We start from the raw sequence: 72,089 nt of genomic DNA on the forward strand, positions 1-72,089 counted from the left end.
TCTGGACATCTTTCTGTGGGGTACGTTAAAGGAGAATGTGTACCGTGATATGCCTACAACCCCAGAGCATATGAAACAACGTATTGTGGCAGCCTGCGGCGATATTACACCGGATGTACTGCGGCGTGTACGACATTCATTAAGCCAGAGATTGCAATTGTGTGCAGCTAATGATGGCCACCACATTGAACATCTATTGTTCTGACATTTCGGGACATACTCTATTCCACTCCGTAATTGAAAACGGAAACCACGTGTGTACGTGTACCCCACCCCTCATGGTAATGTACATGTGCGTCAGTGAAAAAGACCAATAAAAAGGTTTTAGCATGTGGACAGAATGTGCTGTTCCAGTCTCTTCTGTACCTAAGGTCCATCACCGTTCTCTTTGGATCCCTAAGTAATTCGGTGCTCTCCAATACATACGATCGAACAGCGGAGGAGTGGTACTCCAGCGTCAACTTTAGGTTACAATATCTCCGGATGTAATTAACATTTTACAATGCAACAAATGGCACTGATTACGTATTTATTTATATGTTCGGATGTGCTAACAATACTAACGGGGTTCCATTTAAAAAAAACGTAGGTTTGTGTTAAGAAACATACTTCCGTGCATTTTTTTATGGTTTGCATTAACCAATTACACTAGCCCCTCTCCTCACGTTCGGTCTGTTGAATCGGTTCGTCAGTATTTGATGTGGTTTACGAAATATATCCAACGGTAATGTTAGGTTACTCACCTCTTTTATATACACTCCTGGAAATTGAAATAAGAACACCGTGAATTCATTGTCCCAGGAAGGGGAAACTTTATTGACACATTCCTGGGGTCAGATACATCACATGATCACACTGACAGAACCACAGGCACATAGACACGGGCAACAGAGCATGCACAATGTCGGCACTAGTACAGTGTATATCCACCTTTCGCAGCAATGCAGGCTGCTATTCTCCCATGGAGACGATCGTAGAGATGCTGGATGTAGTCCTGTGGAACGGCTTGCCATGCCATTTCCACCTGGCGCCTCAGTTTGGGTGGCACGGGATGCATGCGGACGTGCATTGTCCTGTTGGAACAGCAAGTTCCCTTGCCGGTCTAGGAATGGTAGAACGATGGGTTCGATGACGCTTTGGATGTACCGTGCACTATTCAGTGTCCCCTCGACAATCACCAGTGGTGTACGGCCAGTGTAGGAGATCGCTCCCCACACCATGATGCCGGGTGTTGGCCCTGTGTGCCCCGGTCGTATGCAGTCCTGATTGTGGCGCTCACCTGCACGGCGCCAAACACGCATACGACCATCATTGGCACCAAGGCAGAAGCGACTCTCATCGCTGAAGACGACACGTCTCCATTCGTCCCTCCATTCACGCCTGTCGCGACACCACTGGAGGCGGGCTGCACGATGTTGGGGCGTGAGCGGAAGACGGCCTAACGGAGTGCGGGACCATAGCCCAGCTTCATGGAGACGGTTGCGAATGATCCTCGCCGATACCCCAGGAGCAACAGTGTCCCTAATTTGCTGGGAAGTGGCGGTGCGGTCCCCTACGGCACTGCGTAGGATCCTACGGTCTTGGCGTGCATCCGTGCGTCGCTGCGGTCCGGTCCCAGGTCGACGGGCACGTGCACCTTCCGCCGACCACTGGCGACAACATCGATGTACTGTGGAGACCTCACGCCCCACGTGTTGAGCAATTCGGCGGTACGTCCACCCGGCCTCCCGCATGCCCACTATACGCCCTCGCTCAAAGTCCGTCAACTGCACATACGGTTCACGTCCACGCTGTCGCGGCATGCTACCAGTGTTAAAGACTGCGATGGAGCTCCGTATGCCACGGCAAACTGGCTGACACTGACGGCGGCGGTGCACAAATGCTGCGCAGCCAGCGCCATTCGACGGCCAACACCGCGGGTCCTGGTGTGTCCGCTGTGCCGTGCGTGTGATCATTGCTTGTACAGCCCTCTCGCAGTGTCCGGAGCAAGTATGGTGGGTCTGACACACCGGTGTCTATGTGTTCTTTTTTCCATTTCCAGGAGTGTATTATTACGGAACTCTATGATAACTAACCCTTCCAGCAAAATATAGCTGTATCATTTGTGAAGTGGGTATTATTTCACACATTTTTCAGCCACAACGAGGCTTCAATTAAATTATTTCCACATCTGAGTTGTCTATCTTTCTCATTAAAGTACAAGCATCTCGCTTATTTGCACTACTTCAATAATAATTACGTTCCCAATACATTTAGCCCTATGTTTAGTGGGGATCAAGAGTCCACTGAGATCATACATTCTGATTATAATCGTCATTGTAGTTACTGAAGGCGATTATGCCACTTTTCAGGAATTAGGAGGAACAGTAGGAAAGACATCAAGTGCTCAAGAGTATTAACAACGAGATCCTTAGTGGGAAGCAAGCATCTAGGTATCATCTCAATGACGATAGGTTATTCTATTTGCTATGAGGAGAAAATGAAGATTTGTCTTCCAAAAGTTCATTTCGACTGTGATTAAATACTTCAGTCATTCCTTGTATGTGTTTCGTTTGGATACATTTAAGACTACTACGACGATTAAAGAGCACATTAGCTGGACATCCCTTGACTCAAATGTTGGGAAGTTAGTCAGACAATGTCATGAAAGAAATTTTTGTGGCAGAATAAAATCGTTTGGCAGAGTGACACATGAACTCAGGACCTTTGCTTTCTGCAGGATCAGTAGAGCACTTACAGTGAAAGCAAAAGTCCTGAGTTCGTGTCATGGTCTGCCACACAGTTTTAATCTATCAGAAAAGTTTCATATCAGTGCACGCTCCCTGCAGAGCGAAAAATTTCAATCTGCAATATTATGAATGTCGGTTCTGACAAGTCCATTCACATTTCTCGACATGGCTTGTTGCACTCTAATCGGAAAGACAGGCCGATGGATAATTAGTTTGTGAATTATTTGGGGCTGGATCCATGAACTGAGTGCAACAATAACTGTATTTCCATCGTAGTGGATCTTTTCACCGGTTATTGTGGGATTGTAGGCGTTATGGCTTAAATTATATTTATACATTCTGTTACTGAACTAGCTTGAGTCATTAGGAATCTTAATCTATGTGTCTATGTGTGTGTGTGTGTGTGTGTGTGTGTGTGTATGCGTGTGTGTGTGTGTGTGTGTGTGTGTGTGTGATTCTGTGGTTTTGTACTCGATACATGATAAATAATTTTATCAAAGAAATACTTTGAGATATCGGCTCCTCTCCCAGCAACTGCTACAGCTGACATAACCGGTAACTGACACCCAGTATTGATACTTGCTGATTCTAATAAGTTATAAAGTATTTATTCTTACTAAACGTTTCTCGTTTTCCTGGATTAAATTTCATTGCTCATGTTCCAACATTCATTTAGAACTGTTAAATTTCATGTGTTTGAAGTGGACAATTATAATGTATATCACAAATGGAATTCATTTTTCCACTGTCTAACAAAAGACTCTGACGATTTTTACTGTATTATTGTTAGGCACACTGATAATACTGATATACTAAATGCATTCGAAGGCATATGGTGAAACACTTTTTGTGGTGCGAATAAGATAAATTTTTACAGACTGTTAAATAAATTCTTTTCATAATGGTATGTTACCTGTATGTTTTTGTGGCCTCGCACTTTACCACTACCAGTTCCTCATTTTCTAAGAAATTTCATAACGTTAAACCTGGAATCCATGGCACAGCTTCCAGTACCCATAAACGGCAAACCACTGCAGTCACTCCAATGTAGAATTCTATATCCCGCAAAATTTATTTTTGAAACCTCCACAGTGGGTAAACCTCTACCTAAGCTTCTCAGAAAAAGCGAAACACGGGAACGTACGATGGTCTGCCAAATGGCTTTCTATAAGCTTAATAGAGCTCTTTTGAATTCTGAATACTTATCAAGTATATTATTGTGTGTCAGTTTGTTTTTGTGCCGTGGGATGATTTTCCTCCTGTAAGTGTGCAATGTATGTTGCAGTTATGTGTTTACTTGTATGGATTGTTCTTATTCATGCTGTCTTCAATTTGCATTTAAATTTAACGGTTTTGTGCAGCTTTTGTACTAGTTGGCTGTGTGTCCATCTTTTGTGCTATGCTGATGATTATGATTTGCTCTTCTGGCTTGGGGTGTCTTGCATTGTCTGGATGTCTTTTTGTCTGGATGCTATATTTTGAGAATGTGGATAGTTACATTTCGTGGGGCTAATCGTGTGTGTAGCTACATCTTTTCTGAACCTGTTTGTGTCTGGTTTTGAGGTCTAGGTAGTGTATTGTGTCTTTCCTGCACATGTTGACAGTCAACCAAATATTGTGGTGTATATTACGTATCTGCATGTTTATATTTTCCTGTGATTCACCTATGAGGCATATGACACTATGTAAATGTGTCCAATTATGTGCAGTTTTTTCTGTTAATTCGTTAAACATTTTGTCTTCAGTATCATTGATTAAATATTTTCTAGAATGTACAAAGTAGGCTATAATGAGTCCTCGTCTTGTAGAAATACGCTTTATAAAATGGAATGTAGTTTTGCTTGGCGATTGCTTTTATATTTTATGTGAGATCCTCTGTAGTTGTATCTGGACTTCCATGTTCCCTACCAGTTGTTATTTGTGTTCTTCGCTGTTGTCTTTAGTAGTACTGAAATTTACTCGCCTTGGACATCAAATAAAATTAGTTTTGCAATTGACAGAATATATGAATCATTTATTTTGCGGAATTAAAGCGATGGAGTTTTAAATACATCTGCTGGTCTCTGATTTTTGATGTTCTGCTAACTATTAGTGTTCCGACTCTACAGTGTGGGGTGTCGGAGCATTTTTGAAACTGCTAACTAGTCGTATGGAGCTACTACCCTTACGTATTCTGTCATGACTTCCCTGCAACGTGCCTTCTCAATATTTTGGTACCATTCTTCGTTTAGTTTCTGCATTTTTGTGAGTAAAGTTTCGATGTTTCTTACGTGTTTTCTAGTTTTATTTGAATTATCATAGTAAGATCAGACTTTAAGGTTTCAGCCCTATTTTTGTAATAGGGCTTTGCTTCATTTATTAGTTTCTGGTTATTTACTAGCGCTACAGTGTTATTGTTGTGTTCTTTGTAGCTTTTTCCCTTTTCTTGTAGTGTTTTTTATTGACTTAATTATTAATGTATTGTGCCGTCTTACTGTTCATTTACATGAATTTTCTTGTTTCACAGGATATTATTTCATTGGTTTGCTCTTAATATTCTGATTAATTCGGCATTTATTTTTTCTTATTTTTTGCTTCTGATACAATTCGTTCAGTTTATATTGCAATGTCACTAATCGCTGCATTTGTTAAGTTGGTGTTGTTAATGTTATGACTTGTGGCGTTTCTCTGTCACTACTGTTTCCATATCAGATAATTGTCTATGTATGAGATTCATTACTGCTGGGCCAGATATGTGTATTAAGTCTTAAATTTGTGGAGGAATATATATATATATATATGTGTGTGTGTGTGTGTGTGTGTGTGTGTGTGTGTGTGTGTGTGTGTGTGTGTGTGTGTGTGTGTGCCTTTGTGTGCGTGTGAGTGTGGGTGTGGGTGTGTGTGTGTTTGTGTTTGTGCGGCTGTGTGGTTATGGAGATAGAGCGAGAGAGAGAGGGAGATTTCCCTATAGTTGTTCTCTTACGAGCACACTGAATTTTATCTTATACTCTTTTCCTGCTGTTCAGTTGATATTTTCGTAGCTGTCTACTCTATCACGTTTGCATATAGGATTATTCTGGTAAGCTGCTATCAGGAAATGTAAATTATAGTTTTTCACTTAATCAAGCTTTTTGCTTACTGTTGAATTTCATTCGGTAACCATGACCTCTGTGCTCCTAACTCAGCTTTGTGTGCTGCTTTAATGCCAACAAGTAATTTTGCATAAACGGTACTTGGAATCGTATTATGTCGATGACACTTCGTTGAATTTCAGATAGTTCCTTCTTCTGCGCAACTGAATGATTGTCTTTCATTTTGTGTAGCAGGTCTGCATTGGAAAGGCTTGACACATAGTTATAATATTTTGCATAATTCCTGCTATTTTTCCTCAGTTCCTACTGCTATTACGTTTTTCATTTAGCTAAGAACTTAATCTAATAAGTCCTAGTGGAACATAGCCTCAGCTAGGTCTAAAATCTAAATCGGTAAAAAGCTGTATTAACTAGTCGTTAACGTCAGTTACATTTTTCTAGTGTAGAACATGATACATCATAATTTCTGCCACAGAAGTGTTTCGTGAAGCGAATTATTACTGAAAAACTTATGAAACATCAGGTAACGATAGTTCGTTTCTGGGCTCACCTTTCCTTGAATATTATAAGCAGAAACACGAGATATGCAGCTTCCACATCACATTCAACATTATCACCAAATCCAGTACGCTTAAATAAAGAAACCGTTTTAGTTTTACTCAGAAATACATTCAAATATAACAAAACGAAACTAGGTTACTTATTTAGCTTTAGAGATGACTGTAACTTGAAATCTTTCTTCTCAAGAAACCACATAACAAGGCATGATGCCGACTAAAGTCTTACGTTAGCTTCAGTTTACGATACTCCAAAGTCAACTCATATATGTTTAGGAACGTACTGCTCGCAATAGCTATATCATAAACTGAATATATAGCAAAATACACTAATGAAATCCTGCGTACAGAAAGTGAAATAGACAATGGGATGAATATAGTTGATGCCACGCAGACATTATGGAATAGTCAAACCACTGGGCGAAAAAGATGATACACACCACCCAGCTCTGCCACAGGAATGTCTCCAAGTGAGATATTTGCAAGATAGGCGAAAGGCACGAAAGATTGATAAGTTTGATTGGATAAACTGATATGGAAGTACAGTTCTGAGTTGTTGTTGGGAGCGCTAAATATGTGTAAGAAGAATCTTACGTTTAATTTAGACCTTTCCTATAAAAACAGAGTGGAGCGTAGAATATAGCTTGGAAAGGGGAGAGGGTAGGGGTGGGTAGTGGGTAGGTACAATGAGGAAGGCGTGGCTTATAAATGTGGTGGTGGCTGGGATGGGATATGATGATCTCATGGGTTGGCCATTGCCCCCGTATTTAGGCAAACTGACGGCCAAAGGTCAAATCTTGATCAAAGGAATTTTACTCTCATCCCATGATCCGAAATTCTACTGCCCTCCTACTTATATCTTGTATGAAGGTTATGTATGAAAATGCTTGCACTGGTGGAGATATCTCATTACAATTTGGCATTTACAATAGCTTTTTCGTCTCCTGCTGTTGGTTTAGAAACATTTTGATTCGAAAAATTTTTCTCTAGAGCCAGTGCAAAAAAAATGTTGACTTTCATATTGTGTAATTAGTGTTGCAGTATGTATGAAACAGCTGTCGCCATAGCCCTATCAGAAGAGAGTATATGGTGGCAGAGAAATTACATGTAGTACTGATGTTGCATTTTTTAATGCTGACTCATGTTGAGGAAACACCATAGCTGATGTTTCGGACATAACAAACAAGCTATTTACAGCCTAAATGTTACCATGGATGAAAACTCAATTCACTTCGCAATAGGAACTAATATTCAGTCAAAACCAGAAGTTTCTGCAGCTATTGTGGTGAAAATTCCAAGATCGGAACTAAGGCTGACGTACTAGAATTCTAAGAGAATTACCGTTATACAAAGTAAAATATACTATTCCCTGCAGGAATTCCGAATTTGTTGCTTCGAAACGTACACCATCAAATATAAAATAACGTCACCTTTATCAGGATGGTGCAACACACTTCGAGACTGCGATAAATAAGGATTTACAACTGCGAGATGTTGTATCGTTCACGATATTGACTAATTTCAGCTGTCTCTGTCTTGCATACATTCTGAGATACAAAGACATTAGTGACTCCAGTACTTTTTGAGCCCACTGAGGACGCTGTGGTTAGGTTGCACGCTTTTTCAGCTCACAGATTAGGATAAATTATATTGATTAGAAAAAGCTCTGTTTCGAATACGAAGCACTTTCTCTGAAACAAACACCAGAGTTGCCCATTAACTGGTTGCTAACTTTCATCCGAGTCCCACAATTTGTGGCATCAAAGGTTGCTTTTACTCAGTTAAAATCACAGAAGTCATAGCTGTCAATACAGCTAAATACCCGCGGACAATAATTTTGAACAACTTTAACTGGAAGCAACCCAAAGACTATGTCTTATTGGCAGAACACATACATGATGAAACCAATCTACTAAAGAGACAGCTTACATTAGACTTGTGCATACTCCTTCTGAAACACTCCTGTGTGGCATAGAATCCTTACCAGATAATGTTGCCGCAGGACATCGTAGAGTTAAAAAAAAAGGCTGTTCGTTTACTATTATTGTGAAACAGAAGGGAGAGTTTGACTGGTATGACACCCAAATTGAGTTAACGAACGTTAGGACAATCGCGTTACTGATTGCGGCGAGATCTTTTCATGAAATATCAATCAGCAACTTATCTTCTGAATCCTACAATATTTAGTTGACGCCCACTTTCCTAGGGAAAAGCGATCATCAAAATGAAAAAAGAGAAACCAGAGCCCACACGGAATGCGTTAAGAGCACTTTTTTTCGTGCACTATTCGAGAATGTAACGGCAGAGAAAAATTGTGAAAGTGGTTCGATTAACTCTCTGTCTGGCACTTACGACAGAATTACAGAGTGGTCACGTAGGTGTAGTTATAATTCGGTTTGAAGAAAAAATTTACACTTTATAAAAAGGCGTCTGAAACACGTTCATCATATTTATGTACCCCACAAACAGAGGAAAACCGATTATTAGTATGTATAACGTCCCCAAAGATACAACATATATTCCATGATGTCATTGCGGGACGTCAGACGAATAAGAGCGTTTGCCAGATGCTCATGCGTCCGTGTCATACGCAAACGTCCATTACGTAGATCACAGTATGTGCTGTGCCAGAGCTGCAAATGTGCTTCACTTAAAGTCCAATTTGAACTTCGTATTTGCGCAGCTCTCTTTTGGTGAGGTGTGGCTTCAATTGAAGTAAAATATTCTGTCGTAAATGACCGCCAGTGGTTTCAGCTGAGAGGGTTTAATTATTGGGATAGCAGGAAGTCTCTCTACTTTTTATCCATCTGTTCAGACTTGTTTTGAAACAAGCACTTTTCTTCCTCCAAGTGCTTGTGTCCTAGGACCCAGACGCTTCGATTCTACGATCTCAGTAACTGCTTATAACATATTAACCCTGGCCATAAAGTATCCGATTTAGTCTGTAGCATAACTCTCTATAGAACGAACGTTGGTGAAGAACCCTATAAAACATATAAAAAACCTAACTAGATGAGATTGTACCACCGATAACCTATTTGCTTCGTGTAACACAGTATCAATCGTTCTGACATTAACATTGGACTTTCTACTGCAGAAGTGAAAAAGATATTAAGATAAACTCATTGGGTACAAACTTACGTGCTCTCCAAATGTTGCAGCACTTCATTCATCATACTTAGTCACTAATCCATGGTCCTTATAGTGTTACGCAAGAGGATCAAAACCCTAAAGTAGTCAGAGGTATTTTGTTTTCTGAAAGATTTATCCAATGTGAAAATAGCATTTGACTTACCAGTAGACGTAATATAATAACACCTTTCCATTTACAAACAAGAATGTGTACTCAGTGTCTACAGATTTCTTCTTGGTTTCCTCCTAAGCAGATATGGTGACACCAAGAGTACAGTACTTTGTACGCTAATTACAGTTACAGTATAAAACATTCAGCTCCAACAACAGACTGATTGTCGGGTAACAAAGGCATTCAGAATATCTATAAAAGCACCACCAACAGTAGATGATTTCTCAACGGCATTAATAGTAGCCAGAGTTCTTCATTTTGTCGAAGATTACTACTTCTAAACAATGATTGCAATGCAACGCAAATACAGTGGCTGAAACACTGTTATTTCTTGCCATGGTCACCTTCACTCTGTTAGCAACACTGATTAGGCTGATTATCGTGTCTGCTACTGTTATTAACATGACGTCGCTTTCTTTTCTCGCTAGACTCTTAAAACAACTTTCACTGACGTAGTGACGAGAAGGAGGAAGTATAATGGCGAGAGAGCAACTCGGCTTTTAGATTTGTGACGTTGTACGTTCTATGTTTCATCTTTGATACAATGATGGAGAAGAGTTATCACAAAATAAAGTAGAGAACCAATCCCCGGAACAGAAAATACATGAAAAAAAAAGAAATGAAATCAAAAATAAGGAAAATGGAGGGAATTGTTCATCGGAAATGAACAACACGTCACTACTTAAGGTAAGGACAAAAGATTTCTTTTGCTTGTGTTAAACGTACGTGCCGCTTCTGACACTGATGTCTTCGTCCATTACAAGTAATACTTTTTTAATTTTATATCAGAAACTTTTTATCATTCAATAGTTTGGGGCAAGATGATTGCTGTTCTAGTGGCATGTAATGTATTGGCGGACTCACGCCACTTTGTTGTACACACGATGTTTAATTCTTTATTCAAATAATTGCGAACGTTAAGCGCTATTACAGAGTAGATGTCCTTTCACATCATAAGTTATCAGTATTTATTCTTACGCTTTGTATTATGGTTCAAATATGAAAGAAACTGAGATTCTTCTTCTTCCGTATCCGGATGCACCAATTATATCTTTCCTTCCCAGTACTTAGTAACGTAGTTTGCTTTGTCATTGACATTCAAAATATCATCTTTAGTGCATGTTATAGACATATCTGGGCAAATCAATAGGTGGTCCAAGACCTGTATTGCTCCGTATTCACACCTATCGCTATCACTGTAACCCCATTTAAATAGGTTTGATTTGCACCCAGTTACTCCAGTGCGCAGCCGGTTTAATGACCTCCAAGTTGTAAAAGGTAGTTGAAATCCTGCAGATCCCTCCTCAAGTAGTTCCATTGTGGAGTGTGGCACCATTTCGTCCCAAAGAGATAGCCGCCTTGCGACGGGCTTGGTGGCAAGCTCTTCAGTAGTTTCAATGAAACTCCTGCGGGATTTCAGCCGCACACGTTGTTTTTGGTGCTTATGCATTAGGTGTCGAGGATCATTCTTTTGTTTTGCCGGCCTAAGTGGCCGTGCGGTTAAAGGCGCTGCAGTCTGGAACCGCAAGACCGCTACGGGCACAGGTTCGAATCCTGCCTCGAGCATGGTTGTTTGTGATGTCCTTAGGTTTGACTAGTTCTAAGTTCTAGAGGACTAATTACCTCAGCAGTTGAGTCCCATAGTGCTCAGAGCCATTTGAACCATTTTGAACATTCTTTTGTTTTGATCTTTCGATCTCGGCGGCTACTTGTCTGCGGATAGTGGGTGGTGCTATGCTTATGATGGGATAAATGATGTCTGTGGGAGTTGGTTTGAGGCATCCTGTGGAAATACGTACAGTTTCGTTTACGGCGACGTCAACTTGTTTAGTGTGAGCAGAGTTCCTCCATACTGGCGCCACGTATTCCGCTGCTGAGAAACTCAGCGCCAGACCCGTGGTGCGCAAAACATGTGGTTGAGCTTCCCACGATGAACCTGTTAACTTCCGCAGTATGTTGTTCCTGGCACAGACCTTTATCTTAGTGTTGTGACAGTGCTGCTTAAAAGTAAGTGCTCTGTCCAGTATTACTCCCAGGTATTTTGGGCTGTTTGTATGTTTCAGCTCTTCCCCTTGCCACATGACTCGGAGTTTCCGTTTGGCTTGTTTGTTCCTAAGATGGAAGGCGGATACTTGAGATTTACTAGGGTTTGGTTTGAGATTATTGCCGTCGTAATAGGTAGCAAGTTCTGTCAAGGCTCCTGTGAGATTCTCCTCCACTTGTTCAAAGGTTTTATCCTGAGTGGCCACTGCTGCATCATCAGCATATATGAACATTCGTGTCTGGTGGCTGATGGGAAGATCATTGGTATAGATGTTAAATAATATTGGAGCCAAGACACTACCCTGTGCAAGTCGATTTTTCTGTGTCCTCCATAGGCTGTTTTTAGATTTTAAGGTTACATAGTAGCGTCTGTTCTGTAGCACGAACGTAGAAAGGGTGTAGTCCTTAGTGACATTATACACTTTCTGGGTAAGCGACTTATGGTTATCTGTGTCATATGCAGCACTGAGATCCAGGAATGCGACCCCAGTTACTTCTCCTCTCTGATAGCCGTCTTCAGTGTACTGTGTGAGATTGAGGATTTGCCCACAACATGATTTTCCTGGTCGAAATCCAGCTTGTTCGTTAACGAGGGCTTTGTCCACATAATCAGCTATGCGTTTGAGGATCATTCGCTCCAGCACTTTAAAAAAATGACAAAGCAGTGAGACAGGCCGGAAATTTTTAACTTCAGCTGGATCTTTCCCTGTTTTTAATAACGCAATAACCCGAGCTTTCCTCCACAGTTTAGGAATTTGCATTGTTGTGATACAGTTATTCATTAGCTCTAGGATCCATGCTTGTACTCCCAGTCCAAAATGTTTAATTTGCTCAGATCTCAGATCGTCGGGGCCAGCGGCCTTATTGTTTTTCATATCGTTGATGGCATCTTGTAGCTCCTGAATGAAGAACGGGCGAGCTAGGAAGCTAATCTCCTCGTACAATTTTCTTTTAATTTTGCCATTCCTGATCTTCCTTTTAGTTTTTCCGTTCATGAGTAGTTGGTGAGCTATCTGATCAGGTGTAACTTCACTGTAATTTGGTTGTGGTTCTGTTGGGTCGTTGTTGAGACTTTTGACCAGTTTCCATGCCTTCCTACTGCTGTGCTTCATGTCCGTCTCTTGTAGGAGGTTACACCACTTTTCCTTTCTCGCTTCGGAGGTACCAGACATCAGTACCTCACCTGCCAGGATCGTTTCCTTTGAGAGGGGGTCCTTATTGTACAGTTCTTCATATTTTTTCAGAGCTTCCTTGCTGCTACCATTGAGTCCAGCGATATACTGGGTGCGGCACCATCTAGGTGTGCGCCGTCGAGAGATTTTCTTGACAAGGTCTATAAAAGTTTCATATGATTGTATCTCTGGTTTTATTTCCAAGATCTCCTTATCAAGGTCCTCTGTGAAAAGTTCCCAATGAGCTTTTTTGAAATTGAAGCGTCTCTTGAAGGGCATTACATCTGATTTGATTACCGCAGTAATGCAGCAAGTTATTGCTCTGTGTTGCGATCTTGGAATTGGGTCCTCGATTTGCTTTACAGTTTGCAGGGATACCTTTTCGGAGACAAAGATGTTATCTGGATTATATCCTTGTTTCCATCTTCCGCTGTTAAATGATGCAGGCAACTTTGGGTCATGTATCAATTTCAGTTTAGCCTGGTCTGCCCAGATCTCCAGCATTTCGCCATCGTCATTTGTCTCTTTATAACCCCATGCGAGACCTTGACAGTTAAAATCTCCTAGTACAACTTTAATGTTTTTTGAATGGAAATTTCCAGGCTCCGTAAACTTGAACCTCGCACTGGGTGGTTTGCACACGGATGTTACAGTACGTGAATGTAGCTCAGTAGTTAAAATTTCTATATTTTCTTCGCAGGTCAGAGCACAGGAGCATACGTCTAAGTTCGGTTTCACAAATATAGCACTTCAGTACCTTTCGTGTGGTGCCTCAAGAACTTATTTCATGCCCTGCATTTCTGGTCTATGGCTAGTAGGTGCTCTGTGTGTTTCTTGTAACACTAAAACGTCACAGTTGTTTCGTTTGCACATGTCAGATAATAAAATTACTTTAGTTACAGATAAGCCTTCAATACTGCTGGAAGTTGTCACTAGTGATGGTCTTGATAAAGGCATTTTTTGAGTCTCTTCGGAGAGTTGTTTTGTCATCTTTGGTTTTGGTGCTCCGGTGTTTGCAGGATTGGCCGACTAGGTCGTTTCCAGGGGACGCCCGATTGCTTGTTGTTCGAGAGGTACACGCAATCTTCGTGGAGGCTCCTGCAGTGTCCCCCAGAAACTGAGATGACGACGGAAGAAATAACATGACGCAGAATAAAGCAAATTTTGTAATTTAGAAATTGAAAATTCACGCATTTCAGAACGTAATGAAGAACAGCACTCTGAAAGCGATAGTGGTACTGTAATTGATGATCATTATGTGAAATTGATGTACACCTAGATAACTGTTCAGGTAATATAAGTATTCATGCTGATAATGTTTCATGTGTAGTACATGCTGTGACCGATGATACTTCACGTGAATCCAATGTGCATATAACTGATTCACCCAGATCTCGAATTACACTACTGTTATGAAGTTTTCAGGTAAAGGAAGAAGGTATGAAGCGACTTAAGACCGAAAAAAACGAATTTTAGAGTAATGGAAAACAACTCATCAGCACAGCTGAAAAATTAACACAATGGTTTAACAAAACCTTACTACTAATTTTAACCATTTATCATTGCAGATTAAAGCCTTTTTACGTGAAACTACATAATCAAAATTGGGCCTATCAATCTCGTCTGGAAGACTCGAGTGCTTTGTCTAAAGAACAGAAACAATTGGAAGTTACTGTGCAAAAGTTACAAAGTTCACACTTTCGTGGAGGAGCACGAGACTAAGGTGCAGAAACAAACTGGTCAGTGCAAGCACGTTGTTGACGACATTTTCCCATGGTTTCCAGAGATGGACATAAAGATTAATGGGAATTTAGTGTCATACTTACGACGTGTGGTAAATAAATGGGCCGCAGCCGTAATGTCCACACCCGACAGTTATGGGGAATCAATAAAGTCAGAATTAGCACAGATAATGTCTTTTTCCAACAGAAATTTGCTGGAATGGTATCACCATATTACAATACAGATCAAAACCATGCGACAGGAATTGCCTGAGGTTGGAAGACTATTTCAAGGCACTTCACCAACTTTAACAAAACATGTGTTAATTACAATAGTGCTACAATGTATCCCACAATATACATTAACGAAATGAATTGTCGTTATCAGCCTCTGAATCGTGTACCACACGAGGTAGGAGTTATGCCTCCTCTATCCTACTTGAAGAAAGGTTACATACACACAGATAACGCCAGATCTTTATGCTCGAATGATATGAAAAAATTACAGCACTGAATAGCTATCCAGACTGGTGAAATCAGTATCATTCTGCCCACAGGATGTCACCTCTCACTTCACTTGTGTATGACGGACAACATACTGACCACCGCGAGCCGAATCTAAATAATAATAATTAAAGAATGTACAAAAAAGTTATCATATTGGCTACCAGGGGAACGGGGCAGACGCTTCAACAGGAATAACAATAACTATTATTGGAATTTACGTAAGACAAACCAGAACTGAGGGAATATAAATAATACTCACGCAAAAAGTTATCGGGTGCCCCACGATCCACAGGATACTTGGCAGAAGAATCAAGGCCCGTTGGTAAATATTATCGAAGTGACGAATGAACCACAATTGGCCACCACCAATGAAGCTTTGTCAAACTAATTCTGAGCTCATTAATTGCTCCAATGATGGTCGTTTCATGAGGTTGATTCAGTGAAGTCGGTCATGTTGACCCGTTAAGAAATATTGACAGATTTCATATAGGTGATGAGTTGACTATGGATCTCAACACGTTTTCTAGCAACCCAGCAGTATTAGTAAAACCTTCAGTTAAGGCCATAGCATGGAAAATTCGTGCTTCAGTTGTTCTAGGCAAAGTTGCCTCTGTTAATGGTATATCGCAGAACTTATTTAGAAAGATCAAGGAGATAAAGAAAGTGCTGACTTACCTGGTGCAGAAATGCCATATAAGCACAGCTCTAGGTTCAAAATGGCAACTTTCCAAGTGGCAAACAAAGGCGGTTATTATCATAGGGGCTGGGATGATATACCCATTTCCTGTTTTCAGGGGTCTAATACACAACTATTTTCCTGGAATGGAGTTTGTCAGCTTTGATGTTTCTTTCATGTAAAACCAGGCCACTGTGAGCCAGAAAGATTTCTGTCACGTTTAGCTATTAAGATTAGATTTATGTATGCAAAAAGACCACTTGGAGTCTCTTATAGATATTTTCGATACAATTGTTTTAGTCATTAAGATTTGCATTTATTCTAAGAACAAGGCTACCTAGAGCCATTCAGTTTCTGATTTTACTGTTAGTTTTTCTTAAGTAGTTGTGCCACAATATTGCACATACACGGCCACTGAGAGCCACAATATAATGTTATGAACCAGTGATGTTCTGTGTAATGTCTGGTTACTCTATGTCTAATTGTCAGCCTGATACAACACTTATTGATGTTGTCTTATTCAGAGATAACTTGAAATTTTGCCTACTCACTCTGATGTATAGCATTATTGCTTCATAAAGTCTGTAATTTCATATTTTCTATACAATTGTTTTAGGCATTAAGATTTGCATTTATTCTAAGAACAAGGCTACCTAGAGCCATTCAGTTCCTGATTTTACTGTTAGTTTTTCTTAAGTAGTTGTGCCACAAAATTGCACATGCACGGCCACTGAGAGCCACAATATAATGTTATGAACCAGTGATGTTCATTAGGATACTGAACTTTTTCTGATCAGGTCGATTACTCGATGTAGACATAGGTACAAATTGTCATATTCCACTATTTTACCTTTGCTACTCTTTTGTACCTTCCGTTATCAACTCTCCTACCTCTGTTCATGATGCTGGAGCAATCTACTACAGGTATTCATACTTCAACCTAAATGACTATATATGTTGTGTGGATCTCAGAAGAATCTCTACTATGAAGAGCAGTTATGATGCTGATCATCAAGTTATTGATATTATGGTAATCGCCAACTACTGTCTTTGGCAATCTGTTGCCGAGTACCTCTTGCATCACTGCACGTGATTGAAGAAAATAATATGGAGTTCAGTTGTATTGGTACACTGAATAAAATCAAGATTGGTAACTTTAGTTGTTGAACCTGCACAAAAAAAAAAAGAAATCGATTTTATGTTGCAGTCACTTCAACATAGGCTTCACCCATGATTCTTCCTTTTCGTTGCCCAATCCTATACCATTCTCTTGACGATTAGGGTTGTATACTGTTTCTTCTTTACATGATTTATTTATCAGCAATCTTGTTTATGAGACAATTTACTCGTAATATAACCTGATTATGATTTATACTAGTGCACCTGAGCACTATCAATTCTTTCGAGTTTAATTATTGTAAGACGTCATGGTCTCCTGACCTTCACTGCTTGCATATTCCGCCCTCACAATCATATTCCGCACATCAAGACACTTCATTCGAACCCAAATTTGATAAGATAAAGTCAATGTTGTACAAGTTCATGAAAAAACGATATGTAAATAACAAGTAAGCTCACCGTGGTTGAGATACTCGAGGCTGGTGTACACACATACATTCCAGACATGACGGTCACAGGAGCTTTTAGTTCGAAAGAGGCAGACTGTATGCAGGAAGGCCAGTCCCTTCAGAGGATGAGTCAACCTCGGCCGCCTGTGGAGCAGACAGCATTTGCCCGAGCGAAAGGAAGAACGACCCCGTGTTCGGCTTAAAAGCAAATTCCGCTGCATTGTATGGGAGCACTCAGCCTACGCATTCCTTACAAAAATAGCATGCAGTTTCAGAGATTTTCACTGGGAGACAGCAAACGCCAAACGCCGATGCTGCAGATTTCCAGATTGGTCACCTTAAATGAAACGTCATTCTCCTGTGTTAGAAGAGATTTGCTGATTGGCAAACGATGTTTCTGACGCCTTGAGCTGAAGCAGTAATGGAAGAGACTGAAAGATATACCCCTTCACATCTGGCATGGAGAGGGGCCATTCCGTTTTTGCTCTAAGAGCAAGAGCAGGTAACGAGAGTGTGCATGCTCGTACATGTACTCAAAGAGCGAGGAACAAGTCCCTCCTCAGTACTTTACTGGGAGCGCACCTCTGTCGAGAGTGAATCAGAGTGCGACTCTATATTGAGTCCTTGTGATTAAGTGTTGTTCACTGTGTTGGCCGCCACACTTATTGTGTAGTGTGAACAGACAGAGTTATAGTTAAACGCCTGTGAACGAATTTTTGAGTGGCATTGCAGTAGACTGGTTATCTGACTGGTGTACCATGCCAATAGTTAGACTAGGGGTGAATAGGAGAGCTTGACTTCATCAAGGTGTAGGGAGAGTTTGAGTGGCAAAGGTCAATCCAGATAGAACGAGATTTATCTTATTTGTCAACAGCGAGCGGTGGAGACAGCAGTCATCGAAGCTTACGGTATTGTGCGCTACAGCTCTTGCAAGCCCCATATTTCCTCCACAACAGTACACATCACTGCATTTCTCATGCAACAGCTTCGACCGTACCTAGCAACATTCTAACAGATAACTATTCAAGTTGACTAGGCGCAGCTCTCCATCATTCTGCCAAGTCAATAACAATCTTAAACTTTGTATAGAAATTTCATTAGCGAATCCTATCCTTGAGAGGTAACTTCACATTACGAAAAGAAACCGGAAATAACTTGTTCAGTTCATAACTAAAGGTGCCATTGTGATTTCTCAGAATTTTAGCAAAATAAATAATAACTTTCGTTAGTTTCATGTCTTTCTTACACTAACTAGCACTACTCCAGTACCCAAGTATCCCACTAATTAGGTAAAGAATTTTGTGTCATTTCCTTACAGTGGACGACTCCAGAAGATTTTTATTGCTGAAAGTTTTTCAGGCATTTCTCTTTAGAATGTTAGGAGCGACTGTCTGACTTCTGTAATAGTGTGGGGGTGGAAATTGCATCTTGCAGGAGCCACAGGGTAAAGGGTACATCTCAGATTAATCCGTTGCGCAGAATGACAGAATAGCACCCACATGCTCACATTATGTTATACAGTCAGATAAATTTACTACACATTTGTTGTACAATGTACTTCCAGATATGTGTCAAATTTGTTAAACTGGCGCTGGAGGATTGTGGAATGAGTCTACCGGGCACATTTTTATGCGGCTCTCTAATATGATTTTAAAAGCGATGTATGTCTTTGATAGACTTTATATCGCTGACTCTGTAAGACTTCAGACCCAGAGATACTGCTAGTGTGGGAGTAAGACAGCGCTTGGCGCACAGTTGTAGGTAGCTACCTGAGAGGGAAAGTTGATTGAGTAGGCAGTTTTTGCGGTGTGCAGCGCAAAACCAGAAAGAGTTAGATTAATTGAGGTATGTCAATATTGTTGAACTTGGAAGCAGACGTCTTCATGCAGGCAAGGTAAATACGTTAAATAATTATGACTTCTGTTTCTGCCCACACATTAGTATAACTAAGTTGGCTGATAATTTGTGATTGTTGACTAGCTCCAGAATCTATATAAAACGTTTTGATAAAGAGGATAGTTAGATATTTCATTATGTAATGTTTCTAACATTTGTTAACACAGCTAAATTTTGTTTTATTATTTGCATTTTTGTTGGATTAATGATGTTAGATTATACTTGATGTTCAAAACAAATTGTTTGTGAAGCAATTGTGAGTAATGTAACTTCAGTTGTCAGATTTTATGGAAAAGACAAACTTAATTTGCAATATAGTTTTGATGAATAACTTAGTGTTAGCAATTCACCACAACCAGTGCCTCCTCCCTGTCCAGATCACATATTTTTTTTAAAGAACTTGGACTTTCTCAAATTTTTTTCATTTATCAGCCAAAATCCCTGGACTAGCAGGACAGAGCAGGTGAGGCTACATTTGTCGAAAGGAATCAAAATAAGTTGCTGTCAGTTACACTCATCATATAAATTTTATTAGTTGAAACACACAATAACATAAGTAAGAATTAAAAGCTCTGAAGTTTTTAACGAAAGAGCTCCTTGATTTCATTTAAATTGGCTGAAAGCCACATACAAAAATCCATGGCCCAAGGCCTAAGAAAGGAATTGAGGTCCAGGTGTTCTCCTGGAAGGTTCACTTCTTTAAAAAAAATTTTTTTACTTGAATAAAAATAGGCTGAAGGCCACACGTTAAGCAAGAACAGTGCAGAGGGATCACCCCGACATCTCTGCACAGGCAACCGATCCACATAGGGCGAGATAACCAACTGAAGGGGGCCAGGAACGGTCAGAGAACCAGTTACACGGCGCCCGATGAGACGACTGACCAAACGACCAACCAACGGACGTTCCCGCTCAAGTCTCCTTCTGCCGGACAGTACATGTGTGATGATGATGTTTGGTTTGTGGGGCGCTCAACTGCGTGGTTATCAGCGCCCGTACAATTATCCAATCTTTGCTCAGTCCAATTTCGCCACTTTCCTGGATGATGATGAAATGATGAGGACAACACAAACACCCAGTCATCTCGAGGCAGGTGAAAATCCCTGACCCCGCCGGGAATCGAACCCGGGACCCCGTGCTCGGGAAGCGAGAACGCTACCGCGAGACCACGAGCGGTGGACCAGTACATGTGTGTTGCTGCGGTCGGGCGAGTTTGGCTGTCCGCGCCTCACCGGTCCTCTGTCCCTGACTTCACTGCTGCTGCCTCACGACTGCCTTCCTGGTCCATCTCCAACTGACTTCCCGACACACGGCGACTCAGAAATACTATCAGTCGCTCCAGAGATGGTAGGGCAGTGCACTTATCGATAAGCGCTGCTGCTGCCACCCACGGAAAAGTAAGGCAGAAGTTAGTGACGTCAGTAAATGGAATACGGAAACGAGGTGGCAGTAACGCAAAAGAAGATGGCAAACAATTAATGGCATGAGCACGAGCCGTGTGTGCTGAGGTCCAAAAATTATCAATTAGGAACAGGGCCTGATGCCTCATTGCCTAAGGGGCTGAATGTATCTAGACGTGGCAGGCTCACGCTGTGTGTTGGGCTAAACCTTGGTTGCTATTCTGTCTTTAGTCTCCCACGGTTATCGCGATTGTGCTATTATCCTCTCCTTCCGCGGGTGACAACGGCGGTGTGTATCGATATTCGCACCTTGTACTATCTTTGGCCTGGCGCTTTTAGTTTCCGCCTGGGCTGTGTGCGGGCAGTTGGTCGGTTGGCGTGGAGCAGCGAGGAAATCTCCGTGGGGCGTAGTTGGGCTGGGCCCGCTGCCAGATGCGGTATCTGAATGTGTGGTGCTGTTCCCATTGCTACGAGGTTCGTGGCTCACCTATCCTGGACATGAAAGTTGAGTTTTGACTTAATCTACCAGCAAGTGGTGACTCTTGACTTTGTGTCGTTTGGAGTTCGTTGTCGGTTGTTGGGATATTCCCGTGAGCAACAAAGTGTGTTTTCAAGTTGGCAAATTTTAGCCATCTCTCGGTGGAGTTTAACTGTACTTGGTTATTTGAATTCAAGTGAACCAGCGGAATGATCTGCCTCGTGGCCGTTAAATTTCCGGTTACCTGTCCTGGCCGTTGAAGAAAATTCATGTAGTTTATCTTCCTCATCGTGTTGTCGCTGTCCAGCATAGTGTAGTTTGACAGCTCAATGTATAATTGTTTGTGGGCACCAATACCTTCTATGTTAATCCATTGAACTCTCTGTTGTGTGCTGGTCAGGTGAAGCGGAGGTTATCTTGCTGGTGGGTCTGTTCACTCTGTCGGTTGCGTTGTCATCGGATCAACAATGGTTGGGCCGACATCCTGTCTCACCTAAGCGAGCATTTGTGTTCCACGCTGATCCTCAGAACTTCTGAGCCCCTTTGGATGTACTGCCTTTTCTTGTTTGTTCTTGTTGTTTGTATTTGTATGGCTTCTAGCCGATTGCTAGATTAAGGTTGTTTTGCCGTTAAGGCGTCAGGTGGTTTGGGCCTTCAGCCTAATATAAGAAGTATTTTATATAAGGCCTTAGGCATTTTTAAAATTAACGTTATTTTGTCTTAAGTTTTGGGCCTCCAGCTGATTTTGATTTTAAGTTGTTTGCTCTTAAAGTGTCAGATTCTTGGGCCTTCAGCCTAATGAAGGAACTGTTTTAAGATAAGTCTTTGCCTTCTAAAGTTCTGATTTTGGTTGAGTTTTAAGTTATTGGCTTTCAGCTGTTTTAAATTAAAGTGGTCTTGCCCTTAAGGCATGAGACTGTACGGCGCATTCAGCAGCTAATTACGTTCCAAAACTAAAACGGCGTTTTTGTTTTTAATTTTTTCTTGGCTCTTGTAATGTTTGATGAAATAAAAGGTTGCATGTTCGAGTGCAACTGACAGCCCCTTATTTTGCCCCTATCCACAACTTAAACAACCTGTCCTGTTCCTGCCGGCTTAGCAGGGCTTCACATTGGTAGCAGAGCATTGTTGAACTGTGCTTGCCATTCTAATTGCTGTCAGTTTCACTCTTGTTTCGTTTGTGTTCTGTGGCACTCGTTTGTGTTCTGTGGCACCATATTGTTTTGGCCGTTACTTGTTTCAGGTGCGTATCGTCATGGCAGTCAGACAGTGTCCGGGGATCGGCCTGCTGAGATAGGACCAGCTTGTTTATCAATTGGCAATAAGGCGCCAACCGGTTGAGATCAGTGTTCCAGAATTGGTAACCCGTTTGCACGCTGCCGTTCTTCAGCCGGTTGACGTCACGTCGGCGGTGGTGGGTGAGATAGGAGCGGCCACTGAATTTCTGTTTGAGGCTATTAAAGACGTTGTGGAAACTATTTGTCTTTTGGAGAGAACCCAACATAGTGACAGTCAGCTGGATAGGGTGTGGGCACAGTTAATTCATTTAATTGGAAGATCATCACAAAAAATTAACTATTGATTTGGGAATTCTGGTGAGCGCATTACAGCTTATGCTTACATGTTTGGAGTTTGATAGGAGGAAGGTTGAAGACAGGGACTTGCGCTGTCAGGGAGATAGTGAGAGCCAGCTTGGTGGTGGTACTGTTACATTCCCTGTCAAGTTAGACGCTGTGCTTGCAAAGTTGCCTAATCCTGTGTCCTGTTTCTTTCGAGATATTACTGAATTGGTTATGGAGCAACTTGATCAGGTGGAAAAATTATTGTGGTTAGTGGTTCACCTAGAACAACCCGCGGCCGCCTTTCGTGTTCCGCACCAAGTAACTTTGTCGTTGCTGCACCCATTAGCTACAGGCGAGTTGCAGAATCGCCTGGAGGAAGGGTTAGCCTTGCAGCAATTACGTGAGCTCGTAATTAGGCGGTTGATCACAGGGGTTCGTAAACAGCTTGAGTGTAGTTACATCTTGGAAAAGTAGTCGGGTGAGGAGCAATTGCAACAGAATGTCGATAGAGTTCAGACAGCCTCTTTGGCTTTGCTAATTGATTTACCCGAACAAGGATTGGTCTCTATCGTTCTTAGGGGAATGCGCGCGGCGGATAAGTCGCATTTTGTCTTCCGTAAGCAGCCTTCAACCTGGGAAGAGCTCTGTGACGCGGTCGTGACAGTATCCGCATTACCACTTAAGAACCATATACGTCACGAGTGCATTGTGCTGCCACCTACTGCCAGGTACTCCATATCAGCGACCTCAGTAGTCTTTAGACATTGTGAGAGATCGGAATGGAGTGCTTCGTGGAACTCATGGGCTTCGAAGGTGGTCAAGTGACTGGATGTCATTTGTGTCATACGTCTGTACGCGAGATTTCGATACACCTAAACACCCCTAGGTCCACTGTTTCTGATGTGATAGTGATACACCGGTAGCGGGGCTGTGTGGAAGGGACTGTGCGGTTTCTTAGTTTAGAGGGTCTCAGGGAACCACAGTAGGGGCGTTCGTCTAAAAGTCGGCAAGTAAAACACAGTAAGATAATTGTAGAAATGATTGGTATTGTAGATGTAAATTGTCGTAACTGCTTTGGGAAAGAACCAGAGCTCCAAGCCCTAATAGAAAGCACTGAAGCTCAAATAGTTGAAGGCACAGAGAGGTGGCTAAAGCCGGAAATAGGTTCGGCGGAAATTTTTTCAAACGATCTAACAGTGTTCAGAAAGGATAGATTAAATGTAGTTGGTGGTGGAGTATTTATTGCAGTCAGAGGTAGTTTGCCTTGTAGCGAAATTGAAGTATGTAGTTCGTGTGAAATAGCATGGGTAGACGTTATACCTGACAATCGGACTAAACTATTAACTGGATCGTTTTCCCGACCCCCCGACTCAAAAGATATAGTTGCTGAACAGTTCAAGGAAAACTTGAGTCTCATTTCAAATAAGTACCCCGCTCATACAATTATAGTCGGTGGTGACTTCAATCTATCGTCGATATGCTGGAAAAATTATACGTTTAAACCCGGCCGAAGGCATAAAACGTCATCTGAAATTGTGCTGCATGCTTTCGTAGAAAATTATTTTGAACAATTAGTTCATGAGCCCACTCGAAACGTAAATGGTTGCGAAAGCATGCTAGACCTTTTAGCAACAAATAATCCTGGACAAATAGTGAGAATTGTGACGAATACAGGGATTAGTGACCACAAGGCAGTTGCTGCTAGGCTTAATACCGTAACATTTACAACCATCTAAAAGAAACGCAAACTATATCTGTTTAAAAAAAACTGATAAATATGCCCTTCACGCCTTTGTAAGGGACAGTCTTCACTCTTTCCGATCTCATCATGTAAGTGCAGAAAAGTTGTGGAATGTTTTCAAAGAGATGGTATCTACAGCAATTGAGAGATATATACCACATAAATTGATAAGTGATGGTACTGATCCGCCATTGTGCACAAAACAAGTCAGGTCATTCTTGCAGAAGCAACAAAAAAGCATACCAAATTTAAAAGAACGCAAAATCCCTAAGACTAGCAAAGCTTTACAGAAGTTCGAAATATAGCTCTTACTTCAATGCGAGATGATTTTAATAATTTCCACGACGAAATTCTGTCTCGAAATCTGGCAGAAAACCCAAAGAGGATCTCGTCATACCAGTGGCAAGACGCAATCAAATCCTTCACTGCGCGATAACATCGGTGAAGTCACTGACGACAGTACCACTAAAGCAGAGTTATTAAACGCGGTTGTCCGAAATTCCTTCGCCAAAGAAGACGAAGTAATTGTTCGTGAATTACAATCAAGAACAACTGCGCAGATGAGAAACATAGAAGTAGATATCCTCGGTGTACCGAAGCAGCTTAAATCACTTAGTAAAGACAAGGCCTCGGGTCCAAATTGTATACCAGTCAGGTTCCTCTCAGAGTATGCTGATAAAATAGCTCCATATTTAGCAGTTACATACAACCACTCCCTCACAGAAAGATCCGTACCTAAGGACTGGAAAATTGCTCAAGTCACACCAATACCCAAAAAGGAAAGTACGAGTAATCCACTGAATTACAGGCCTATATCACTAACGTTGAGTTGGAGTAGGGTTTTAGAATATATACTGTATTCGAACAGCCGGCCGCTGGTGGCCGAGCGGTTCTGGCGCTACAGTCTGGAACCGCGCGACCTCTACGGTCGCAGGTTCGAATCCTGCCTCGGGCGTGGATGTGTGTGTTGTCCTTAGGTTAGTTAGGTTTAAGTAGTTCTAAGTTCTAGGGGACTTATGATCTCAGCAGTTGAGTCCCATAGTGCTCAGAGCCATTTTTTTGTATTCGAACATTATGAAGTACTTCGAAGAAAACGATTTATTGACACACAGTCAGCACGGATTCAGAAAATATCGATCTTGTGAAACACAAGTAGCTCTTTATGCTCATGAAGTAATAAGTGCTATCGGCAGAGGATGTCAAATTGATTCAATATTTTTAGATTTCCAGAAGACTTTCGACACCGTTCCTCAAAAGCGTCTTATAACCAAACTGCATGCCTACGGAGTATCGTCTTAGTTGTGCGACTGGATTCATGATTTCCTGTCAGGAAGGTCACAGACCGTAGTTGTAGACGGAAAGTAATCGAGTAAAACAGAAGAAATATCCGATGTACCCCAAGAAAGTGTTATAGGCCCTCTATTGTTCCTGATCTACACTAAAGACATAGAGGACAATCTGAGTAGCCGTCTTGGATTGTATGCAGATGATGCACTCATTTACCGTCTTCCAAAGTCATCGGAGGATCAAAACGACTTGCAAAATGATTTAGATAAGATATCGGTATGGTGTGAAAAGTGGCAATTGACCTTGAATAAAGAAAAGTTTCAAGTTATTCACATGAGTACTAAAAGAAATCAGCTAAATTTCGATTACACGATAAGTCACACAAATCTGAAGGCTGTAAATTCAGCTAAATACTTAGGGATTACATTTAGAAATAACCTAAATTGGAACGATCACATAGATAATATTGTGCGTAGAACAAACCAAAGACCGCGATTCGTTGGCAGAACACTTTGAAAGTGCAACAGATCTTCTAAAGAGACTGCTTGCACCACTTTTGTATGCCCTATTCTGGGGTATTGCTGTGCGGTGTGGGATCCGCATCAGGTGGGACTGACGCATGACATCGAAGAAGTACAAAGAAGGGCAACTCGTTTTGTATTATAGCGAAATCGGGGAGATAGTGTTACAGGCATGATACGTGAATTGGAGTGGCAATCATTAAAACAAAGGCGATTTTCGTTGCTACGTGATCTTCTCATGAAATTTCAGTCACCAGTTTTTCCTCCGATTGCGAGAACTTTCTTTTGGCACCCACCTAAATAGGGAGAAATGAGCATCAGGATAAAATGAGAGAAATCGGGGCTCACACAGAAATGCTCTTTTTCCCGCGTGCCGTTCGAGAGTGGGACGGTAGAGAGACAGCTTGAAGGTGGTTCTTTGAACCCTTTGCCAGGCAATTTATTGTGAATAGCAGAGTAATCACATAGATGTAGATGCAGAAGTAAATACTGAAGTGGAAACGTGAAGGGATACATACAGCTCAAATGCGTACAGGCCGACCTCGCCTGTTGACTGACTGAGACAGCACACGGTTAAAGAGGGTCGTAATGTAAAATAGGCAGACATGTATCCATTTGCTTTTACATCTGCAGAATTGTTCCATTAAGAGTGACGTGTTGAGTTCTCTCTACAAGCCAGTCTCAAATCCAGTTGTAAATCTGCAACAATATTCGATAAGCTCGCTTTTATTTTTATTTGTTTTTTCACTAGACGGCAGTGCGGGACGGTGTCAAATGCCTTCCTGAAGTCAAGAAACACGGCAACCACCTGAGCGCCATTGCCTACGGCACTGTGGATCTCATGGAGATACTGAGCGATCTGAGGTTTGCAGGATGTCTGTTTGCGGAATCCATGTTGATTTTTGTAGAGGAGAATTTCCTTCTCCTAGAATGTCATAGTTCTTGAGGATGAAAATGTTCCGTGATTCTACAGTAGCTTGACGTCAATGATATAGGTCGATAATTGTGCGCATATGATCTATGTCCATTCTTAAAAAAAGGAATGACCTGCCCTTTCTTCCAGTCGCTAGGTATCCTTCGTAGCTAAAACGATCTACGATAAATTACTGCTAGAAAGGGAGTAAGTTCTTACGCATAATCTTTGAAGAATCTTAAAGGTACCTCATCTGGTCCTGATGCCTTTCCAAAACTAAGCGATTGTAGTTGTTTCTCTATTGCACGATCGGTCATCTCACATTTGACGTTCATACGACAATTGAAAGGAGTGATCGTGTTTCGATCTTCGGCGGTGAAACAATTTTGCAATACCGAATTCAGTATTTCGGCCTTCACTCTATCATCTACTGTTTCGGCATCAGTCTAGTCACTGAGTCAATGGATATGTGATTTTGACCCTGTTACTGATTTTACATACGACCAAAAAGTCTTAGCGTTTTTACTCAGATAGGTTGACGAGGTTTTACTTTCAAAGTCATTCAACGCTTCTCTCGTTGCTCTCCTTACTCTCATTTTCGCTTCGTTCAGTGACTTTCAATTTTTCACTAATAATTTTAAAGCCCCAGATATTTCATTTGCTGAGTATATGAGCATCCGTCAATCCAGTGAGTCTTATATGAAAGAAAAGTTGGTAAACTGGAAACGAGGCGGCACTAACTTAAATTTCGTCTAGAAGAGAATTGTCTTTGATGATTAACAAGCAAGATTTGGAGCTGCGCAAGAGCCTTTATCGATTCATTCCCCTCCAGAGTCAAGTCTTTGGCCCGTTGCCTACTAAAAGCGACTCAGGCGTCCCGCTACTGTCGTAGTGCTTCGCGAATGTATAGCCCCGCGCATGAGCTACGACGAGAAGGTTGGTGGAGCGTTAACGCAGTACCGCAATTTATTGGCAACTGTTTGCTGACTAGTCCTTGAAAAGGCCGAGGGGCGGGCTTCGGCTCTGGGATCCGTCTGGAGTATCGAGGCAGACGTGTTCACTGTTAACAGAACGCACTCGTCGTTGGAAGTGGCTGTTTGTTTCCTGCTTGGGCAGCGGCGACTCGCGTATTGGTGTTCGAGTCTGCGAATACGCTACCTATGGTGGTGGACAGGGGCTTCTGACGACTTTAATTTATTCCCGGAGATACATAGAAAAGACAGTGATGGTTTGCTTTAAAGCTATCGGAAGCCAGGGAGGGGAATTTTGGAAAATCCCTGTGTTCTGACATCCGGCTCCACAATCCTAATTATGTGTACAGATTGGTTATGCTGTGTTCTTTTAATAAGAATGTATGTTACTTCTAGTTAAATTTTTATGAAGTTGTGCCTAACATTTAGCGGTGGGTTGTCTTTCCAATATTCAGACCGTTAACTGGCGAACGGACATGGTCCGTATGTAAACTATTTTACCTGTGAAACTTTCTGACAGATTAAAACTGTGTGTCGGACCGAGACTCGAACTCGGTAACTTTGCCTTCTGCGGGCAAGTGCTCTACCATCTGAGTTACACAAGCACGGCTCACATCCCGTCCTCACAGCTTCAATTCCGCCAGTACCTCGTCTCCTACCTTCCAAACAACACAGAAGCTCTTCGGCGAACCTTGCTGTACTAGCACTCCTGGAAGAAAGGATATTGCGGAGACATGACTTAACCACAGCCTGGGGAATGTTTCCAGAATGAGATTTTCACTCTGCAGCAGAGTGTGCGCTTATATGAAACTTCCTGGCAGATTAAAACTGTGTACCGGGCCGAGACTCGAACTCGGGACCTTTGCCTTCCGAGGACAAGTGCTCTACAATCTGAGCTACCCAAGCACGACTCGCAATCCGTCCTCACAGCGTCATTTCTGCCAGTACCTCATGTCCTACTTTCTAAACTTCACAGAAGCTCTTCTGGAAACATTCCCCAGGCTGTAGCTATGCCGTGTCAGTGCAATAGCCTTTCTTCCAGGAGTGATAGTTCTCCAAGGTTCACAGAAGAGTTTCTGTGGAGTTTCGGAGGTAGGAGACGAGGAAATGGCTGAATTGAAGCTGTGAGGACGGGTTGTGAGTCGTAGTTAGGCAGCTCAGATGGTAGAGAATTGCGCACGAAAGGCAAAGGTCCCGAATTCGAGTCTCGGTCCGGCACACAGTTTTAATCTGTCAAGGAGTTTCATATCAACGCACACTCCACTGCACAGTGAAATTCTGATTCTATTTCATTTGTGTTTACACTGTATATAGAATTTCGTGTGGCCGGTGATACCGACAGAAGTACTGCCCACTTATGTTATTACTTGGCGTTCTACTTATTCAGTACAACTTAGAAACTGAATGATCTTTATAGTTTGGTTCTTTTTGCTCTTAGGTTCGTGCATTTGGTGACTGCTGTTTAGTGTATTCTTTATCTTTTGTTTCACTGTCTGAAGACTAAATATTTTATCTCCTTTGTGTATTTTAAATTCAGGTTCAATTCTCTGTGCCTTGCGCAATAGTGTCTTAAAAGCTACAGGACTGTTGGTGTATTAAAGATACCCCAGTCGAGGACGTTGTTTTCTGTAGGTCTCTGTACAAGGGCTGCTTTCGAAGTACTTTTAAATCATTTGAATGGAATTCGTTTACAGTCCTGGTGTGTTGTCGGTCCCTGTTGCATTTTCTTAGACCTGTTGCGTGCCAAATAATGCAGAAAATGGTTCAGGCATTCGTTACTTGAAGATGCACGTCCTTTGTGCCATGCAGTGTTTCCCTCATGAGTTCAAAGCACTATGCTTCAAACAAAGTTCTACTTCCCCAAGATTTACAAAAGACTGTCGGGTTAGATGAAGGTATGAACCTAGTCCATGGAATTCCAGTGCATTTGTTTGTAAAGAGGCTTCTCAAACAATACTGTCGATGGCGGCATTTGAGACCTGGAAATGACCGAAGTGTTCTTATCAAATAGCAATTAAAAATTCTTACAATGTTTATCAGTAACAAAACAGGAAGACCCAAAAACGATATTGTCATTTGTTCCTCAGCCGCCCTCTTTAGTATACCAGTGACCTACCTGCAACTGCCCTCTCCGGAGCCGTCAAGTCGCTGCCCCAATTGGACGCCGTGCACGCCGCTATATCCACGACCGCCGCTGCTTACGCACCCTCTTGCGAAATAAAGCACCAGCTTTAGATGCGACCGCAGGTATAAAGCGCAAAACTCAGTTCAAATTGTACCATTCACACATCCTCTGTTCAATTATGCCTTCAATATTCAAACCAAAAATACAAACCAGAAATCACATGTTAAATACTCAAACAAGCGAATAAGTGCAAGTAGGGCTCGCAGTCTGCGGGGTCAATAAAAATTTAATCATGTATGTAGATTGCACAACCGTTAAAATATTTGACATAAATGGCTATATCTTTGATTTCTTTGGCTTAGAAGCCTACATTCTTTCTACAGCTAAGGGACTGTAAACCATATTTGATATAAATTTCAGCATAACACCGCGGCCGGTTCCTGAGAAGAAAGGGGTCACAATGGATGGGTGGACAAACGTATAACAAAGTGACCTGCAATAGTTCCGTTTTTACCGACTGAGGAACGGAACACTAAAAAAACGTTAAAATGATCTCTTTAAATCTCAATCCTCCATATTTGAGTCTTGACATTGTTTAAGTTAGTGTAATGTTAGACGGATCTACCCGGGAACAGTATGATTTCTTAATAACTTTACTGAGCCCAGCGTCTTCTACCGGAACTATTGCTGCATACTGGTCGACGTTTAGTTTTAAATTTGGTTTACAGTATGTAATCTACAGTCGAATTAGGTGTAGACTACAGGCTTTCAAATAAAATGATGAAAGGATGTGAGGTGGCCGTCAGCTACGTACCCTCAGACTCAAAGTTGAAATATTAAAATTTTAGGCTGGTCTCATTGTCTAGGGGCTGGGATATGTAGGCCGGCCGAAGTGGCCCAGTGGTTCTAGGCACTTCAGTCTGGAACAGCGCGGTCGCTACGGTCGCAGGTTCGAATCCTGCCTCGGTCATGGATGTGTGTGACGTCCTTAAGTTAGGTTTACGTAGTTCTAAGTTCGAGGGGACTGATGACCTTAGAAGTTAAGTCCCATTGCGCTCAGAGCCATTTGAACCATTTGGGATATGTAGTTGCCGCATCAAAAGCAAAATACTACTGAGTCTACAGCATACTATATGAATATACAATGAATCGAAAGGTCAAAGGTTCCTAACACTCGGCAATTGCGAATGTAACACAGAGACTTATAAATGAAAGATTTCATTTAAATAAAATCTGTAGGTACTACCTTAACGACTTCAAATGACGAGTACGACAGTAGAAGTACTTTTGAGAATGCGGTACATTTCTGAAAAACACTTATTGGTGGCGATAGTCCAGGAGTTAAAAAAATTATGAATTGGATAACAGGGAAACAATAGATTCTAACTGCGCGTAATTAGTTATGAACGACAACATACCTCGCGAGATAGTCACTTCTAAACGCATACTGCGTCTTCACTGTTGAAACCACGGAAATCTCTCAAGTTCACAAGTCGGCACTGCGAAGTATTTCTATCACCCGCGACCACGCGTGAGCCGCCGCACACTCCAAGTCCTTTCCGCGACCGTACGTCCGTCATGCCGTTCTGTCCAGGACTCCCCGTGTCCTGTGCGACAGTCCCTCGCACCGCGCTGTCCCGAAATACCTTATCCTCTCTCGAAACGATGCTCTTCTCCCACTTCCATCGAGTTTCCCCATTCACAAGCGCTGTGATTGGCTAGAGCGCTCCCACCATGTGTTTTAGCCAATGCACAGTCACAAACATAATGAAACACTTTCGAAATACTGGATTTACGTTTAAATAACTTGAAATTAAATAAGTATTCCTACGGATGGACTATAAACACGCTCTAACACACATTGTGCGTGTTTCTTTTGAGGCATCATCATTCGCCTGGCTATTATTAATTTCTATATGAACTGCAATATGTCTGCCATTGGAATCTCACAAACACCGCCATCTTTGGCACTACCGGCACACAAATCTCCTTCATCGACACAAGGCACATCCTCGTCACAGCGTCAACATGGAATTCCCAGCCACGCGCTCCCTGGACCCCGGCTAACGTTCGTCACCACGTGGCCGCCGACGAGTCGCGGTCGGCCGAGAGGCCCCAGCGTAGCCAAGCCAGCCGTGTACTTAGAAAACCCTACTGGCCATTAAAATTGCTACACCAAGAAGAAATGCAGATGATAAACGGATATTCATTGGACAAATATATTATACTAGAACTGACATGTGATTACATATTCACGCAGTTTGGGTGAATAGATACCCAGAACAACCAGCTCTGGCCGTAATAACGGCCTTCATACGCCTGGGACTTGATTCAAACAGAGCTTGGATGTCGTGTACAGGTACAGCTGCCCATGCAGCTTCAACACGATACCACAGTTCAGCAGGAGTAGTGACTGGCGTATTGTGACGAGCCAGTTGCTCGGCCACCATTGACCAGACGTTTTCAATTCGTGAGAGATCTGGAGAATGTACTGGCCAGGGCAGCAGTTGAACATTTTCAGTATCCAGAAAGACCCGTACAGGACCTGCAATATACCGTCGTGCATTATCCTACTGATATGTAGGGTTTCACAGGGATCGAATGAAGGATAGAGCCACGGGTCGTAACACATCTGAAATGTAACGTCCACTGTTCAAAGTGACGTCAATGCGAACAAGACGTGACCGAGACGTGTAACCAATGGCACACCGTACCATCACACGGGGTGATACGCCAGAATGGCGATAACGAATACATGCTCCCAACGTGCGTTCACCGTGATGTCGCAAAACACGGATGCGACCATCATGATGCTGTAAACAGAACCTGCATTCATCCGACAAAATGACGTTTTGTCATTCGTGCACCCAGGTTCGCCTTTGAGTTCACCGTCACAGGCGCTCCTGTCTGTGATGCAGCGTCAAGGGTAACCGCAGCCATGGTCTCCGAACTGACAGTCCATGCTGCTGCGAACGTCTTCGAACTGTTCGTGCAGATGGTTGTGGTCTTGCAAACGTCCGCATCTGTTGACTCAGGGATCGAGACGTGGCTGCACGATCCGTTACAGCCATGCGGATAAGATGCCTATCATCTCGACTGCTAGAGATACGAGGCTGTTGGGATCCAGCACGGCGTTCCGTATTACCCTCCTGAGCCCACCGTTTCTGTGTTCTGCTAACAGTCAATGCATCTCGCCAACTCGAGCAGCAATGTCGCGATGCGATAAACCGCAATCGTGATAGGCTACAATCCGACCTTTATCAAAGTCGGCAACGTGATGGTACGCATTTCTCCTCCTTACACGAGGCATCACAACAACGTTTCACCAGGCAACGCCGGTCAGCTGCTGCTTGTGTATGAGAAATCGGTTGGAAACTTTCCTCATGTCAGCAGGTTGTAGATGTCACAACCACCGCCAACGTTGTGCGAAAGCTCTGAAAAGCTAATCATTTGCATGTCGCAGCATCTTCTTCCTGTCGGTGATATTTCGCGTCTGTAGCACGTCATCTTCGTGGTGTAGCAATTTTAATGGGCAATAATTTCCAGGCTGCCACAACTCGCCTATTACCTCACGAGACAAACTATACTCAATGAACCTCGCTTTTGACAGATAAATACGGAAAGGTGGTTACGTGCAGCATCTGTGGAAACCAAATAAAGTGGAAAGATATACCACTATTTTCTGAAATGCGAAATATGATATATCGTCAACGAGCTTGATACAGTGTGAAAATTGGTTTTAAAGCTTTTGTGTCCATGTTTCGCTTAACCCCAACATAAATAACAGCACTCCTTTCTCCTGGCATGTGACTCGAAATGTAGGGTAGATAAATTGAAGTTTTGGAAAAATATTTAACTGTTCCATTTCTTGTGCCTCTCTTCCTCAGCGCAGGACATTAACGAATTTGGCATGGTTAATTTAAGGGGATATATACATTAAGAACCTTCCTGGTGAATACTGTGGTTCTTACCATCAGCAGCCGGCCGCGGTGGTCTCGCGGTTCTAGGCGCGCAGTCCGGAACCGTGCGGCTGCTACGGCCGCAGGTTCGAATCCTGCCTCGGGCATGGATGTGTGTGATGTCCTTAGGTTAGTTAGGTTTAAGTAGTTCTAAGTTCTAGGGGACTAATGACCACAGCAGTTGAGTCCCATAGTGCTCAGAGCCATTTGAACATTACCATCAGCTTCTATGACTTAAACAGAGAATGAAACTGCCAAAGGACGCCTCCAAAAGCAAGGAGATTAGAGGAAAACGTAATTTTAGTTTTTAGAATCGAGTCCAAGAAACTCTTTCGAGCGATCAGTGAGATAGTGTGATATCTGCAGAGAAATGGAATTTCCTGGAGGAGGAATTTGTTAAAACAGCTGAGCATGTAGTCAGTGACTACAAAAAAGTGAAGAATAAACATACCTGATTTGCTAACGAAACCACACAAAGCAGTGAGGACAAAAGTACTGAGGATGAGGATGTTACAAGGATCTCAGAGGTAGCGCCAGTTGTCGGCATTAGTACAGGGAAGCTGCCGAGGAGACAAAAATTATTACATCAACGAAACGTGTCAGACGATTGAGAAACTCCGGGACTGCATTGAGACCAGATGCATGATCAATGAAATAAAGAAACTAACAAAATCCTTCTAACCAAGTAAACGTTTACAGAAGACAGAGACGAAACCTCCTACAAACACAGAACTACCTGCTGATCGGTGGAGAACATACTGCAACAAGTTACACGTAGATAAAAATGGAAAACTTGGTCGTGCACATATTCCAACACATAAGGGACCTAATATCTTAAAATAAGTCCTAAAAGCTATAGCTGAAGAGAAAATTAACAAAGCACCTGGATCTGACCTCATTACCACCGAAATGATCAAAGCATCTGGAGATTTCAGGTTGAAAATCGTGCATGAGTTACGTAACAACGTACGGAATAACGAATCCGTTTCATGAGAAAGGAAACGCACAGCATTATGAGAACTGCAAAACTATTTCATTAATTTCGTATTCCAGCAATATTATTCTATATGTTATCCATTATCACCTGAGAACCCACTTAGATAAAGAAATACTAACAGAGCAAGCTTGGGTTGTGCAAAATAACGGAACATGAGAGAAGACAATGTCAGGCAATTAACTGAAAAATATAGGAAATCCCCCATTAGTTCTTTGTTTCTTGCAGTATAGCAATCTTACGATAGGAATAACTGTGGAACGTACTAGCAGAAATGGGCGTTCCTGAACACCTTTTTACACTTCTCAGAAATCTCTACTCACATAGAAAAGCAATTATTTATTATTTATTTATCGTCTCAAAAGTACAGAAATATCGAAAAACTATATATATATATATATATATATATATATATATATATATATATATATTTAAAGTGCATTTGGTGCAGTTCTCATAAGGTCTTGCATGGTGCAGCTGGAACACTGAAGGAATTGGTTGTTAGTCTGCTCAACGCCACACTGACAAAGGACAAAGAATTAGGTCCACAGAGAAACCCCAAGTCCGCGGATCGGTCTTGCATCTCATTGTGTTTGATCGTAATCTATTACAGGTAAGACTACTTCTCCAAGTACCCAGGGGGAAGTTCTTCCTTTGCAGTCATCCATCCTCCCAAATACCGACATTTCTCCCACCATCGCGAGATCCTTGCCGTATGTGGATTCTCAATGAGAGCCTTAGTAGTTGTCAAGAAGTTCTTTCTCGATTTCAGCCTAGGATGTCCGAGCTTACGACCATATAATAAACGGGCTTCCTTCGTTGTAGCCTTACTTTTCTCATATCTCTAAGCTACCTCACGTCTGATTTCAGGAGGAGCTATGCCAGCGAGGCAATGGAGTTTGTCCACAGGAGTAGGCCTTAAGCAACCCGTGATAATCCGGCAAGACTCACTTAGAGCCACATCTACGTTCCTGACATGACTGGACTTGTACGATACCGAACATGCATATCCAGCAGTGGAATAACATAGAGCAAGCGCGCTTAAGCGCATAGTGCATGGATACACCTGACAATTTTCGCACTACGTTATTTTTGGCTTCCACTTGCTGTTTCGTGTTTGAGCAATGCTTTTTATATGTTAGCGCGCGATCCAGAGTTAGTCCAAGAAATTTGGGAGTAGGATTATGTTCGAGTAGGATGCCTCCAAAAGCTACATTTAAGGATCTGTTTGTCTGTTTATTCTTCAGGTGGAAAGGCCAGGTCTGAGTCTTAGCAGGATTAGGTTTCAAGTAATTCCCATGACAGTGAACAGTGAAGTCTTCGAAAGATTTTGATAGCGTATCTTCTACAGCCTAAAAGCAGTCAGCCTGAGTAGTGATAGCGCAGTCATCAGCATAAATATAGCTTCGAGTTCCTTCAGGGATAGGTTGATCAGTGGTATAGACGTTGATTAATAGCGGCGCAATCACGCTATCATGTGGTAGCCCATTTTTCTGAGTTCTCCGTCTACCTTTCTTACCCTGAAATTCCACAAAAAATATGCCGTTCTGGAGAAGGCCTACTGGCTATTACGTCGTCTGTGTAATGATAACACTCAGGTCAACACATATGTTAATAATGGCAAATCAACTAAACCCAGAATTATAAAGAGGAAACAATTATTCAGGCAAACGGATCAAGAGATTAGTATCTTATCTCCTTCTTTCTCTCTTGAAGAATTGAATTCAGAACTGATTAAACGTAAATTGGGAAATGCAGCAAGATTGGGTGACATTAGAGCTGAACAAATTAGGATTTTTGGTTCTGCTACAATGCTTTGGTTACTGGAGTTTATGAGAATACAAGATCCCTAAAGTATGGCGAAAAGCAAGAGTAATTCCCACACCGAAACCAGGAAAGGATAGGAAAGACCCAAAAATTATAGACCTATCTCCTTACTCTGTCACCTCTACAAAATACTGGAGAGGCTCATTCTTCAGAGAATGATTAGTAAGGTTGAGCCTCTTCTAATACCACAACAAGCAGGTTTCAGAGAATGGAAAAGTTGCACGTCTCAAATTTTAAACTTAACACAACATATCGAAGATGAATATGAGAAACGGCTCATTACAGGTGCTGTCTTTATTGATCTATCCGCGATCAACGATCGGCTCCTTCTGAATAATGTTTATGATATAAGTAAAGACTTCACACTCATGTGAAATATTAAAAAGGCAATAATAAGGGTAGATAAAACTATTTGAAGTCCTTTTTAACCATGCACCCGAGTGAGACAGGGGTGCATTCCCTCATTGGTCCTATTTAATATCTATGGGGAATACGTTACGAGAAAATGTCTTCCTGGTTACTCTGGTAAGATCCGACTTGGAGGCCGAAGAATCTGTAATTTCAGATTGGTTGATAACGTCACACTGTGAGCAGAATCATTACTGGAGATGAGGTAACTACTGGATAGAAGTGACCAAGATCATGATAATTTACAGAGGTGAGGCACTATCAACTATTGACGCCCTATTAGTATATGAAATAAGGTGGCTGTATACGGGAAACAGGTCGTAGGATTGTTCTGGGTAATGATGTTGCATCAGAGGCGATAGTGATTTTGAAAAGACCGAGCCCGAAACATAAATACTAAATTGAGAGTGGTGAAATCTCAGGTGATTGCAGTTTTACTTTATGGCCTTGAATAACGGACAATAAGGGGACTGCAAAAGCACTGATGCTTTTGGGATGTGGACATGTAGTAGGTTGCCGAGAAAACCATGCATGGACAAATTGGCCCAAAAATCAATACTCCAAGAACTCAGGATAGTGAAGAGCTTGACCGGAGTCTATTTCCAGTTAATCTTGCAGTTCATTGAATACCACGACAGAAGGATAGCTTGGGAAAGATATCGTCGAAGGCAAAGTCGAAGGGACAAGATTGCAGGGAAGAGCACTGAGAAGATGGATGGACCAGATAAAAGAAGTAAGTTACTCCTACATGCAGAAGACCGGGAAAAATAGAGAAAAACTGTTAAGAGGATTGTGTGATGGGTTACCAACGTCCAACAATGAAAGAAGGAGTGTTCATGATGGTGAGTTTAAGGTGTCGCCACATGCACTTGCTGTCGCCACCCCGTTCACTAGAAAGTCAGCGAAACTTTGCGAAAAATTTGAGAATCGTGTAAATGAGACGGAACTTGGGTATCAGGCCTGTGTTCAAGTAATATTATGTGAAAAACACCCTAAAACGGCATCCAAGCGGCCCAGCACAACGACCCTCGTCGTCATTCCGCCGAGAAGGCAGGATCCGGGGCTGGCGCACCTCCTCATCTTGGAAACAACGCACGCCTGTCCGGGCTGGTATTTGAAAGAAAATGAGAAAAAGGAACATGAATTAGAGAAGTAATACGATTGTTAACTGTTAATGTAGCACATTTTAATTATGTTTTAATATTATTGTAGCTTATTCTTTCTCCAAACTATATGAGAATTTTCTTCATCACCAGTTAACATCTCGCAAAATACCGGAAACTGCGGATCGCATCCCTTTCTTCACTTTCATTAGAGACCATCATTTCCTGCTGATGGCTGCCAATGCTGAAAAACGTATCTGACGTAATTGCGATGTAACAAAAGATCTCCTTACGCTCTTCCCGACACTTATGCTTCACGAGGGTCCAGAAACGCAAGCAGTGATGAGAAAATCTACTTTGATTTCAGCGTGAAGTTGAAGAAATCTCAATAATTGCTCTTGTAGATTGAAAGTACTCCAGAAAGTAGTCATTGATTTTCGTTAATTGATTTCGTTAAAATATCCTCAAACACAGATATGAAGTCTTCACACAACAGAAACTCACTGTGTTCTAAAACAGGTTGAAGACCAGGGAAGACGTAATGTATATCCTCTTCACTCAACTTTTTCTTCCTCAATAGTAGTTTCTTTCTCAAGGCTGAAGTTTCGTCTGATGGTTGCGGAAGTTTAGGATCATTATTCAGATAGGACCTAGTCAATCAATTGCTTTCTTTTTTTTCGAAGAAGTCACAAAGATACACCAGATTCTAAGCAAAGTAGCTTGTCAAAACCCAGAGGTTTTCTTGAACAAAGCAAGATTAAAGTTTATTCCTGAGTTCAAAGACTCTTTTCAGGACATTTCAATGTGAAAGCCAGTGAGATAGTTAGACTAATGAACTTAGCCTCCAAACGGATACACATTTGTTGAAAAAAACGCTACTCAACTGGTAATTTCTACTGACGTTTACCACTTTCGTCATTCATTGAAGAACCTCACGGAGGGTATAGCTCGTGCTTTTTGATGGGTTACTCGGCGGATAAAACAGCGTATCCACATAGCACAGGGAAGTTCTTTACGTATCAGGAATCTTAAAACGGCGCAACAGCCTGGCATACTGTGATCTATATCTGTACTCACGCCTACACAGTTACATTAGGTAACTGTGTAGTTTTCTTCCATGAAAAAGAGTTCTACCTCATGGGGATCCGCTAGTTTCGTTCGAAGAATTATTTTCCTACAGAATAGAAGATGTTTACGATATGATTTGTCATGTGTAAATAGCATGTAACAAGTTAGATATCTACTCTTGTGGTTGTCAGTGGTTTTATCTAACTGAACTGTGAATCACCATTAAGTTTGAGTTCATCGACGATTTTATCATTAACGTCATCATCAATATAAAGTATTCGTCACTTTGTGTTCAGTTAGATAACACTACTAGAGCATTTGATGAACCTTTACTGAGAAAGCAAATAAACCAAATTCTCATTTTGATGAAAACACAGCATGTCCCTACAGCCCGAATGTCTGGCGGCGAGGCCACAGGAAGCTGCCAGGAAAAGTTGAAAGCCACTGGTGTACACTGAATCTGATCCTATTTTTCACTGCCATAGTATCAGGTGGTGCTGCTATGTCATGTATTGCTCGCTATCCAGCTGTATTACGCTTACCTTAATAATCAAGTGAAGAAGTATGGTGCTCAGTTTCTTTTCGTCTGAAGTTGGAGCTTTACCTAAATTCAATCTTCAGTCATACATCGCCCTTGCAATCCCTTAAACTTTTACATATTGTTAGCTATTGCAGAACGTAAACAAAAAAAACAAAAAAAAAATTGAAATGCAAAGATATTACCTTACATCAAGATCGTGATACAAGAATTCCTCTTCTCAAGTGAATACGTAGCACTGAATTGTGTATCAGATAAATTAGAGACATTATAGAGAAAACGTACGGCGGAAATTGAAAGTCCTATGTTAAAACGGACAAGTTTGGAAATTAAGAGTTAATTACGACATACGTTATCTGATCAAACTACTCCGAACACCTATTAGTCGACATTAATATGGAGCGTTGCAACTCTTCGCCCTTCTGACGTCTTGCACTCCACTGGTGACGCTTTAGATGACGTGTGGGAAAGTCTGCGGTAGGAATAAGAGCCGATTCTAAGTAAGAGCCGAAGCGGGGCAAGGTAGCGATGTCGGACGCTGAGGTGTGGAATGAAGTCGACGTTCTACCTAACACTAAAGCTGTTACACTGAATTCAGGTCTGGATTGTCCCCACCATTTTAGGAATGTTATTCTCCACAAACCGTGGCCTCACATATGCTACTTTATGACAGGATGCATTGTCTTGCCGTCCGGGGTGGCCGAGCGTTTCTAGGCGCTACAGTGTGGAACCGCGCGACCGCAACGGTTGCAGGTTGGAATCCTACCTCGGGCATGGATGTGTGTGATTTCCTTAGGTTAGTTAGGTTTAAGTAGTTCTACGTTCTAGGGGATTGATGATTTCAGAAGTTAAGTCCCATAGTGCTCAGAGCCATTTGAACCATTTTGCATTGTCTTGCTGATTCAAACAGCTGTCGCCTCCGACCTCTTCCCCTACCGCACTCAACACACAAAAGTGTAAAACGTGTACATATCTCCGCATTTAACGTTTGATTAAGAACAATAAGAGGACTGCATCTCACTCACAAAAAACACCGCTTTACCGTATTACCATCCCTTCCTACTGCTGGCACTATAGAAGATGACTGGTAACTTTCCTAGGCATTAAAAATACCCAAAGACAGCAATCATACAGTCGTCACTCTAGATCACTCGATTCCAGTCACGCCCTATGCACGTTGTGGAGCCAGAGACTCTGGTAACCTGCCTAATGTCGCGTAGGGCCCCGCCAGTACGCAGAAGTGCTGCAACACGACGTGTCAGACTAATGTCTTATACAGTGCTGGTGGGAACTGACACCATGACCTCTGCAGGGCTGTCCATAAATCCTTAAGAGTACGAGGGGATGGAGGCCTCTTCTGAACAGCACGTTGCAAAACATCTCTGATCAGTAATGTTCGTGTCTGGGGAGTTCGGTGGCCAGTGGAATTCCTTAAACTCAGAAGTGTGTTCCTAGAGCCACTCCAGCAATTCTGTACTTGTGGGGTAACGCATTGTCCTGCTGGAATTGTTCAATTCGGTCGGAATACACAACGGACATGAATGGATGCAGTTGATCAGACAGGATGCTTACGTATGAGTCAGAGTTCCATACCACTCCAACTGCACACGCCCCACACCATTACAGAGCCGCCACCAGTTTGAACAGTCCGCTGCTGATATGCAGGGTCCATGGACTCATGAGGTTATCTCCATACCCATCCACCTCCATCCACCTGATAACAATTGGAAACGAGACTCGTCCGACCAAGCAACATGTTTCCAGTCATCAACAGTGCAATTTCGGTGTTGACAGTTCCAGGCGAGGCATAAAGCTTTGTGTCGTGCAGTAATCGAAGGTACACGCGTGGGCCTTCGTCTCTAAAGGCCCATGTCGATGATGTTTCGTTGAATGCTTCACACGCTGACACCCGCTGGTGGCCCAGCATTGAAATCTGAAGCAATTTGCGGAAGGCTTGCTTGAGTCACGTTGAACTTTTCTCTTAAGTCGTCGTTGACCCTGATCTTGCAGGGTCCTTTTCAGGCCGTAGTGATGTCGGTGATTTGATGTTTAACCGGATTCCTGACATTCACGGTACACTCGTGAAATGGTCTTACTGAAAAATCCACACTTCATCGCTACCTCGGAGGTGATGTGTCCCATAGCTCGTGCGCCGACTATAGCACCACGTTCAAACTCACTGGCATCTTGATAACCTGCCAGTGTCGGAGCAGTAACCGATCTAACAACTGCGCCAGACTCTTTGTTGTCTTATATAGGCGTTGCCGGGCGCAGCGCTGTATTCTGCCTGTTGAGAAATCTCTGTATTTGAATATACATGCTTATACCAGTTTCTTTGGCCCTTCAGTGTATTAACGTCACCTATCATTTACTACAGAATCGCATGATGCTGTTCGACCATTTCTTTTCAACTCCCTATTCACAGCCGGCCGCGGTGGCCGTGCGATTCTAGGCACTTCAGTCCAGAACCGCGTGACTGCTACGGTCGCAGGTTCGAATCTGCCTCGGGCCTGGATGTGTGTGATGTCCTTAGGTTAGTTAGGTTCAAGTAGTTCTAAGTTCTAGGGGACTGATGACCTCAGATGTTGAGTCCCATAGTGCTCAGAGCCATTTGAACCATTTGAAACCCTACGCACAGTAACTGCGATAGCTGAACTTTTGATAGTAATTCGCTTTTCGCTTTGGAACTCCTTACGCTGATTTCATGGTATTTTTATATTCCGGAATGGTCGACGTTCCCTGTCCATCAGTACTGGGGGTCTGCCTGGTATTACAAGTTTAGCTGTGATTATTCCTTCACGTTTCACGCCAAAATTATAGCAATAGTCTACACTGGTAGTTTGACAGGGGTATAAACGTCCCCGACATATTTGTTAGTCAGGTGACGTTGATTGAGTGGTTCACGTTCGAAGTGGATGATCTTTCCTGACCGACTCATTCCATTGTTATAGAATCCCTAGTGGCAACGCAATACTCCGCGCCCCCTTTTATTCTGGCGGGTCCGCCTCCCGTGACACCTAGTGCTTAGTTTCTCATTTCATAGAGGTTTCCGGATATTTTTGATTGGAAAATTGTAGATTTGTTGTTAGTTCCTATGGGACCAAGCTGCTGAGGTCATCTGTCCCTAGGATTACACACTACATTTTTTTAAAGTATTCTTTATTGAGAAACTACATGATACATATGTAATCCACTACTTAAATGCATTAGTGCGTACTAAATTTATATTTGTATTACAAATACTGCTGCTTAGCTTGTTATTACTACTGATGACTTAGTACCTCTACTATTTTTCACTATGGGCATTGCGAAGTTTTACTGCTATCATGTGCTACTTGTTTTCCTCCATTACTGTGTTACTTGAGATTAGTGCACTACTGCTGTTTTTTATTTATTTATATGCTACTTTATCTATACTTAAGCTAATCTACACTACATGCAGTATTACATGTGTGCCAGCATGTTACAAACCTACGTTGTCTGCCGTGCCCACCGAGATAATCAGAGTCGGCGTGCCCCTGTAACCGGGCTGCCCCAAGATGTTGGAATCGCTGTAGTGGAAAATCCCATCCTCTCCTACATCTAAACCTAATTATTATTTCTACTGCCCTTCTGCCGCGTGTCATAATCGGTTAGAATGTACACCCTTCCCCTGGTCTGAGACGTGACCGTGAAGCGGCTGGCCTAGTCCAGGTCCTGGCGGAACAGGACAGGTGCACGAAGTCTAAATTGGGATTTATTTAGTAACGGTTGTTCCTTTAAGATTCTTTCAAAACCTTACTTGATATTTCGTTTGAAAGTTTGTTTGGAATGTGAAAGGTGTCCTCTTGCCTGAGCAGGTGGTGGGTGTCGTGATTGGGAAGTTGTTATATAAGTAGTGCGGCGACGTCGTCGAAGAGGGGGCACTCATCCACCAGATGGCCTGGCGTGCCCTCTGCGGCACCACAGTCATGCGTTGGTGTATGCCGCTTCCCAAACCGACAAAAGTAGGCCGGGTCGGGTCCATGTCCAGTAAGAAAGTGCAGCTGTCCTGCTGTTTGTTTCAGGTATCCAAGCTGTAGACGCTCCTTGAAGTTTGACAGCAGCTCGTATGTTCTTCCCCCCGTTTCATTACTATCCCGTTGCTCCTGCCATAATTTCTCCCCCCTTCATTTTATTTCAGATTTGTCCCCTACGTAATCCTCCAATATTTCAACTGTTTTTTACCTTCTTTTTCACCCAGTACCAGGGTGCCTGTTCTCCAATCTTTATATCAAGAGGACAGAGTCTCATTAATACTAGTAGTGCTCGCCCGGAGTTGTTCTGTATGCCCCCACAGAACGCAGGAGCATATTTCGCTGCACTCTTCTTACGGCCATGGCGGGCCTGTGCCCAGACTCCTGACCTGTCGAAGTTAGGATACTATTACGATATAATTTGATTAGCTCTAGTGGCAAGTGAAAACGTTTGTGTCCGATCCCAGTGTCAATATGTTATGTATAGTTCCACTTCTCGTCGACGACTACACCTAGATAACAGGCCTCGCGTCGCCAAAGAAGTGGTGAGCATCGTATTCTAACTGTTTCTTGCAAGTTGTTCTTTTAATAGTAAATACGAGGACTTGCTAGGTGCCACCGTCATTTACGCTTTATGGCACCATGTGGTCAAGATGGATAGGGCCCTATCGACTTTCGGCTCTAAGTCTTCGCTACTACGACCGCCAACCAACAGGAGGAGGTCATATGCGTAGACTATGACCTCTAGCACCTCATTACTGTTTTTTAAGTTGTCCAAGAGGGGTTCCATATTAATGTCCTAAAAGAGTGACCCCTGGACAGAGCCCTGTGGACACCAATTTGTTATATTTTTACTGATTTTCCCGCTAGGGGACGATAGCCAAACCTCCCTTTCCGCGCAATAGCTCTTAAGACAGCCGTATAGCGCCCCTGGACACTCATTCTCCCGCGAGCGTGAGAATCGCGAAGGCCACCACAGGTTGTCAAAGGCGTTACTGATGTCGCACCATGATGCCGGTAATGTACTTGTGTCGGGCTGAGTCACAGACCTCCGCAGCCAGGGTGATTGCGTCAGACGCCGATCGCCCCGACTGAAAGCTGAATTGTCTTTCACTCTACCTACACAGCACGCGGTATGCGTTCAGTCTGCCTGCTAGCAACTTCTCGAATAGTTTCTCCAGCAGGACCAGTAAGCAGATGGGCCTGTATGATTTTGCTTCTTTTGGGTCTTTATCTGGCCCTTTCTTAATTGTTACAAGATTTGTCTTTTTCCCGATGGAGAGGAATTTCCTGAGCCTCAGGTACTCATTGTATAACTTAGTAAAAGGAGCCACCAGCTGGGGGGCCAGGAGTAGCACCACCTCCGCGGTAATGCCGTCTGGACGAGGAACTTTGCCCTTCTTAAGGGTCCGCAGCTCGTGGTCGTGCGGTAACGTTCTCGCTTCCAGCGCCCGGGTTCCCGCATTCGATTCCCGGCGGGGTCAGGTATTTTCTCTGCCTCGTGATGACTGGGTGTTGTGTGATGTCCTTAGGTTAGTTAGGTTTAAGTAGTTCTAAGTTCTAGGGGACTGATGACCATAGATGTTACGTACCATAGTGCTCAGAGCCATTTGAACCTTCTTAAGGGCTTTTTTTTGGGCAGCGACCTCCTCTTTGGAGAAGGGATAAACCATACTGATATTTACTTAAGCATGTTGGTTTTCTATCATGGTTTGTCGTTGTTCCTCTGAATCATCCTCTTCTCAGTTGTCAGCCAACAGGACCCGGAGGAGCACCTCGGCAGTCTCCCACCCAGTTTCCATAATCCGCTCCCCATCCCTTACGGTGGACAACACCATTGGCGATCCTACCTTTTCCCGTGCTAACATGTACGAGATGGGCCAGAAGCCAGTTGGCTTTAAACGTATTTTTCGCAACTCATCAACCTGACTGCCCTTAGCTCCTGTTGAACCTTTTCGTTTTCTTCCCTGTAAACATACAACCTACCTTGCTTTTCTTCCCACACCACACTTTGCTGATAGTACCTCCTCGCCCTCCTTACAGACTGGTACATCTGTCCCAGTTCGGCTGACCATGGTGATGGAAAATCCATAGCGGCTCTCATTATGGTTGGTACAGCTGACTTCGCCTACCTGATAACTGCTTCTCCAGTTCCTCGGCGGTCTCCTCTACATTGTCGTCACCTTCTGGCCATGTCGGAACATCACACTTCCTCATTAAACGCTCTCAATCGGTCCTGTCATAGTTGAATTGCATTTCCCGCCCCATGTCCCAGTGTCACTCCTTATTAGCCAATGAAATATTTATTAGACTGTGTCGCTAGCAGTAATTTGGTCCCAGACAATCCATTGTTTTACCTTGGTTACGATGTTAGATGTTACTAAAGTAACATCAATATTTGTGCCCTCACCCCTACCACCAATGTAGTTAGAGGAGTTTCTTTGTTTATTGACAACGATTAATTGCAGCGCCGTGGTCGTTTCTTCTGCTACTTCTCCTCTGTCATCTCGAGTGCCACTGAACTACAGGGGGGGGGGGGAGGGGGGGGGGGGACTTCCCGCTTATGTCTGCTCTCACGACAAACCTGCACCCCGCAACGCCGTGCCTATCTGAGGTAGTTTGTCTAGGAATTCATCAGTTCCTCTGCCGTATTGGAAGTACATATTGAAGAGGAACAGCACTCCAAGAAGCGACTGTAGTTCCATGACGCTGCAATCATCATCGGAGAGCAATGATTGCAACTTTTGGTTTCGCTTCATTATGGATTAATTGCCAGTTTGCTGGAGCCAAGCCTATCTGCCCAGCTAGGGAGTACGGCTCCTGCAGACAGATGACTTCCAGACTCCTCTCCTTCATTACCCTTCAGAGTTCCTGCATTACTAGTTTACAGTTGTGTGCATTTATTTGTCCCATGTTTAACGTGCACATGGAAAGTATGTTCGTATGTGAGGTTCCGGCCATGTCTTCCTCCTATCATGCGCTATGCTCAATTTTGTAATAACAAATTGATTGTATTACTCATCCAAATCAAATTTTTCATTTCGTGTTTCAAACACCTTTTTGACTAAGTCTCGCAGGACCCTGAAGTCAGTGGCAAGATTCATCGCATTGAGCTGCATCCTATCCACAACCTCCATTAACGAGAAGGTGACGTTTCTATATCATACTCGTTTCCGACACACACCACATGCCTCAGAGCTGTAGTGAGGACAGCCGGTTCCTCCAGGCACCCTAACTGCATAGCATGTTCTAGGTTTGGGTATACCTTAACAGGGTCCATCCCGAAACCTCTCTGGGAAGGTGGGTCTATTGGCGACCTTGCACTACTCACAACGTTAACCTGCACTCGCTCTTTAATAACCATTTCATTGTGCCTTGTCATAGGAAGACTCCCTACCACAGTATGCCCTTTTGGTCGTTCATTATCTTCTGGCAACTTTTGTCACCGGCTTGGATAAGATGGAACATCTTTCTGGCCACAAAGGTCTCTTTGTATAAGTACATCCTTCATTACCCCTCTTTGAGTTGGCGACTTGGTGAGTTTTTGCATAAATTCCCTAAATCTGCTGGCTCACATCGCATCCCTCAACCTCTTGCTCGGAAACTTTCTCTTAGGCTTCCTGTGTACGGGTTTAGCCGCTGCCATAATCTGTTCTGGCAATGAGCCTCCGCTCTAACATCCTGTAGGTAGGGCAGTTTCCTCCAGTACTGTTGCAGGTTTTTTTCCTTCTTCATGTGCAGTTCTGCTGCAGTTTTTCCTTGCCTTCAGCCCCACACCTGGAGCAAGCCGACTTCCGTTCGAGTGCTTGTGAAAGTGGTCTAAGTCGCCACAATCGTGGCTTCGGGAAACTACTAAGTAATCCCTCACACTCATGGCATGAAAGCCCATACACGTCTTGCACATAGTGGTGAACCTGCACCACATTTTCCCAGAGACCTCGGCAACGTGAAGTACGACATCTCGTTCGCGGGGCTCAGTTTTAAAAAGCAGCTTAATCTCATTTTTTAATGTTTCCAGGTTCACGTCCTCAAAATTTTGTTGACAGGTTGTTTCATAAATGCCGTTTTCCTTTAGTGTAAATGTAAATCGTAAAGGATTACCAAAGGGTTCCGCTTCTTGGGCGGCTTACACTTTACTACATTGTATAATTTTGAATCATTTAAGATTTTATTCAGATCTTCCTCCGTGGCGACATCTACTATAACCACAATTATTCTCACCTTTACTTTGCATATTTTAATTTTGCCTTTTGCAGGGTTTACGGTGGTTGTAAAAAATCTCCTGCACCTTTTTAATGTCTTGGCTGGGCAGGGGTCTCAAGAAGACCACCGTGTCTAATCTTTTCGATACTTTAGCAATTGCCTATTTTGTAGTCTACGTCTTGGTGGCTCTTGCGTGGCCACTCCAGCCCATGTATTTATTGGTTGCTTACGCAGCCGCTAGTTCTCTCTCTCTAATTCCTCCAGACGCCCCTCGAGCTTCGCACTAGCGATGGCCCAGGTGGCGAGTTCATTTTTGATTGCCAGGGTTGCTGCCGGACTTATTTTCCCATCATGACACTAGAAACTAATATCTGATTAATTTTAGTACACCTTTCGATAACATTTTCTTCATTCTGCCCCTGGCCCTCTCCTGAGGTAGGAACAGTAAGCATCGAAGACTTCGAAATCGCACTTGTGTCACTCGCCTCTTGATCAACCATTCTTGCGTTAAGGGGGGGGGGGGGGAGGAGGAGGCGGGGGCACTGCTGCAGCTCGCCCACCGACCTAGCCCCTAGATCAAGGGCATTCCTAAGCTGCAGGGTTCAGCACGCTGTCGCCAACGTACTGGTCTCCCTCGATGGCCCCATCATCGATGATTTCACTCAACGCTCCTTGGCAAGTACACCTCTCTGCCAAGAACCCACACCTACACAGGTGGTGAGCCGGTCACCCAGTTGTTCAGTGGTCTTGACCCAGCTAACCTGGATCAGGCCATGTTACCACCTCCTGGGTTTGGCGGATCACGCCCCGGTTACCCATGGGTGTCCTCGCCGAAGCGTGCAGAGATCCCACGCCGACAAACGAGGTCGCCGGCATGCAGGGCCCCTGGTGTTTTGTGCTCTGTGCAGGGAGGGAAGGGAGCAACAGCCGCCCAGCACAGGGGAGTCGTTCGCAGGGTGTGCAACACCCTCCAGCCTAGCAGGCCCGATCAACCCTCCCACCCCATTCCCACCCCCACGTACCCACTACTTAATCTAACCTAAACTAAGGATAACACACACCTATTCCTGAGGAAGAATTCGAACCTCCGACGGAGGGAGCCACACGAACCGTGTCAAGGCGCCCTAGACCATGCGGCTAACCTGCGCGGCTATACTTTTGATGATATAGCGCATAACAAGATATAAAAAATTAGACCATCTTTAAAGAAAAACGGCACAGCAAATAGTTATTCAGAATGTATGACATCATGCTGACAAAGGAAATCTTCAGCTACCTCTGGGAATAGAAATGAACTACACAGTGAAACCCAGCTCTTAAAAGTGATACCGGCTGGGGTGGCCGAACGGTTCTAGACGCTACAGTCTGGAAAAGCGCGACCGCTAAGTCCGCAGGTTCGAATCCTGCCTTGGGCATGGATATGAGAGATGTCCTTAGGTTAGTTAGGTTTAAGTAGTTCTAAGTTCTGGGGCACTGATGATCTCAGAAGTTAAGTCCCTTAGTGCTCAGAGCCATTTGAACCATTTTTTAAAAAGTGATTTAAAAAAAATACGTGACTTAAAAGCAGAAGAAAGAAGTATTTATGAAGGAAATGTGTTCAGAATGAGATTTTCACTCTGCAGCGGAGTGTGCGCTGATGTGAAACTTCCAGGCAGATTAAAACTGTGTGCTTGACCGAGACTCGAACTCGGGACCTTTGCCTTTCGCGGGCAAATGTTCTACCAACTGAGCTACCCAAGCACGACTCACGCCCCTTCCTCACAGCTTTACTTCTGCCAGTATCTCGTCTCCCACCTTCCAAACTTTACAGAATTTCTCCTGCGAACCCTTTCAGGAGTGCTAGTTCTGCAGGTTTCGCAGGAGAGCTTCTGTAAAGTTTGGAAGGTAGGAGTCGAGATATTGGCAGAAGCAAAGCTGTGAGGACGGGGCGTGAGTCGTTCTTGGGTAGCTCAGGAAATGTGTTAACTATCGAAAGAGTATAAGGCAGGATAAGACCTGATGTCTAAAATGAAAAAAAAAATAAATAAATAAAGAGGAGAGAGATGGTAAAAAGCTGGGAGAATATTGCAGAGGAAGAAAAGACCAAATGAGAAAGAGCTGAACTTGTGCGTGATCCCAAGTTGCCCAAAAAAGATAAAACAAAGCGTATGTGATGAATACGCTATCACAATTTAAGCGCTCCACAGTGATCGTTTTCTGCGACCTAGTATGGTCTCTAGATAAAAAGTTCGCACGAGCGCAAGTAGAGGGCGGCCCCAGCGCCCTGCTCGCCTGCCTTTCTCTTCCGTAGCCGGATCGCCGCTCGGAAACGCCGTACAGGGGCACGCGGGGCGGCTGACTCCCCGGAGCGAATCGCCAAGTTGCGCGGAAAGTTGGCAGTCTCGGCATCTGTTGACTCTCCGGCATCAGGAGGATGAACCCGCTCCCAGCACAGGGACGCCCTGTTGTCAGCTTCCTCCCCTGGTGGCGCAAACTTCATCCATTCGAGGCACTTGCACTCTACAGGGCAAAACAACGAGTGGACAACACAGCAGAGATATCATGAGTCTAGGATTGATTAGGGCAATCGATCAGTGAAAGGTTTCGACAAATACAGTATTCGTGAACAATAACTTCCGTACATGGTATCATCAGGCTAAACACTGACGCCTTAAGAAGTTCCAAGTAGCTCATACTGATCTGTACTGAAGATACGAAACTTAGATATGGCTAAAAGAAAAACGCAGTTTGAGAGTAAAATTTAGAATACAAAGAAATTTAGAGAGAGTTTAGCTTATAACACTGTACTACTACTACTGCAAGAAATAACTTGTGGCAAATGGAATCAAGGTTAGTAGTGTACCGTACACTACTTTACGTCATCGTTTTATTGAAGACAATAGTTTTGGGTCCAGATTCGGACTATTTTCAGGTCTCCTGCACAAAACGCCGTAAACCAGATAACTTGTATGTACAATTCCAATACATAAATTACTGTAAACATTATGCGTAGAGCATGACATATTATAACGAGATACTACTTACAAAAGCCAATTGAGTTATATATTTTCCAGCTGCAGTGCCAAATGCATTTTATGGAATGTCAATTGTTGTTATTAATTTTCTAGTGTGGTAGTTGTTCTTGACAACATCAGAAGGGGTTGATTATTGATCACGGTTTATGTGTTAGAATTGTACACGCATGTCATCTGGTTTTCTGCTTTAAGTGCAAGGGACTCGAATGTGGTTTGATGTTAAAGCATAATCAGTTTTCTTCAATAATAATTAGGTACTGCAACTGCGTATTGTAGAATGCAACTCTTTTCTTCTCTTCTGTAGTGGTGCATCCAGGGATTGGTTTGCAACAGCTACAATGGCAGCATGTCTCCATTCCGTGCGTCTTTCAGCTTTTCTCTTCATTTGTTTATAGGTGTTACATCCCACATCTTTCACGACTTGATCCATGTACCTCAGCCGTGGTCTCCCTCTTGGTCTTTTTCCCTCGACGTATTCCTCTATGATTGTATTAAGGAGTCCTTTATGTCTCAATAGATGGCATGTAAATTGCACTCCCCTTTTAGCAATGAAGCTCCAGAAGCTTCTCACCTGCCCTTTCCAGAACTACTTCGTTTGTGACCTTTTCGATTCAAGTCTAAGCCTTCATAAAAGCTGTCAAGCATCGGCTACACAAAATATTTCTGAAAAAAAAGTTGTTGAAGTAATACAGACATAGGAGAAGACTCTGAGAAAGATTAAGAGATCAAATTCTACGGGAACTAAACTTCTTTCCAGGGACTCTAGGAACGTAGTTCCACGATTCGAGAAGGATTTTTTTTCAAAAAAGTTACATGGGAAGAGGATAACTCTCGACATAAGATGACATTCTAAAACTCGATGAAGCCGAAAATTTGAGATGTTTTTATACTGAACTTTCAACTATGCAACTAAAAGGGAAACATTTGGAAAATGTGTGGAACTGTAGAAGAGAAATGTAGCAAAATTCATAAGCTGTTACAAATTGTGCGTGTTCCGGACATAAGTGTTCTGATGTTGTGGTGCAAACGCAGCGAGCGAGAGGGAGAGACTAGGGGGAGGAAGAGAGAAGATGATTACTTTACTTCACAACAATCAAAATTGTGTTATACATTGTGAAAACAATCTACAAAGTTAGCTTGAAACAGAAAATTCAACGGTAAGTGTAACTTACGTGCAGAAAATTTTTGAATCCAACTCAGATGTCAACTATTGTTGGCCACTTGTGTACAAACACAAGAAAAACATGTTTCTAAGATAAATTTAAATGAAAGGTTAACAGTAGGGAAACTAAAAACTTTAATTTGAAAAATGCGTCTGTAAAAAAATGTGAAAACTTAGATCACTAGGTTTAATAGAAAGAGAATAAATGTTACCTAGGCGAGATAATTAAAGAATTCAAAGAGCAAAGTATTCAGAAGAAGGTAGAAGTCAAAAGAGTAGGTCATAAAGCAATAATGCAAATACGCGTTTCTTAATACAATATCATCTAAATATACGAATAAAATTCCTTAAGATTCCTACTAAGTAACCGCCCGTCGGCACAATAAACTTTTGGAATCGCATGCAGAGCTATGGAAAGTATTCAGAAAGGTATCATTCATAAACTATTTAATCTTCAGTGCCACAGTTGACTTTGTTCCCATTAAAATGTGACACAAACTGGTCTGCCAACGCCCGTGATGTTTTCTTGCAATACAATCGATAGGGGTATTCGTAAGGAGTGGACTTTATACAACTAGCCGTGCAAGCATAGGTTATCACATAGCTTATCACCCAATAATTTAATTGCTACGTCGCGTTAGCACAAAATTTCATCCTCATACAGCTTCTCCGACCCTGACGATCTTGTCTTCGTTGGGGGAATTTCATTTTAATCTAATTTATTGCCTTTCCCTATTAGAATTTTATCACCATATCGTATTACCAGTGCTGACGGAAAATCGGTAAGAGGGTTAAATAACGATTTTAAGAACCTTTAACATCCCAGCGCGTCAGCAATTGTTGGTTAATATATTAAAAAACTAGAAATCAGCCTCGATTGCGAAAAAAGCACCTAGTGTTAACCTAGGTTTCGGTGTAGATAACTACACCTTGTTCAAAACAATAAAATCCACAAGTGCCTAAGTAGACCTTTGTTAATGATTAAAAGAACACCATAACTATATATTTATAAACAAAAAAGGAAAACACAAACAGTACATATGTACAAGGTCAAAATCTTTACTTAACTTAATGGTGTACGCTCCACCTCACACCGGCCTATGTTCTATGGGCCATGACCCGCCATAAACTGCAGCTACAAGTGGTCTCTGACTTAGAAGCCTGGCTTTAGGAACAGTTTTTAAGAGTTCCTCCTGTTGTCACAGGTAGCATCATATATGTTTCTTTCCTAGAATAAGCAACCGTGTGCGGTTATTTTTAGGTTTCATCTCCTATTTAGCTCGTCACTTATTCTGTCCATTCCATGTTTTGATATACGTTGATCCACGGTTGTGAATATATGGGCTATTTAGCCCCGACACATGTATAAGCTTTCTTGCATTCGTATGCGCATGCGCATTCAAGTAACTTCCCTTGTCTTGCGCATATGCATAGGTAACGGGTCGGGCTTCTAAGTGAGCGACCGTTTGTAGCTGCACTTTATGGCGGGTCATAGCCCATAGAACATAGGCCGGTGTGAGGTGGAGCGTACACAATTAAGTTAAGTAGTTCAAAATGGTTCAAGTGGCTCTGAGCACTATGGGACTTAACATCTGTGGTCATCAGTCCCCTAGAACTGAGAACTACGTAAACCTAACTAACCTAAGGACATCACACACATCCATGCCCGAGGCAGGATTCGAACCTGCGACCGTAGCAGTCGCGCGGTTCCGGACTGCGCGCCTAGAACCGAGTTAAGTAGTGGTTTTGACTTTATACATATGTACTGTTAGTGTTTTCCTTTTTTTCTTTATAAATATATAGCTATGGTGTTCTTTTAATCATTGACAAACGTCTACTTAGGCACTTGCGGGTTTTATTGTTCTGAAGAAGGTGTGGTTATCTACGCCGAAACCTAGGTTAACACTAGGTGCTTTTTTCGCAATCGAGGCTGATTTCTAGTTTTTTAATATAAATAATTATTATTTGTTTCTTCTAGTTAGTCGATCTATCAGCCCTAACATAACTTAAACCTTTTGAACTCTCACCTCGCTTCATTAAACCCATGCTCTCATACCTTATTCACAGACGGACGCCGATTTTGTATAATTATTAATTTGTCGCAACTGCTAGATTTTGGCTACTGTGACACTTGTTTTCCACTCAGATAGCGATTCCAGGAGGATAAACACATTTTCAGCTTCTGGATATTTTTCCGCAACCCCGCAACAAAATCACATACCTGTCTATTATCTTTTATTTTTCAGCACTTAAAAACTTCATGCATATGCTTGGCTCCATTGCACTGTCATCAAGTCTTTTCAGTTTAAAGCACAAACCCTGTGAAGCTTCATTTCTTTCTCAAAGAAACGTGGAGAACGGAATATGAGTAGAAAAGAAGAGTACGAGTGAGTGACAGAAATGAATGAGGAGACGGTCACCTGCACTATGTGAGAAAAAGTATCCGGATACCCCGAGAAACCTGCGATTTTCATATTAGGTGAGTTGTGTAGCCACCTATTGCCAGTTACTCCATATCAGCGACCTCAGTAACCATTAGACGTGGGAGAGCAGAATGGGGCGCTCCACGGAACTCACGGCCTTCGAACGCGCGCAGGTAATTGGGCGTTGCTTGTATCACACCTCTGTACACAAGGTTTCATACTACCAAAAATCCTAGGTCCACTGTTTCCGATGTAATAGTGAAGTGGAAACGTTAAGAGACACGTACAGCATAAAATCGGACAAGCCGACCTCTTCTGTTGACTGACAGAGACCACCACAGTTGAAGATGGTCGTAATGTGTAAAAGGCTGACATCTATCCAGACCATCACACAGGAATTCTAAACTGCATCAGGGTCCACTGCAAGTACTATGACAGTGAGGCGGGAGGTGAGATAACTTGGATTTCATGGTCGAACGACTGCTCATAAGCCACACATCACTCCGGCAAATGCCAAACGATGATCGCTTGGTGTAAGGAGCGTAAACATTGGACGATTGAACAGTGCAAAAGCATTGTTCAAATGGCTCTGAGCACAATGGGACTTAACAACTTAGATCATCAGTCCCCTAGAACTTAGAACTACTTAAACCTAACTAACCTAAGGACATCACACACATCCATGCCTAATGCAGGATTCGAAACTGCAACCGTCGCAGTCCCGCGGTTCCGGACTGCAGCGCCTAGAACCGCACGGCCACCGCGGCCGGCGGAAAAGCATTGTGTGGAGTGTGGTATCACGGTACACAATGTGGCGATCCGAAGGCAGGGTGTGGGTATGGCGAATGCCCGGTGAACGTCATCTGCCAGCGTGTGTTGTGCCAACAGTAAAATTCGGAGGCTGGCTCAATTGGCTCTGAGCACTATGGGACTTAACATCTGTGGTCATTAGCCCCCTAGAACTTAGAACTACTTAAATCTAACTAACCTAAGGACATCACACACATCCATGCCCGAGGCTGGATTCGAACCTGCGACCGTAGCAGCAGAATGGTTCCGGACTGAAGCGCCTAGAACCGCTCGGCCACAGCGGCCAATTCGGAGGCTGTGGTACTACGGTGTGGTCTCATTTTTCATGGAGGGGGCCTTCACCCCTTATTGTTTGGCGTTTCACTATCATAGCGCAGGCCAACATTGATGTTTCAAGAATCTTCTTTCTTCCCACTGTTGAGCATTTCGGGGATAGCGATTGCACCTTTCAACACGATCGGGCACCTATTCGTAATGCACGGCCTGTGACGGAGTGCTTACACTACAACAATATCACTGTAATGGACTGGCCTGCACAGAGTCCCGACCTGAATCTTATAGACCACCTTTCGAATGTTTTGTAACGCCGACTTCGTGCCGGGTCTCACCAACTGACATCGATACCTCTCCTCAGTGCAGCACTCATTGAAGAATGGGCTGCCATTCCCCGAGAAACCTTCCAGCACCTGATTAAACGTATGCCTGCGAGAGTGGAAGCTGTCATCAAGTCTAAGGGTGGGCCAACACCATAAGGAATTCCAGCATTACCGATGGAGGGCGTCACGAACTTGTCAGTCATTTTCAGCCAGGTGCCCGGATACTTTTGATCACGTAGTGTATATTAAAAGTTTGATTACTTGTTCATTCTAATACTGCGTTTCTGTTGGGGTCTGTATGACGCAAAATCAGTGTTCTTCTGTGATTATATATTTTTCATAAATGAGTTTTATTTGTGAAACTAACTCACCTTGTCTATAATCTCAAGAGTAATTTCTGGTTATAATGTATTCCTCATTGATAAAATAATTTTATTTCAAGTGGTATGTAGTGTTCGGGTCAACTTTACCCATTACTTTCATTGCAATGATTCAGTCTTTTATGGAATGTAGTGACGTGCTACACTTATACGATGTTACGGATTTATCTCCATATCTGTGTATTCCCCAAAATCTGTAGTGTTGCGACGTTGGCCGTAAGTACACACCGTAGAGGACAGACTGTTAACAAATGCTGAGATAGAAGCGATATTACCTGCTTCTGACATTGTAATCAGAGTTTCCGATTGCAAATACCCCAGGAATAATGTTCTGAATGCGTGGTTTCCGATCGTTCCTGCCGCCGTCATCTTGTCACCAATAGATGTACAATTCCTTCTGGAAATAATACTGTAGCGTAACAGTTAGGTTCCTTTCTGCATCACAGACATTTATCTGCGGGAAATATCAAGAGTACGTCTGAAATTACAAGGGATGCTTCAGCCAGAATAACTAACATATGAAGTTGTGAATCTTAATATTTTCATGGCATATCACTTGATCCATAAAATTGTCGTAATACGGCAGTAATCAAACTACGACATCGTTAGGATTTAGCCTACTAACCATTCAGCCAATTTAGGAGCGAGAGATAAAAACTGACCGTAAATTTGCACCCCTTTACCTCATATTACGATGGGGCGAATCAACTGCGCATTCGTCCACGAAATACCACAACGGCGGAAGGGATATTAGCGACCGTAACCTCGCCGTGAAGGATGGTTCTGCAGTCTGTGACGATAAAGTTTAAGGTCTAAGTCAATACCAACATTGCATGCAGAATGGAACTAGTACATGTGAAATGGCGAACGAAATGGAGATTTAGACAAGATCTGTAATGTAGCTTCAGATATTCATTTTTTTAAAGTATGGAGTAGAATAATATGTATTGTTTTAAGTAATACAGTAATATTTAACGCATGTTTAAATAGACCCTATTTTAAAAATAATGGATGTACATGCGTATTAACACAACAGGCCACCAGTTCCTTGAACCCGGCCATACGTACATGCAGTGAACCTGGGTGTGCGTTTATGCAAAGTGATAATGCCACGAATCACTTAAAATTTGTATTTGTTCCTCGAGACAGGCTGGAAACAGTGAAGAAGGTGAGCCTAAATTTTTCCGCAGGGGAAGACAGAAAACTTTCTTTTAATTGAAGACACTGGTGCTATATCAAAGGACAAAGTTGTTAAAGGCACGCTAGGAAACAAAATAATGGAGGAATAGCAGTAAGATCTCGATCGGTAATGAAAATCCTCTAACAATGCGTTTCAAATACTCGTTAAAAGGCTATCTTGATTTTATTCAAGCGTATTGAGATACAAGGTTGGTAGCCCATCAAAGCCTCTTCTGCCGCCTTGGGATGAAAGTGAGTACGAAATAAAATTTGAGGTGTGGGAAATTCTTCAGGACATAAGGAACTATATCGATCGAGTTTATCATGAGTTCTATAACAGCATATTCCATTGTCAGATGCCGGCCGGAGTGGCGAACTGTTCTAGGCGCTACAGTCTGGAACCGCGCGACCGTTACGGTCGCAGGTTCGAATCCTGCCTCTGGCATGGATGTATGTGACGTCCTTAGGTTACTTGGGTTTAAGTAGTTCTAAGTTCTAGGGGACTGATCACCTCAGAAGTTATGTCCCATAGTGGCTCAAATGGCTCTGAGCACTATGGGACTCAACTGCTGAGGTCATTAGTCCCCTAAAACTTAGAACTAGTTAAACCTAACTAACCTAAGGACATCACACACATCCATGCCCGAGGCAGGATTCGAACCTGCGACCGTAGCAGTCTCGCGGTTCCAGACTGCAGCGCCTATAACCGCACGGCCAGTTCGGCCGGCAAGTCCCATAGTGCTCAGAGCCATTTCGAGCCATTGTCAGACAGCAGCTATCATGCGTGTAAGAAAAGGGAGTGAAGTAAAAAGGAACGTAGTCAAAGAAGGGGACAAGGAAGGCTGAGATATGCACAACACAGGGGTGCAGCACGACTAATTTTGATCCAAGAAGGACACTCTTCGAGAGAGACCACGGAATGACATGATTCCGATTCTACATTACGGAGCGGACTGTGAGATTTATAGAAAGTGACAAGAAACCTCTCGCACTTGTGGGAACTACAGCAATATATTCTCGTTTCTGTTTATTTTATTTACTACTTACCTGCAAGTTTTTTAGATTATTATGTTAATTATACTTTTATTTCACAGATATTATTCTTTTATAACGAAAACTTGTAGCTCAATGAGTATCATGTGTGTTTCACTAAAAAGTCTTCAGAATGAGCACAACAAAAAAAAAAGAAAAAAAATTCTTTTGCACTCGTACATGTTATATTGTAAAAAGTTCTAAGGTTCAAGGAGTACAAGTATTTTTAATACATTAAAAAAGTAATACAGAATCACTTCAGTCTCGGTCCGTACCTGTATATCTATACGGACTAAGTGACCATTAGAAAAAAAAGCCTAATGTTTCGATAGGAACTCATACAATCAATAAATGGCCCTTTATCTTTGACGGCCATTTACTCAGTTTGCCTCAGCAAGCGCTTGTACCACTTGCACTTTCAGGTCTTCAAATGAAACATAAATCGCTGGCAAATGACTGTTTTCTCGAACAATCTAGACTTTTCTGACTATGCTTTGGGTATTCCAGTTGGAACGCACTAACACTGGTAAAGAATAAAATATTCTACCATGACTGCACGAATCGTTATAAAATGACGAGAATGTACGGAAAGCTAAAATTGTTTTTATAGGCGTTTGCAATAAGAGGAGAAACCTGGGAATTATAAATTCATCTCAAAGAGCGCGTACAATATAAGAAATTTGGTGTGTGAAATCTGTAACGTCACATTACTATGTCCATGCCGCGAACAATGAACAGCAATAGTGTGTCATCATCATCATTTACTCCACTAAACATGTCAAACAAAAGAGAAAAAACACCGCTCTTTAAAATATTATAAGAGAACACAACACATTACAAAAGCACAATTAATAAGCAGGTCAGTCAGTCACAACAGAGGAGATATCTATCGCAGGTGGCAGTTCATCTTTGTATGTCTCTAGCTTCATCTTCCATCGCTGTCGGCTCCACTTCCTTAAGGACTGTTAACAATCCCTCTACCGCATTTTTGTACATCCAATAGTGTATTTCCCAGCATGTTGAGAATGGAGGATTTGACAGCTCGAGGGATGTGCACATATCTCTATAGTCTCTTGTGCACTAATATTCGACCAGTTTGTGGTTTTGCAATCCACTGACACAGGTCTTCTTCCTTTTTGCGTTCCCATTTACCTTCCATTGTATTCTAGACGGCTCCACAGATCTTTCGAAGTACCTTCCAGATTGTTCCTTCAGTTGTTGCTAATTAATCCCAGGTACATAATCATATAAAAGTACTAGCCCTTCTTGTGTTTTGTACAGCTGGATATCCTTCTTTTCTGATATCAGTGGAACCATGAATAAATTGTTCGGCCTAAAGAACATGACATTAGCATTTATTATTCGACGGTGCACTTCTTTCGCCACTTCACTTTTATTAGTCAGTATGGAAGACAGCTACTTGAATTCGTTCAAAGATATATCCGTCAACAACAATGGAAGGAAGGAGAGCTTGAACACGTGATACCACCAGGCATCTGGTTTCATTGCCATTCAACCGCAGCCCAATTTTCTTCACACCGTGGAGAAATCGGGAAGTATCATCGCATACTTGCTGCAAGGTTCCACCAAGTATCGCAACATTGTCAGCAAATGCCACGATTGTGCCGCCGTCCACCATCTTCATTTATTTGATTCGACTAGCGTCAAAGCCAACTTTTTTGAAGGACAAGTCGAAGAATATTGGTGCTAGTGTGTCTACTTGTCTCAGTCCATTTCGAATTCTGAAATGTGTTAATAACTGGTTGCCGAATGTTACGTGACAAATTCACTGTGAGTAGCGGATGTAGTTCGATGCGATATGAAATTCCTCTAAACTTTTCCATAGCATGAAACAGACAGTTTTTTTTTTTTTTTTTTTTTTTTTTTTTTTTTTTTTTTTAATACTCCGCAAGCCACCTGACGGTGTGTGGCGGATGGTACCTTGAGTACCTCTATCGGTTCTCCCTTCTATTCCATTCTCGTATTGTTCGTGGAAAGAAAGATTGTCGGTATGCCTCTGCGTGGGCTCTAATCTCTCTGATTTTATCCTCATGGTCTCTTCGCGAGATATACGTAGGAGGGAGCAATATACTGCTTGACTCTTCGGTGAAGGTATGTTCTCGAAAGTTTGACAAAAGCCCGTACCGAGCTACTGAGCGTCTCTCCTGCAGAGTCTTCCACTGGAGTTTATCTATCATCTCCGTAATGCTTTCGCGATTACTAAATGATCCTGTAACGAAGCGCGCTGCTCTCCGTTGGATCTTCTCTATATCTTCTATCAACCCTATCTGGTACGGATCCCACACTGCTGAGCAGTATTCAAGCAGTGGGCGAACAAGCGTACTGTAACCTACTTCCTTTGTTTTCGGATTGCATTCCCTTAGGATTCTTCCAATGAATCTCAGTTTGGCATCTGCTTTACCGACGATCAACATTATATGATCATTCCATTTTAAATCACTCCTAATGCGTTCTCCCAGATAATTTATGGTATTAACTGCTTCCAGTTGCTGACCTGCTATTTTGTAGCTAAATGATAAGGGATCTATATTTCTGTGTATTCGCAGCACATTACACTTGTCTACATTGAGATTCAATTGCCATTCCCTGCACCATGCGTCAATTCGCTGCAGATCCTCCAGCATTTCAGTACAATTTTCCATTGTTACAACCTCTCGATACACCACAGCATCATCCGCAAATGGCCTCAGTGAACTTCCGATGTCATCCACAAGGTCATAAACTCGCCGAAAGACAACTCAAATAAGGTATTAGTCCCGATCCTGTTTGTAACATTTTCCTATCAGCTACCTCAGAGTGAGTATTTGGCCAAGAGTCACCCATCCAGGGACGACCCGCAGTGATGGGGCCTTATAATTCCTTCAGCCAGTGGTTTCATGGAGTTTAGCAGCAGCATTTTAAAGATTATATAACCAGTTTCAAGCAACGCAATCCGTCAGTAGTTGGATTCTTGTTAATCATCACTTTCTTGAAGTTGGGACACATAATTGCTTCCTTTCTTTCTTCAGAAATTATTTCTGCTGTCCCTATGGTAAACATTAACAGCTTCAATGGCGCCGTGAATGTCTGTCCTCCCAAGTGGAATTTCTCAGTTGTGGTACCACTGCCTCCTGGAGAACTATTCTTCTTGAGGACCTTTAGCGCAAGATTTTTTTTTTATCTGTGATGGTCGACGGATTTCCACTCTATCAAACTGGACCCTCACGTGTGTTGTCACCGCACTTCGAAAATCATGATTTGGTAATCTCTGAAAATGTTTTACATTGATTATTCGACTGCGATCATCAGACTTTTACGGTGTTCCCGTCGCTTCCCCCTTAAGAGCTGATCTGTGCTACTCGTCGCCTCGTTGTAAGTTGTCGTTGCATCTTCCGAAAGTTGTTCTAGCCATATTAGCCTCTTCCCTGATCTCGTCCCTACAGACTCCCGACATTCCTCATCGAACCAAGGTTTACTTCTGAACTGCCAGTAAGCTCCTCGTTCGCACTCATTACCACTGCTTTCTGTAACGCCAACCATGCACCTTCCACATTGTTAGGATACGCAGATGTCCTGCAATTTTGTGTTGACAGGGATGTCTCCGCATCTTCCAATTCACCCTTGTCAAAGCGGACCATCCTTTCAGCATTACTTCGCCACCTGGTAGAGAGGTAGCAACACTGTGTCATTTTAGAAAATGTTGTATTTGATTATTGATCTCTTCCTGTGCAGCATGAGTTGCTCTTCAGAAGTATTTATTTTTCAGGCACAGCCCATCATCAGTGATTTCTTTTCCTGAGTATGATACATACAAGCTGTGGAGCGCCCAGCATACAGGATTTAAAAAAATAAAAATTGTGACTATCTGAACGTCGAATTTACTTACTCCCCTTCTTTTCTAGTATTTTAATTTTTACTTATTTTGTCCAGTTTCTGCCTAGTTTTGATACATCGGTACGTATCGATCCTAACAGTTTACAGTTACAGAAAATGGCAGCAGAACAGAGAAGTTAAAAATTTCTTAAAATCTATAGGCTGAATTCCCCGTGAAAGGTGCCTGTTGACTTTGCACCTTTTTTTCTACCCGTTATATTTTACTTGTAGTGGACCGCAGGTTGTTATAATTAGTTTCCGTTACTCAATCCAATCACCGTGGCAATCTCTTTCCTTAGTCACTCATGCACTTTTCGTCTTTGGTGATTCAGTTCTGCTTTCGACGATTGGGAATCGTTCTGGCGTCGCTGCACTGTGGTTCCGCTCGTGTGGAAGGCAATTCGTCATTCCTTCGCATTCTAGTGAAGGTTATGGTGCTGTTGACACTGAAGTCTGTGTGCTAGTTGTTGGAGCTGCATTTGGAGTGTGGTCAATTTCCATGCCGTGGTGCAGATTCTATAATGGATAAACAGTCGGTTGCAACCATTAAAATTTGCTTACGAGGTGCAGTTTAGTTACTGCGCCGACGTAAGGTATGAATCGGCCTATGTGCTTATGCATTCTAGAAGGAAGCTAGCACGCTGGAAACACTTACTACAGTGGAAGCTGATTGCAACGTCGCACATTACTTTTTCGCTTTGTCGTAGTGTATATTCAAAGATGTTAGCCTCTCCTGAGGTATAACAAAGTTTAAGACATGAGAGAAGAGAAAACGCTGTCTCTTTTGCCAGTCGTAAACCTAAATCCTTTACTGGTCGATTTGAATATCCCCATCGAATTGCAAAGTTATTTTATTGTATGCAATCATAACATAATGTGTTATTAGCCTACTTCTATCGGTTTTCCTTCTATCGTTATTTTTATTAAGTCACTACAGAGTGCCAAATCGGTTGGGCATCCTCTTGCTGAAACTTGTGGCATCTCTTTACAACGTACAGCACTTCAGGTATATTGTAAACCAAAATTCTAAATATGTTTCTCTGATCGCAAAAGACGCAGGTACTGACAGACGTTCCTTCACATGCTAATAATTTTCAGGTACATCTGATGGTGGTTAATTCAATTCACCTTCATGATTTAGATAATATTACCAAATTGTTTTTCTGGGGCATTAGAAATAAGCGTTCTGCGTATCTTGAAGTTATCAGGCCTTGATTATCACTATGGGAATATCCTTTGTTCTTTAAGACACACGCAGGTATTTCTACAGTTAATGGAAAGAATTTGAACTCGACTGGCGTTGTAACCATTATCATGGCCCTTAGGAGGCTCCCATCGTCGATGTACACAGGTAAGTGATACTGGGATCCAGAGCTGAGTTTGACATTACTTCCACTTACTGGTGTTAAATTGCTTCAATTTCTTTCCTCTCGTTCTCTCTTGGCCACGCGTTGTGTTTTTGATCCCACAGGTAATAGGTTTCGAGGCTCAAAGGTGTCTATCCTTTTCTGTCTTCAGCTCAGACCTTCAAAGCTGTTACCCCGTACCGTAGGGTGTTGGATCACCGAAGGCTACGGGAAGAAAACCCTCAAGAAAAAAAGCAGCGCATCCTGCTGCGCAGCAGAGAGAACTGTGTGGGAGCACCAAAGGCTATGGGAAGCCAACACTCTAAAACAAAGGTTGCAGGGGAAGAGAGTGATTCTAAGCTGTAGTGAAAGCTGCCAAGCCAGGTAAAGGAAAATATGGGAAACAAACCCACCGACAGCCAGGCCAGCGACCTCCTATTTGTGTACTTTCACTGCTGGAAGTATCTGTACTGCCTCGGAAATGAGGGCTACACATATGACAACCAAGGCTAGGAATACGTCTAAGATATGGAAAAATAAAGACATTCAGGGAACTGCAATATATGACATAAAATCCTTTCAGAACAAATGTCAAAAGCTTACAGAAGAACTGAAACGTCATGAAATTTCAGTAAGTGATATACAAGAGACAAAAAACAAAGGCAAAGGGCAGAAGGAATATGACCAGTACCTCCTCAATTGTAGTGAAGTAGAGAAGAAGAGAAGAACTAAAGCAGGAGTGGGGACACTCGTACACAAGAAATACAAATATAATATTGAGTAGGTCCAACACATCTCTGAAATGGTTCAAATGGCTCTGAGACCTATGGGACTTAACATCTGAGGTCATCAGTCCCGTAGAACTTAGAACTGCTTAAACCTAAATAACCTAAGCACATCACACACATCCATGCCCGAGGCAGGATCCGAAGCTGCGGCCGTAGCGGTAGTGCGGTTCCAGACTGTAGCGGCTAGAACCGCACGGCCACCGCGGCCGGCACGTCTCTGAAAGAACAGTTTAACTAAAACTTAAACTGACTCACCACAGATTGAATGTTAGCTACCCACACAGCACAGAGTATTGTAAACCTACAACAGAAACACTGATCGCTTGGAACAAACTTACAGTTATAATGGCGGATTGTAATGCTCGTACTGAAAAAGTGTCATTCCTGGAGTTAAACAACGACTTAATGAAGACTTTCTAAATGATGTGATATTATGATCAGCCTATACTCAGGCAACGTACCGGGAGTAAGTAATACCTTCTATAACTAGAAAAGAGCAGTCTAACTACACTTTTGAGAACAGAAGAGGTCATAAATCTACACTAGATTACATTCTTAGAATCAGCAGCATCAGTCCTCAATCAGTGTCAGATGACAGAACTTTAAACTCTGCTAAAATACGGAGTGATCACAGTTTACTCAGACGAATCTACACAGGAACAAGTCTTCAAAAGAAACAATCTTAAAGGAACAGATATTTAATGTAGAGTAATAAACCTACAAAATTTTTATATCAGAAGTGATTAGCAGATGAACTAAAAGATAAACTCGTTAATGAAAAGGATAATGAAGATAGAGGTTGGAAGAAACCAAAGAAAGTGCTGAAGCAACAGCTCAAGAAGCATTAGGTACACGAATTATAAAGCAAGAGTGGAAAACAAACAGAACACCATAGTTACACAACAGAAGATAAAGAAACGTGTAAAGAAAGAGATGTGCCTCTCTGAAATATAAATCAATCAAAACACAAGAGTCTTACTAAGGGATGTGTGCACATCGATGCAGCGGTTATCGATCCCGTCTGGCGTAAAGTTTACCTATACAGGGTGTTACAAAAAGGTTCGGCCAAACTTTCAGGAAACATTCCTCACACACAAAAAAAGAAAATATGTTATGTGGACATGTGTCCGGAAACGCTTACTTTCCATGTTAGAGCTCATTTTATTACCTCTCTTCAAATCACATTAATCATGGAATGGAAACACACAGCAACAGAACGTACCAGCGTGTCTTCAAACACCTTGTTACAAGAAATGCTCAAAATGTCCTCCGTTGGCGAGGATACATGCATCCACCCTCCGCCGCATGGTATCCCTGATGCGCTGATGCAGCCGTGGAGAATGGCGTATTGTATCACAGCCGTCCACAATACGAGCACGAAGAGTTTCTACATTTGGTACCGGGGTTGCGTAGACAAGAGTTTTCAAATGCCCCCATAAATGAAAGTCAAGAGGGTTGAGGTCAGGAGAGCGTGGAGCCAATGGAATTGGTCCGCCTCTACCAATCCATCGGTCACCAGGTCTGTTGTTGAGAAGCGAACGACCACATCGACTAAAATGTGCAGGAGCTCCATCGCGCATGAACCACATGTTGTGTCATACTTGTAAAGGCACATGTTCTAGCAGCACAGGTAGAGTATCCCGTATGAAATCATGATAACGTGCTCCATTGAGCGTAGGTGGAAGAACATGATGCCCACTCAAGACATCACCAACAATGCCTGCCCAAACGTTAACAGAAAATTTGTGTAGATGACGTGATTGCACAATTGCGTGCGGATTCTCGTCAGACCACACATGTTGATTGTGAAAATTTACAATCTGATCACGTTGGAATGAAGCCTCATCCGTAAAGAGAACATTTGCACTGAAATGAGGATTGACACATTGTTGGATGAACCATTCGGAGAAGTGAACCCGTGGAGGCCAATCAGCTGCTCATAGTGCCTGCACACGCTGTATATTGTACGGAAACAACTGGTTCTCCCGTAGCACTCTCCATACAGTGACGTGGTCAACGTTACCTTGTACAGCAGAAACTTCTCTGGCGCTGACATTAGGGTTATCGTCAACTACACGAAGAATTGCCTCGTCCATTGCAGGTGTCCTCGTCGTTCTAGGTGTTCCCCAGTCGCGAGTCGTAGTCTGGAATGTTCATTGCTCCCTAAGACGCCGATCAATTGCTTCGAACGTCTTCCTGTCGGGACACCTTCGTTCTGGAAATCTGTCTCGATACAAACGTAACGCGCCACGGCTATAACCCCGTGCTAATCCATACATCAAATGGGCATCTTCCAACTCCGTATTTGTGAACATTGCACTGACTGCAAAACCACGTTCATAATGAACACTAACCTGTTGATGCTACTTACTGATGTGCTCGATGCTACTACTGTAGAGCAATGAGTCGCATGTCAACACAAGCACCGAAGTCAACATTACCTTCCTTCAATTGGGCCAACTGGCGGTCAATCGAGGAAGTACAGTACATACTGACGAAACTAAAATGAGCTCTAACATGGAAATTAAGCGTTTCCGGACACGTGTCCACATAACATCTTTTCTTTATTTGTGTGTGAGAGTGATCCCTGAAAGTTTGGCCGTACCTTTTTGTAACACCCTGCATAGCGCGCGCCTGAGGCGAGGCAGGGGGAGAGAGAGTGACCACGGAGCTGCTAGGAGGCGTGAGTCGCGCATGCACTGAGTTTGGAAGCACGCTGGGCGCCAGTATAAGCCGGCAACGCGTAGAACTGAGACTGTGAGTACTGGCGTTGGTGATTGTAACGTTCATTGGTTGACGGGACTCTGAGTGGACAGCCTTGTTTCTGCTCACGACTGCATTGGAACCATGGGTAGGTATTTTTTGGGTGAGCAAAATTTCAGCCCATGAACTGTGGTAACAACGTGATTTAATGTATAGCTGCCTGTTGTTTCCTCATTCAAAATTCTCGTCAGCTACTTCAGTCTGTGCAAAGGGTATTGCCAACTGCCAGTCCTGAACGACGTCCTTAGCAGTAAAATGCCGGTGTTTTGATGGTTTATCAAGTGTGGTTAAATATTTTTATTTAATTTACCGGACCAATTGATTGCTTTAATTCTTCCAGGCCATATTTTAAATTGACATTATTATCTGGCCTGTATTCCGTGAAACACGTATGAACATATCTTTGATGCTTGTTGAATTAACCCCATCTGTTTGTGTGTTTTAGAAGTTTGTCTTGTTACTTTGTGTTCTCTCCCTTGTGTACAACGACCTGCCTGAGGAGACGGGCGAGCTGGGCCTGTTGGTTGTTGGAGAGTAAAAGGGCTCATGTGTAATGAAAGGAAAGCTGTGTAATCCTGCTTTACGTATATGCCTCCTATTATAACCATCATCTCTTGACGCATTTGTAGTTGCGTGTGAGGTCGCTTAATTTTAAAACCACCAATTTGTTTATGTTGTTTAATGATCCTGTGTTGAACTATTGCAGAATTTAACTATGTTTTAGAGATTTCTATGTTTAAATAGAGCAATGTGCTTATTAGAAACTTGGTCTTAAAATTTTATGCTCTATGGTCTCTCTCTCTCCTTTTTCTAATAAGTACGAAGGAGTGAAACTTGCTCAGAGAGCTATATTGTAATGAAGTCAATCATGTTTGAGAATTGTGGCTTGGTTCTTTTATTAACTGAACCTTTCCTGTGATAGCGTAAAGTTGCGCTACACTAAGATCACAAAAGAACCCACAATGAGTAAAATCACTAGCGAGTCGTTTTAAACAGAAACACTGGAAATTCTTTTCTAAAAACTTACAACACGACTTAACTCGGCTGCAGAAATAAATCTGGGAAATGATACGACAGCAGAGAGAGGAATTAAATGAAATTTTTAACGTGGGTTAAATATTTAACAGAGATGCATAACGATAAAGGAAGATAGAAAACGAAGAGACATCAGACATAAACACAAAAATAAATGATGATATATCTGTTTCGTAGGCAGAGGTGGAAGAAACTATAAGCCTTTTCAAATATAGGATTCTAGAGGACAGAATTCTAGCGAAAACGTTCAGGAAATTAGAGCCGCTGATTCCTGTCACAGTCTGAACGTAGAAGTTTTGCAGTTTTCACAAGAGGTAAAGTGATTATTTGTTTCTAGTTCGATTTTTTGGGTCACAGATTGCTATGCAGCTACATTACTCCACTTATGGGTGAACGTATGGAATGGTTTTTCCGATTGTAGGCCACAAAACATAGGGCAAAAAGCGTACTGTTTATTGATAAGTAAGAGTTCCTCTGTGGAATGCAATCACAGTTACAGCTATACTTAATTATATTCCGCAGCGCGTATATTTTAAAGTAGTAGTGCCCCATGCTCATGTGTTATTGCAGGTACTGGAAAATGACTTAAGAGTCGAAATTGGCCAATTGTGCTACAAATAAAGAATACCTTGCAGCCTGTGATGAACAATGCTTACTTTCACAATATACAAAATATAAACACATCAAATCATACAGCAGATCTGTCCTATTACTTAGTTCCGCTGATGGAATGGTTCGAAGCAATGTCTGCACGAAGCTACAACGCAAGTAGTGCGTACTAACTAACTAGGTTTAAGTTTGCTTCGGATACTGAAAAATGCCCACGTCTTGATGTATATGCTGTAGGCATATCATCAGTCACAGTCCTGAACCAATCCCTTGGATCCAGTCGACCTTTCCGAAATTTTGATATGTTAATTGCTACTTTTCGGCCTTATGTTGGTCCAGTTCTCGATTTTGACCAGAACTTTCCATTTCACTCATTGGCCAAGGTACTTCTAAGGTTTAGATGTGACAGAGATTTAGTATTCGTAGTCTCTCATGCATTTCCTGCTGCTGCGTCAATTAAGTAATAAAACATTTTCATCCATCCACGCCTTAGACTTCCAAGAAGTTGCATGATGAATGATGTTGGTCCAGTTTATCTACACATCCATGTTACTATTGTAGCTCGCAACTGATGTAGGGCAAGAAAGGTATTCCTATTTCTCTTCCTTGTTGAATTGAGCATATTACTGCAGGTTACTGCACGTTTCTTTCTTCTCTCTCTCTTTCTCTCTCCCCCACCTGTCATATGACATCAAAGGTTTCAAACTTTTATCTGCTGTTACGACTTCCCTTGAGCAAAAATTTTCTTGTGGGTAAAATAGTTCCACATCCATACAGCCCTCTCTCTAACAGTTTTGGTTAAAGTGATATACGTGAAAAGAAAGGAACAGGAAACAAACAGTATCCTCCATAGCGAAAAGGTATTTTCTTCTAGGAGTACGCCATCATCTTGTTTTATACTTATATAAGAGGTCCGTTTAAAAACTTCTGGAACCTGCGTAATTATACGCCAATGGTGTGTTGGATCTAAATCCCAATCGTATCCCTGCACACGCCTTCATTTGATGTGTAACTGCAGGAAGTTTCACAGTTGTACGTCTATTAGTTATTGTTCAACGCTGTATTAAATAGAATGTTGTGTCGCACAGTTTGGGGATTTCGGTGAGGCAGAGTTAAAGGAGCAAACCATCTGAAATAAATTTAAGGCAAGAAAACCTTTACAGAGACATACCAAATGATGCAGAAAGCCTACTGTGAGGAGGGCTTAAGCCGTTCATGGTGTTACGAATGGTTCGAACGGTTTAAAAATGGCCGGACGGAAGTTAATGGTGACCTTCGTTCAGGACGCTCTTCGACGTTTACCGACGACGCTCATGTCAGGAAAGTAAACGAAATTGTGCTTGCCAATCGAAGGAATGTAACACTTCGGTTGGATCACGTAATGATGCCCTGACCCAACATCGTCGATTACATCGTGTTATTGTTAAGTTCGTAGCAATGCTCGTGAGTCCTGACCAGGATGACCTTCACCTTGGAATCTGTGAAGAGCTTTTGGATCGCGCAAATGAGTATGAGAGGTTCCCTAAGAGAATTGTAACTGGTGAGAGACGTGGGTCTACGGTTATGATGTTGAGACGTTCAATCTTCACAATCTACATCTAAATCTACATCTACATCCATACTCCTCAAGCCACCTGACGGTGTGTGGCGGAGGGTGCCCTGAGTACCTCTATCGGTTCTCCCTTCTATTCCAGTCTCGTATTGTTCGTGGAAAGAAGGATTGTCGGTATGCCTCTGTGTGGGCCCTAATCTCTCTGATTTTATTCTCATGGTCTCTTCTCGAGGTATACGTAGGAGGGGGCAATATACTGCTTGACTTCTCGGTGAAAGTATGTTCTCGAAACTTCAACAAAAGCCCGTACTGAGCTACTGAGCGTCTCTCCTGCAGAGTCTTCCACTGGAGTTTATCTATCATTTCCGTAACACTTTCGCGATTACTAAATGATCCTGTAACAGAGCGCGCTGCTCTCCGTTGGATCTTCTCTACCTCTTCTATCAACCCTATCTGGTACGGATCCCACACTGCTGAGCAGTATTCAAGCAGTGGGAGAACAAGCGTACTGTAACCTACTTCCTTTGTTTTCGGATCGCATTTCCTTAGGATTCTTCCAGTGAATCTCAGTTTGGCATCTGATTTACCGACAATCAACTTTATATGATCATTCCATTTTAAATCACTACTAATGCGTACTCCAAGATAATTTATGGAATTAACTGCTTCCAGTTGCTGACCTGCTATATTGTAGCTAAATGATATGGGATCTGTCTTTCTATGTATTCGCAGCACATTACACTTGTCTACATTGAGATTCAATTGCCATTTCCAGCACCATGCGTCAATTCGCTGCAGATCCTCCTGCATTTCAGTACAATTTTCCATTGTTACATCCTCTCGATATACCACAGCATCATCCGCAAAAGCCTCAGTGAACTTCCGATGTCATCCACAAGGTCATTTATGTATATTGTGACCAGCAACGGTCCCTCGACACTCCCCTGCGGCACACCTGAAATCACTCTTACTTCGGAAGACTTCTCTCCATTGAGAATTACATGCTGCGTTCTGTCATCCAGGAACTCTTCAATCCAATCACACAATTGGTCTGATAGTCCATAAGCACTTACTTTGTTCATTAAACGACGGTGGGGAACTGTATCGAACGCCTTGCGGAAGTCAGAAACACGGCATCTACCTGGGAACCCGTGTCTATGGCCCTCTGAGTCTCGTGGACGAATGGCGAG

This window comes from Schistocerca piceifrons, chromosome 5, assembly GCF_021461385.2.
Source record: "Schistocerca piceifrons isolate TAMUIC-IGC-003096 chromosome 5, iqSchPice1.1, whole genome shotgun sequence".
Classification (NCBI taxonomy): domain Eukaryota; kingdom Metazoa; phylum Arthropoda; class Insecta; order Orthoptera; family Acrididae; genus Schistocerca; species Schistocerca piceifrons.